The 70,392-nt window shown below is 46.9% G+C and overlaps 3 protein-coding genes, 2 long non-coding RNA genes and 2 pseudogenes across 7 annotated transcripts; 4 read left to right on the top strand and 3 right to left on the bottom strand.

The window, feature by feature from the left end:
• Positions 1-21,029: 21,029 nt before the first annotated feature.
• LOC115310605 lies at positions 21,030-22,937 on the bottom strand. The gene is made up of 2 exons (XR_005715597.2): positions 22,891-22,937; positions 21,030-21,225 (listed from the first exon to the last, which is right to left on the bottom strand). It is a non-coding gene; the product is annotated as an uncharacterized LOC115310605 (long non-coding RNA).
• Positions 22,931-24,075, bottom strand: LOC120840614. Its single transcript, XR_005715596.3, has 3 exons — positions 23,907-24,075; positions 23,023-23,051; positions 22,931-22,960 (listed from the first exon to the last, which is right to left on the bottom strand). It is a non-coding gene; the product is annotated as an uncharacterized LOC120840614 (long non-coding RNA).
• Positions 24,076-24,521: 446 nt separating this feature from the next.
• Positions 24,522-29,287, top strand: LOC115319489. Of its 3 annotated transcripts, none has more exons than XM_040211209.3 (12): positions 24,522-24,647; positions 24,731-24,916; positions 24,992-25,168; positions 25,430-25,513; positions 25,606-25,674; positions 26,178-26,246; positions 26,879-26,947; positions 27,020-27,070; positions 27,183-27,221; positions 27,298-27,500; positions 28,369-28,528; positions 28,600-29,287. In XM_040211209.3, exons 2-12 carry the CDS (start codon positions 24,733-24,735, stop codon positions 28,713-28,715), a joined length of 1,221 nt encoding a protein of 406 aa, XP_040067143.1. In that variant the 5' UTR covers positions 24,522-24,647; positions 24,731-24,732; the 3' UTR covers positions 28,716-29,287. The 3 variants fall into 3 exon arrangements, with proteins under 3 accessions (XP_040067143.1, XP_040067142.1, XP_040067144.1); XM_040211208.3 differs by having other exon boundaries at positions 26,852-26,947; XM_040211210.3 differs by lacking the exon at positions 26,879-26,947.
• Positions 29,288-35,829: 6,542 nt separating this feature from the next.
• Positions 35,830-37,881, top strand: LOC120840621 (piggyBac transposable element-derived protein 3-like). The gene is made up of 3 exons (XM_040211217.1): positions 35,830-35,890; positions 36,152-36,595; positions 36,680-37,881. The coding sequence occupies exons 1-3, from the start codon at positions 35,830-35,832 to the stop codon at positions 37,879-37,881; spliced, it is 1,707 nt and encodes a 568-aa protein (XP_040067151.1).
• Positions 37,882-45,466: 7,585 nt separating this feature from the next.
• On the top strand, positions 45,467-47,699 carry LOC115326998 (annotated as a pseudogene).
• Positions 47,700-48,668: 969 nt separating this feature from the next.
• LOC115326210 lies at positions 48,669-60,326 on the bottom strand (annotated as a pseudogene).
• Positions 60,327-63,405: 3,079 nt separating this feature from the next.
• On the top strand, positions 63,406-64,448 carry LOC120840620. Its single transcript, XM_040211216.1, has 2 exons — positions 63,406-63,450; positions 63,654-64,448. The coding sequence occupies exons 1-2, from the start codon at positions 63,406-63,408 to the stop codon at positions 64,446-64,448; spliced, it is 840 nt and encodes a 279-aa protein (XP_040067150.1).
• The last annotated feature ends 5,944 nt before the right edge of the window (positions 64,449-70,392 follow it).

Genomic DNA, 70,392 nt, shown 5'->3' with positions numbered 1-70,392 from the left:
TTTTTAAGAAGGCATATTAATTGTTCACAAGCCAGTTTTCGCTATCAAGTTCTAGATCTAAAGTGCAATCAACTATTCATTATCATATGACGAGCTCTTGTTTTATGATTCAAGAATTGCAGTTTTATTAGAACGCCTGGAATATGAAGGAAACAAATTTATGTACTGAAAATGATTGTATTCTAGCATTATTTCACCGGGATTTGGTACCTAAAATAACCATTCACTGCGGTTCGTGCTGTCCCTCGTTAGTCGTATTATTACCGTGTCTGGTGCTTGTACATGCAACTAATTGGCTGGTTGTGTTTGAGGGAATCGATTATGCTGTGCAATCAATGGTAACAAACGGTTGCACAGAAGTGAGAAGGCAAAGTAGACACTGCCAAGTTGAACCGGTCACCGTATGAATTTTAATGTAAGATTTGCAGTGTTATATATGAAAACAAGGTGTGCTCCAAACATTCTTTTTGCTGCTCCAAAATGACTCGGACAAATCACATCACTGCTATAGCAGTTAAGTGCGTTCATGCTAAACAAAGAAGGCATTACCTTCACCTACACAGGCTGCCATATACATCTTAACATATTATTCACATTAAATATGATGAGAATGAAGTACATGCTCATGCTCCGAAAGTTGCTTTTACTAAACTAAAATGGAGTTTTAGCTGCTCCACAGGGTGCTCTAAAATTGCTCGGACCAATCGCATCACCATATCTTGTATTGGAGCCGCTATCCAACACAATTACCTGAACTGCCAGCCTGGCATTAATTTTTCTTAAGTTGTCGGGGTCCACGTGCTCCTTGTTAAGCTTGGGCACGGCTCGTACTTGATGCCCGCCGTCTGCCTCGTAAAGGAGCTTGTAGTGCTTGAAGTCGATTTTGTGCTCTCCGATCTGCATATTTCACAATATGGTAAATCATCATTGACTAACGCAGCTAGGTGCAGACGGAAAAAGCGAGGAGGTTATAAAACATTGCTCACCATGCCGTACTGATGACGGTGAAGGTGATTTCGAATGCACTTTATAAGGTGGGGAGTGTCACAGAGAAAGTACAAGATGAGGTGATGGTCGCATGGATGAGGCACTTTGTGACGTGGACAGTCTAGTTTTCCAGGTATCCCAAACTTCGACCACATTGCTTTGTTTGTTGTGGCGGCATCACTGATCACGGCTACAACCACGGCATTCTGTTTTCCAAGTTCCAGAATGGCCTGTGTAGTAGCCAATAAGCGCCTAAGACGTAGTGACGTCACTGTAGGCCTTATCGATATATAGTTATCGGCAAGCCAGCCGAGACAAGCAGAATAAACGTGTCAACACGTACGACTGCTCGCCTGCCTCACTCAGTCATAACAAGTGGCAACGGAGATGGGACGACGATAGTCGACGCACAGGGGCGGTTCCTTCTACGGTCGAAACTTGAAAGATGGCTAAGATGTGGGAATTCGACGCCTTCCTGGAAGATGGGGACGAAGACTTCGGTTCTTACGTGGAAAGATTCGGACACTACTGCACGGTAGCCAAGGTGGAAGGCGAGGCACTTAAGAAGTCGGCGTTCATCACAGCCATCGGAAAAAAATCCTACAAGACGCTAAAAGACCTTCTTCTACCTGCGAAACCGGAAGAGAAGACATACGCAGATTTGGTGAAGGTACTCAGCGACCACTACAAGCCGACAAGCCAAATCATAGCGGAACGCTTCAAGTTCGACCGCCGGTACCAATTGGAAGGAGAGTCAGTCGCTAAGTTTGCGGTGGAGTTGAAGCACATGGCCACAAGGTGCGAGTTTGGAAGATTTCTCGACGACGCACTGCGAGACCGTTTTGTCGCAGGGTTGCGGAACCCGGCCATCCGAAAAGGACTGCTCAAGAAAAAAGAACTCACATTCGACTTGGCGTGTGATTTTGCAAAGAGTGTCGAGCTGGCCGAACGAGAATCGCGGGGGTTTCAGCCAACCTCAGTGTCTGACCCTAACGTGCACGCTATCAAGAAAGCCAGCGGACGTCCAGCTTCGGTAAGCGAAACTTCAAGCGCACCTAAGAAGAAATGCACTCGATGTGTCGAAGACCATGACGCAGCTTCGTGCCGTTTCTGGAAGGCAAAGTGCTATCAGTGCAAGCGGTTCGGGCATCTGGCGCGAGCATGCCGAGCAAAGCAATCGACTGATGGAGCTGTTCACAACCTGTGTGAGCAAGAAGACAACAATCCGGAACTGCATCTATACAATGTATATCACGTGAATCCTGAAAATCCGCCGTTTGAAGTGGAAGTCCGATTAGAAAAACAAGCGGTGAAGATGCAAGTCATTACCGGAGCGGCTGTCTCACTCATATCAGAAAACGCGTTCAAGCAGCTCGCAAAGCCTCCGCCCCTCAGAAAATGCGCAGTGAGAGTCAGGACGTACGGGGGAGCACCACTCCAAGTTCAGGGACAAGCGGAAGTCTCGGTGGAGTTCAACGGGAAGTGCAAGGTATGTACTTCCGATCATTGTGGCAACCGGAGGCGAACCAGCGTTATTAGGAAGAGACTGAATTGACAGCCTTGGCGTCGACTTGACGAGAATCCAGATGGTTCAGAGAGTGCAGTCAGAGCCCACACCGGAGAGCATCACGAAAAGTTACGAGAGCGTGTTTTCTTCCGGTCTGGGGCTAATAAAAGGCCACCAAGCGAAGCTCGTTCTTAAAGATGGATGTCTACCAGTGTTTTGCAAGGCACGGCCTGTGCCTTATGCCCTTCGTAGAGCGGTGGAACTTGAGTAGCTGACGGCGTTTTGGCATCCGTCACGCAGAGCGACTGGGCCACACCATTGGTGGTTGTTCCTAAGCCAGACGACAAGGTCAGACTATGCGGGGATTATAAAGCGACAGTAAATCCATGCACAAAGACTGATCACTACCCTCTCCCGACTGTCGAAGACTTAATTACAGTACTAGCCGGAGGGAAAGTATTCACAGTGTTGGATCTTTCGACAGCGTACCAACAAATAGAACTGCACCCCGAGTCGCGGCCTTTACTGACGGTGAACACCCATATGGGGTTATACCAGTACGTCCGAATGCCCTATGGAATTTCAAGTGCCCCTGCAGTGTTTCAGGCAATCATGGACGAACTACTGAAGGGGCTACCGGGCGTGGTCTGCTATCTCGACGATGTACTCATCACTGGGGCAACCTACCAGGAATGCCGGGATCGAGTGGACGCAGTCCTGCAGAAGTTCATGGAGCATGGCGTACGGGTGAGAAGAGAAAAATGCACGTTTTTCGCACCATCAGTAAGATATTTAGGCCATGTAATTGACGAAAGAGGAGTGCACGCATGCGCAGAAAAGATCGAAGCGATAAAAAAAGCGCCTGCACCAAAGAACAGCACTGAGCTAAAAGCCTACTTAGGAATGTTAACTTTCTACTCAAGATTTATGCCAAACATGTCTTCGATGCTCAAGCCATTGTACGAACTAACTCAGAAAAATAAGAAATGGCTGTGGTCTGAGCAAGCCGAAAGAGCGTTCAACGAAAGCAAGACGTTGCTGACTCAGGACAGTGTGTTGACCTTCTACGACCCGGCGAAACCGCTGGGGATTGTATGCGACGCCTCCCCGTACGCGGTAGAAGCGGTTTTGTTTTACGTAATAAACGGAGAGGAAAAGTCAATCGCGTACGCATCGCGCACCCTGAGTAAAGCTGAAAGCTCGTACGCCCATATAGAGAAGGAAGCGGTCTCGATTATCTTCGGAGTAAAACGGTTTCACAAGTACCTCTATGGAAGGGAGTTCACGATTTATTCCGACCATCTTCCGCTAGCAGGCCTGCTTGGCCACACGAAGCCGATACCACAAATGGCCGCCGCGCATGCAACGGTGGATGCTACTGCTCGCCGCTTATCGCTACAAATGGGTATACAGAAAAGGAGCGCACGTCGCAAACGCTGACGCGCTATCGCGATTGCCGCTTCCAAACGACGCAGACAGAAGTGACTATGTGCAGTTCTTCTCAGCAGTGCAAGGAATTCCTTTGTCAGCAGATAAGATTCGCACAGAAACGCGGAAAGACGCTATCTTGTCGAAAGTATTGTTTTTTGTATTGAACGGATGACCCGCCGTATTGTCGGACGACAAGCTGGCACAATTTTTTCTGCGTAAAGATGAGCTCTCTGTAGATCGTGACTGCCTCACATGGGGAAACAGAGTAATCATCCCTGAGTCACTGCAGTCTGAAATGTTGAACCTTTTGCACGAAGGGCACCCGGGAGCTACACGTTTGAAAATGCTATCCAGAAGTCATGTTTGGTGGCCTAAGTTGGGCGAACGTATTGAAGAGACAGTAAAAAGCTGCGCAACTTGTCAGCTCACTCAGAATGCGTTCTCGTGCGCACCAACTCTATCGTGGGGCTGACCAACCAAACGATGGCAAAGAGTTCATCTGGATTTTGCATACTTCAAAGGAGACTGGTTTTTGGTTCTTGCGGACGGACATTCAAAGTGGATTGATGTCATGCACATGAAGACAACCACGGCCTCAGCGACTGTGGAAAAGTTGCGCACCGTGTTTGCAACTTATGGCCTTCCGGAGAAAATTGTGACGGACAATGGTCCCCAGTTTCTCTCTAGTGAATTCACAATTTTTTCTTCAAGCGAATGCTGTGCAGCACATGAGGACGCCACCCTACCATCTGGCTTCCAATGGCGCCGCAGAACGACTTGTCCAGACAGTCAAGCGAAACCTCATCCGCCAGCTTCAAGACGAGCGGCGCACGGGACAGTCTTGAACAGCACATCGACTGGAGCAGTTCCTGTTTACGTATCGTAATACACCATGTCCAACCACGGGTGAGACGCCAGCCAAACTCTTCTTGTCATGCCAGACTTAGCAAAGCGAGTAGAAGCAAGTGTCAGTCAACGGCAACCCCAAGGAAAGAATTCATGGAGAGAATTTGAAGCAGGCGACAAGGTTCGAGTAAAAGGAAACAGACCAGGAGATCCGCTTTGGTTAGAAGGCACTGTTCTGCAACGTGTCAACCTCTCGACGTATATAGTCAACGTGCAGGGGCAGGAGCGGTTCCTGCATGCAGATGACATTGCTGTTAACACAGTTCCCAACGCTCTTCCCAGGACAATCAAGTTTCCAAAGGAACCCCGGACGGCTAAGCCACCAGGCCCCAAGCCAGCTGAAGCAGAGCCTTAGCCATCATCCCCCAATCCAACAGAAGCAGGACCTCAAGAAACGGGTAGTCCTGATAATCCCATGACGCCTGCGTCTGAACTTACATCGGCTGGTATCAGCGAAACAGACGACGTTCAAGCAAACGCTCCAGAACCACAGTTTGGGCGCAGCACACGTATCCGGAATCCACCCGAGAGATGGGGTTATGATAAAAAATAAAAGGGGAGGATTGTAGTAGCCAATAAGTGCCTAAGACGTAGTGACGTCACTGTATGCCTTATCGATATATAGTTATCGGCAAGCCAGCCGAGACAAGCAGAATAAACGTGTCAGCACGTACGACTGCTCGCCTGCCCTCACTCAGTCATAACAGCCTGCAGAACAAGTTGTGCAAGCACCGTCCCAGGTGCGGCATTCCGTGTCGCAAAGCTTGCAATGGGCTGGACCCAGTTGTGAAACAGTGGAACAAACACGAGTACTAGTGCATGGTCTGCAGCACTGCCTTGTTCGCTCTATCCATCCCCGTAGTCGATGAAACCGTCCAGTTTGTAGGTGTGACAGTTTAAAGAAACTGCCTTCCATACCTTCATTTCGTCCAGGATTAAGGTTCCATAACGCATCAATCCTTTTTATCAGCAAATTGAGCCTCTATGCTCGTAAGCGCTTCTTGGTTGAACCCAAATTCACATGGAGCTCCCTTGATGAGTTGCTGGAGTCGTTTGGCAGATGGAAGTGGGAGGAGGTTCATCTGTGTTATATGCTTGTACGTGTTGGGACTCGAGATCTTCAGGAGCAGGCATGTCATGATCCACTCTGTGTCGTATCGCCTTCCTCTGGCAGATTTCTTGATTGTGTCCAGCGCAGTTCAGAAAGCCAGCTGCTGCGAGTGTGGAAGGTGTTTCATGGCATCATCAATTGTTTCTTACGGCATTGATGATACCTGACGTTTAAGGTTTTGAACCTCCTTTTTCAGTTTCTCGCGAACTGCAGTTGCCCTGATAACCTTTCTTCTCAGAGATTTCACAGCTGAGCGAGACTGCCTCTCTACCTGTGTGTTTAGCTGGGCAGGCTTTCTTTTTTCGTTGGCGAAGCAGCTTTTGAAGCTTTGTGCATTCTTCACACTGCTGGTTTTCAGAGAGAACCATGCAGTTCTTTCGGTACGAGACATTGCCTTGTTTCACTGCTGTTGCTGAAGTTTTGATGTTTGGGCATTGTGATACATGGCAACCTTTGCAAATCTTGAGGGCGTTCACGTACCTCAGGAATGACCTCCCTTCGTTCATATTCCTCAACATGAGTGCAGTCTGTTCACTTCTGGTTCCAAAACTACTGTAGGTAGCTTCAGGAACAAGTCTTCCTTCTGAACTTATGGTTAATGTCAAGTCCTCTTTGAGCACCACGGCTCTCTCAACAACAACAGATTCATTACTTTCCTTTGCTAACTTGGCAAAAATGATGTGTTACTCTACAGTTGTGTCAACCAACCAGTTGTCAAGCAGTTTACTTCCTTCAATTTGGCTCAGCAGCAGGTGAAAGGTAGCAGAGTTGTCACCCCTACCTTCTTCGGTCTCTGACGTCTGGAATTCTGATGCCTGCAGGGAGGGATGCTCTGCTTGGGAACAGGAAGATGTCCCAGGGATTTCATCTGTCCTTTTTGCGAAGGAATGCTCTCTTTGGGAACAGGAAGATGTCCCAGGGGTTTCCTCTGTCTTTTCTGCGAAGGGATGCTCTGCTTCGGAACTGAAAGATGTCCCAGGGGTCTCATCTCTCCTCTTTGCGAATGCTTTTCCTCCCTTCGCGGTACTTTGCGCCGCCCGTTTGGAAAAAGGACCACTCAAAGCAAGGCAGGTATTGCGTTCTTCTTCAAAAGCCACTTGCCTCTTGGTATAAACACTGTCTGACCTCCAATCTGGTGCTCATAAAGCTTGCTAATCTGGCAGCTGTCGAAGTGTAGATCGCATACGCTGCTTTTCTCCGTCAGGTGGAAGTTTTTGGGCCTAGTGCATTTTCCCAGGATTGGAGATGCTCTCGTGGCGGCCTGAAGAAATGCCGCCCTCCCTTTGGTTGTGAAGCATACCCGCTGCGGCATCCGGGCGCAGAACGCACCGGCATACCGACTTTTAAACTCGCACAAGAAGGTACGAAGCGAGCGCAGAACTTTTACCTGAAAAACCAGCGCGTAAAAGACTGCGGTGATATCATCTGCTATTTGCTGCGTTTGGCATGCACGCTCAAATTTGTAGCGAATTGCTTGCACCGCCATCTCGCGGTAGCTATATAAAACAACTTTTATGTTTTGACTCGCTGCTGAAGAGCGGCGCTGTAATCGTATTTAGCTCGGTCTCAGTGGACGCGAGTGGTCCATGTTTGGAGAGCGAGTTTCCCAACTGAGTGTTCTAGTAACGTTGGTTCGCACTAAAGTACTAAAATACAGGGCGCAATAATAGTATAACATAACGCAATGAATATATTGAAACACTGGATTTCTAAGTTACTTTTATTAGATAAAGAATATAATGACAAGCACTGGTCTCATATTTGTGTGCACATATGAGGCACAGTTTTTTAGATTTTAGGGTAGATGGCACAAGCTCCCGCCCGTTATAAAGGGTGGTACAGACGTCATTCATCTATTCAGCGGAGCTACCAAGAAGTTGAACAAGTGAACAAGAACGTTGGTACCTGTGCGAAGTACCTGAAGTTGAAGTACCAAAGGTAACTCTTACTTTTTGCCAGGCAGAGAATTTATTTTGTTGAATTCAAGACGTACACCTTGCATGGTAAGTAACATCGTGCTATGGACAAAAGAAGAAAAGAGGAGGCTGCTTCAGCTTGTTGAAAAGTTGGTTTGTTCTGATCAGGCTTGCCGTTTGTATCTGAAGAATAGTAAATAACCAAACAATAGAGAAGATACATGCAAGGCAGTGCCACAAAAAAAAAAATTGGGTAGTGTGTATGTTTATACAGCCTAGAACTTGGTCTGCCTCAATGGGCGACGAGTCTCCCAGCTGTAGATGAGCAATTTAGCCAGTGCAGTACAACCGCTAGCCTGGGGTCTTTAACGTTGGTTGCTTTGGTGTTTATGGCGCAAAAGCTACTAAGGCCATAGAGCGCCAAAAACGAGACTATTGCTGAAAAAGGTCTAGAGAGAAAAAATAGGCTTTAGTAGCCAGTGGGCGCGTTAAGTCGACACTACTTTGCTCCTACTCCGACGCTCCGAGTTTCGTACTCGGAGTGTGGCTACTAAACGGCCGCAGAAGCTTCCAGGGAGCGCCCCGCACGTTTCCTGTTCCCGCGTATTTCCGGCGCTTGCTGTTGTCGTCCGCCACGCTGTGAAATGATCCAGGTGCTCTTCGACGAAGATGATGAGTTTGGTCAATTTCTGGAGGACCGACGTCGACGAAAACGACGCCGAAGATTTATTTTGGAGTGCCTGGACGACGTTTTCTCGGGTAAGGCATACGCACAGCCTATCTATGCGCAGACAGCAGACTTACAAAAGGCGCGCGAATCGCTTTTGGTAAGCGATCATTACTAGAATTTTATCATGTACCGTGCTTTTAAACTTTTCCCCTTTGACGTGAGATTACCGTCGGCTTGTCGGCTGTTGTCTAGCGGCGTCTTGGTAATCGCGCCGAGGGAAGCTATCTCATGATGTCAGTTGCACAGTCAATTGTCATAGTAGGGAATTTTAAAACATTTAAAAATTTCTAGGGCAATTTTAGAACACAAAAGACTACTGATCGTGCGCTCGTGTTGGTTTAGCGTTGATATTTATTGATGTAAAGTCGCGAAGCCACAGAAAGGCAGATGACACGTAAACAGAGGCCAGTACGCACTGCTGCTAATAAAGATGAGACGTACTGTCGTTTAATTGCGGTCGATCAGCTGTGCTCTGGCGACCTGAGCACTTGGCGTTTATTACGTGCCCTGATAATATTAAAAACACAATCCCCCATTACTAAAATCATGCCTATGTATATTACTCCCACAACTTCGGGTTCCAGAACCAGCAGATTCACCAAGCCAAGGCATTCGTGATTATGTCTGCAACGTTGTCCCCCTGTACACGGACCTGGAGTTCAAGGAGCATTTTCGAATGTACAGGCCAACATTTTGTATGTATTTTTTGTATAGCTTTAACACTTATGATGTAACATGTATTGCATGTACTGGGGCAAGTTTAAAGATAAATACTTAACTGAGTTGTATCTGCCCCTCTTCAATTTTCGACTTTATTTTTAACTGATGCTGCTTCACTTGGTAAATTGCATCAAACATTTACTGAAAGCAACTCTCAACAGTCGGGAAGAGGCCTCAGTAGGCACTATCTGGAGTTGTGCATCCTTTACTTCACTGCCACTTTACAATATTTTGCCCCTTCTAGGGACCTAATTATCTCGATCCGACCCCAGTGTTATGGCATGCCGGCAAATTATGAAGGACTAAAATAACAAAAATTTCTACTCTGTTTTGGTTCAAGTGTCAGTATCTCTCCTTTCATGTCTCCTACAGACCTGCATGAAAGTATCTCTGACACCAGTGTGATGGCATGTCTGAGAGTCACGAGAAAGAAATAAAATAGCAAAAATCTGCACTCTGTTTTGTTTCAAGTGTCGGTATTTCTCCTTTCGTATCTACTACGTGCCTGCATGACACTATCTGCGATAGACCCCAGTGTGATGGCATGTCTGCAAGTCACGAAGGAATAAAATAGCAAACATTTTTACTCTGTTTTGGTTCAAGTGTTGGTATTCCTTTATACAGCTCCTCTATGATGCTACGCGACGGAAAGTGAGCGAACACACCTTCAGGATCCTGTTGAAGACAAAGATGCTGATGACGCTTTGGCTCCTTGGCAACCAGGAGTCTTACAGGGGTGTTGCTGATTGCTTTGGTGTGAATAAGGGCACATTAATCTTTGTCGTGGAGCAGATGAACTGTCTTTGGACGGATTGTGCCCAAGGAGAGGTTGTCTGGCCGACTGACATTGATGGGGTCGAAATAACCTTCAGGGCACGCTGGAGATTTCCAGGTGTAGTAGGTGCTGTGGATGGGTGCCACATAAACATTAAAGCACAAGATGACCAATCTGTCTTCTACAACAGGCATGACGTGCACTCAGTCATTTTGCAAGCCTGTTGTGATCAAGACATGTGTTTCTCACACATCTGTGTAGGGAAACCAGGCAGTATGCACGATGGCTGTGTGTACGCCATGTCTGGCCTCGAGGACTTTCTCGTCTGCCTTCCTGAAGACAAGCATGTTCTTGGTGACTCGGCGTATCCACTGAAAATATTCCTTATGAAACCATATAGAGATGATGGCAGACTTACTCCCCAGCAAGTAAAATTCCATAACATACTGAGCGCAGCAGGCTCGGTCATTGAGAGGGCCTTCGGGCGCCTAAAGGGGAAGTTCCGGCGCCTGAAGTTCCTTGACATGGGTCATGACGACCTAATCCCAAAAATGGTATGTGCGGCATGCATGTTACACAATTTCATTCTGAAACACCCAGCTGGCTTTGACGACGACAAGGACGACGAAAACCCTCGTCGGCCGCCAAGGGTGCACAACGATGAAATTGAGCCCTCCGCTGCTCAGAAAAGAGATGTGATTTGCTCACGGTTGTGAACAAATTTTTATCTATGTACTTCATATTAATAGTTGATTACACTTGTGTTTCTATCCGAGTACCTCGGTTGTCGATGTTGGCAAAAAATGTATACAGTATTGCATTTGGATAGTCCGGAAAAATAAAATGTGCACCATGTTCTCGAAGCAGACCTACTCACATTTTAGAGCTTCCTTACAGCAAATTCAGAAATATGCTTGCATTATGTACCTTCCTGCTCAACAAAACATCCTGTGCTGCGCATGGGATCTTGCTGTCAGCATGTAGTTAAAAAATACAAAAATTCCACCTTAGTGTTACTGTCGCATCATTGTCATCAGCACCATGATGGAACTGGGCCAGAAATAGGCTGCTGATGAAAGGCATTGCAATAAGAATGGCAGTTAACTAAAATCTTTCCACAAACCAAAACAAAAAAGCATGCTTCTTTCATTTAATTGCGAACTCTTAACCAAAGCTATCCACATTTGAAATTAAAGGCTGAATTGCATGTAAGCAATTTAGCGAGCGACGAGTAAAGTAAACACATCAGCTATTGACAGTTTTGCAAAGAGACGTTTCTAGAGAACGCACGCGAAAACAATCTCGTTCCTCGCCTTCTTTTTTGTGCTTCCAGATCTATCGCACAAGCTAGTCTGTGAGACAGCAAGTTAGATGTTCTATTGCCTATGGTTGGGATCGCCAAAATGCGAGATTTCCGTCGCTTTTTGACCTGCTTGTGTTGTAGGAAAATATTCACGCTATAAACTGTTCCGTTATGTCAATCGTTGAGTCAAGGTCCGACATATATTGCAGAGGATAATTTCATTTAGTTACGAGTAGTTCATTTTGGGGGCCATTTTAAAACCCAATGAAATGCTAATCCTGCATTCATGCTTAGGCTCAAGCCCCCATCTAATGGGGGCTTGAGCACTTTGAGAGCTGTGGGAATACCACATACTTTCCTTCTAATGCTTAATGACAGTGTCCCCATAGCTATCTCCCTCCCCAGGAGACCGCATGTCCTCTAAAAGTGTTATTAATAAAACCATGTAGGGATGATGGTTGACTCACTCGCCAGCAATTGATATTTAATAACAGTCCTAGCGCAGCACGCCCAGTTATCGAGGGTGCCTTTAGACGACTAAAGGGAAAGTTCAGGCGCATGAGGTACCTAGACATGGGGAGCGATAGCGTAATTTTAAAAATGGTGCATGTGTCATGCATGCGTGTCATGCCATGTATGTCGCACAATTTTATCCTCAAGCACCCAGCTAGCTTTGATGACGCCAAAGGTGACGGAAGCCCTAATCGACCAGCCAGGGCGCATGATGATGAAATTGATCCATTTGCTGCTGAGAAGAAAGACGCAAATTGTTCAGAGTTCTGATTTTTAAATTTTCTTAATCCATGTATTTCAAAACATGTTTCATAACACTGACCAATGCACTTGAGTATATACGTTTTTCAATCCTTGTGATTTATAACATATTTCATAATACTGACCATTGTACCTGAGTATGTAAGTTCTGAATAAATGCTTGTAAATAAAGTATTGCACTTCATCACTCCAGGATTGCACTTCACCACTTATGTTGAATATAACTTCAATTTTTATTTTGGGTTATGTCGTACGGAACTTGACAATACGCAATTCAATTCCCGAATTTTGTGGACATGCGCCCTTATTTTCAATAAGACATATTATCTATGTATCTTGAAAAAGACGGTCTTCATCGGAGTATGCAAGTGTGAGCACAAACTCGCCGGTCAGCTACACACGGCCAAGGGTTCGCGGATCTCGCTTCAGTAGCTCGTAACAGTGGTTCGATTTTGGTCAAGGTGAGAGCGAGAGCTTTCTTTGCTGTCGATTGGACGTGGTGTCACAGTATATACACAAATGGCAAGGGGTCTCGCGCTGATGTGCTAGCCTTGAGCCAATTTCTTTATCCACCGGTGAATTTCAGCTTGTACTGCAGCAAAACAACTTAAAATTTGCGAAGCACGGGTTGCCAAAATTACTTCGAACAGATCCCGAACTTCGCCGCGGCAGACGATCAACTTTTTGTCGGTCATTTAGCAGACTACGTACGGTGACTTGTTTCATTTCCGTCTGCAGATGACGCTTCGCAGCACACAAACTCTTTTCTTCGCACACGCTAGCAGACGAATTCGTCTGCTAGCGCGTGCGAAATATGAAACATACAGCTGGCTCCGTGAGAGGTGAATTAGATCTAGCGGTGACCAAAACCGGACCCCAGGAAATGGAACGAAATCGTTCTACTTACCATATTCGGTGCCGTCTATCATGTAAAAGACATGCTCCATCCCTTGGCTCATCTTGAAAAATCGCGGAGGTACGAGTAAGGGATTAGTAGGAGAAGGAGATGACGAGACAACCCGATCAGTTTCCTTTCTGTGGTTTCAGTTTCTGGAGAATCCCGCCGTTTCGCCAGGTTTCGCTTTTATCGCTGTTATTTTAGTTTATTGCAATATTCCCACCGTCTCCGCCAGTAGCGCGCTAATTTTCGTTTTGCCAAATGCACGTAGTCGAAACTAGTCGAAGCAAGTCAAAACCCCCAAACCCAAACCGAAACTACCGGAACGAGCATAACGGTAATGACGTCACGGAGCGCGAAGTCACTCACACTCTCAGCTGCGGTCCAGACGCAGCCGATGCTACAAGCGCGAGCATGTGGCCCAGAACAGTGCTTGCACTGCACGAGCGCGCGTGCTTGGCAGGGATGCTGAAAGCCCGGAGCTCGCGCTTGTAGCTTTGGCTGCGTCTGGACCGAAGCTGAAACGAAGTATAGGTGCATGAAGAGCGTGCGCAAGTGTCAGTCTCCGGCGGCGCTCCTGTCCATTTAGTGAACGGAGCGCCATACTCTTGCGCTCCGGAGCGCGGACTTAACGCGCCCAGCAATTAGATAAAAGATGGTAATGGGGTACCAAAAGGTAAAAGTCCCTTAATGTACCAAAACGCCAGGCTGTATCGTAGGCTTTTTCGAGGTCAAAAAGTAGAGATAGGCAATATTGTCGATGAACGAAGGCCTCACGAACGACTGTCTCCAGCCGAATGGTCAAGAGTGGACAGAGACGAACGATAGCCGCATTGGTTCACATCTAGATGTTTGTTTAGTTCAAGGAAATACATCAATCTTCTATTAATTATTCGTTCAAGACTCTTTCCAAAGCAGCTAGTCAAAGCGATAGGCCTATAACTAGCCGCACAGGATGGCTCCTTACCGGGCTTGAGTATGGGTATGATTGTTGCCATTCTCCAGTCCAATGGAAAGTAGCCCTCGAACCAAATACGATCAAAAAGGTATAAAACAATATCAAGTGTGGCAGAATGGAGATGCTGAAGCATATAGTAATGAATACCATCTGGAACAGGAGCCGATGATTTATTTTTGGAGCACTATGTTTAGTTCGTGTAAGGTAAAGGGGGCATTATAAGCTTCGCGTTCACCACCGGATGTTTTCAGTACCATACTTTTAGCTTTCTTTTTATGTTGCAGAAAATGCAGGCAAGTAATGCTGCGAGCTGGAAATGAATTCAAAATGCTCGCCAAGGATGTTGCCCTGCTCTACAAGATTGCTTGGGCATTTTCCATTTCTGAAAAGAAGTGGAATAGTGAAAGCATAATATGAGCCATTTACTTTATGAATCCTGTCCCATACTTCCTTGGAAGAAGTACTACTATTGATAGAGGACACATATTTTTGCCAGCTCTCGCGTTTCGCTTTGCGACGAATGTACAGTGCTAATCACACTTGTCTATAACGTGCGAGCGTGCGGCTTTCTCCGGGGAGCGCTAGACTGGTGGCATTCGCGGAAACTAAGCTAGTCACTTGGCGCAACATGGAACGGCCTGCTCGAGGGGTGTCCTGCCCACTCTATCAGCTGGCGGCGAACCCGGAAGGCTGCTCGCTCGCTTTTTACAAATATCATTGCTCCAACAATAAACAAACTAAAGCATGAAGGCGTATCAACGATGTCGTCATCAAAAAACAAAAATATATCATAAAGTACTTTACTTTTATCGCTTATCAAGCTGATAGAGTGGGCAGGACACCCCTCGAGCGGGCCGTTCCATGTTGCGCCACGTGACTAGCTTAGCTTCCGCAAATGCCACCAGTCTAGCGCTCCCCGGAGAAAGCCGCACGCTCGCGCGTTATAGACAAGTGTGATTACCACTGTACCTAGCACGAGCTTTCATTTTTCAAAAAAATATCAGGTTATCCCGAGTTGGATAACCCCTTAGAACACTCCAAGCTTTGTTTTGCTGTTTGCGACTCTCTTTACAGTCTCCATTCCACCACGGCTTCGGTCGTCTAAGGAGCTCTCCAGATGACAAAGGGAGTGAGAGTGACGCTGCAGTGAGAATATGGGATGTTAAAAGATGGTTGAGCTCATCAATTTAAAGCTGATCGAGGCGAGAACAGGCCAGCAGTGACGACCGCTTAAAAAGGCTCCAGCATGCTTTTCCGAACTTCCAGTGTGGATGGCGCGTAGGTGAAGACTGCGGAGTGTTGTTACATTTTAAGATAATAGGGAAGTGGTCACTTTCACGGGGATTCTGATCAACAGTCCATGAAAAATCGGGTAGCAGATTTCCACTGCCAATAGAAAGATCGATGCATGTAGATGAGAAGGATGAAGGACTAAAATATGTAGGATGGCCAGTATTAAAAATGCATAGTGAGTGTCAAAATAATATGGATTCGATTATCTTTCCACATGTATCTGTATGATCACTTCCCAAAGGGTACTATGTGCGTTAAAATCACCGAGTAAAAGAAAGGGCTCTGGAAGCTGGCTTAAAAGAGAGTCGAGATCTTGTCACTTCAGAGAAAGAAAAGGTGGAAAATACACTGAACATACAGTTATGGCTTTATGCAACAAGAGACGAACAGCGATTGCTTCGAGTGGCGTCTGAAGCGGAACCTCTGCACACGGAATATGTTTTGGAGCACCACCGCCATGCCACCACAAGAAATGGACGTTCTAGGGCGGTCTTTACGAAACACACTGTAGCGTCTCAGAAAGTTAGTGTGAGATGTATTCAAGTGTGTTTCCTGCAAGCATAAGGCAGATAGATGCCTTATACTCTTCTAAAAGGAACTCAACATCTGCAAGGTTAGTGAATAAGCCACGGCAGTTCCACTGAAAAATTACAGAGCCCATTTTAAAGGATAAAAGATTTCATAAATTAATTAAAGCAATTCTGCATGTGCTACACACTAAGGAGGAACCACCGGCCTTTTTCCTTTTTGTTTTGATTTAGCAGTTTGCCATTCCATGTCCTCCTAATCCGAGGAAGGAGCTGAAGAGTCGGCAATGTCAACAGCTCCCACTGCATCCTGAACCTTGGACGCAGGTTTGCCAGTTCCGATGTGGTCGGAGACCTGAGCCACGAGTTTCCGGCCACGGCCAGACCCCGCCAAAGAAGGCTTCGACGTACCAGGCCGGGACCCTCCTACATTCACGCTTTCAACGTCCTTTGACATTGATGGAGCAGCAGGTGGGCCCTGTTGCTCCGTAACAAGGCGGGCCACCTCTGAGGAATTGGAACGACGGCCTCGCTCTCCATCTTGAGAAGAGCCACTGGCACGAGGCTGCCGGTCAACCGGAGGTCGTGCCTGAATCGACTGGGGAGTCTGTGTGCTCCCAGCGTTACTTAGGGCACCCTGCTTCCCCGCAGGTTGTTTCGGGGCCTGAAAGGGGCCTCCCAAGTCTCCAAGAGAAAAGTGAGTGGCCGTGGACTCCGTACGTGGTGCAGGGCCCCTGCGCACCGTGTTGGAGTAGGTACCTTTGGAAATGAAGGAAAACCTTTGTTTTGATTCAGGGTACGATAAGTTCTCTTTGGCTCGTAAGGTAAGGATCTCCTTTTCTTGTCGCCACGGCGGGCAGGACCGAGAGTAAGCAGGGTGAGGACCCCTGCAGTTTACGCAGGCAACTGAACCTTCACAGACGTCGGCCACATGGTCGTGGCTCCCACACTTTGCACACGTCTCCCTCCCCCGACAGCTGCGCGACCCGTGACCAAAACGCTGGCAACGGAAGCATCGCTGTGGGTTCGGGACGTACGGTCTTTATCCTGACGTTCAAACGTCAGGATAATTATCCTGACGTTTGAACGTCACACGCTTCCTGCACTTGTCAAAGCTGGCTACTTGAATTGTCATGTCAGACCGTACGTCCCGAACCCACATCGATGCTTTTGTTGCCAGCGTTCTGGTCACGGGTCGCGCAGCTGTCGGGAGAGGGAGACCTTAAGGTGTTTAGTTTTCACCTATGCACCGTCACGCCTCGTCATAATGCGTTTGACCGCCACAACTCTAGATGCCCGCAGGCCTTCCAAGATTCTGAAATCATCCCTCGAATGGTGTTGAGGGTTCTGTGTGTGCTCACTGTTACCCGCTCGCACCGCCTGCGTAGCGGATGCAGCGGATGCGCCTGTCCCTAAAGGCTCTGTTATACTCCGACGTAACGCGGGCGCCCGTGCGAGCGCGTCACAGCGACGTCACGTCGGCGAAAACCCGACGCTCTATACTCCGGCGTCGTGGCGTAACCGGCGCGACCGGCGGCGTTCGACGCAGCCTGATCGCCTCGACGCCAAAATGGAGCATGCCGTATTCCGCGCTGGCCGCGCCAGCGACGCCGGACCAGGATGCATCACGCGCTGGCTCCCATTAGCCCTCGCGGTGAATATGAGCAATAGCAGACGACGGGAGCACCACTTCGTGTGGCGTCATGTTTGAAGAATCGGACTCGGTCGGTCGAGAAGCTGATCGAGGGAATTCGTCCTCACCCGTGTGTCTACGACTCGAGGAAGCTTGAGTACCGTAGAAAGGGCGCTTGTCAAAGATGTACCGTATGTAAATTGACCGCCAACGCTTGCGGCGCAGGCGGTGCACCAACAGTGCAAGCGCCAGTTTTCGTCGTGCAAGGTACGTCAACCATCGCTCGAACTTGGCACTCAAGAAGCGCGAGAATTATCGTCTGCTATTCGAAACGAAAAGGACCGGAAGTGGCGCACTCTCGCAGGAAACGTGTTCTCGTAGTCAGATTCTGCGCATGCGCCGTGCCGGCGGCCTACCGACGCGAGCCGCGGGAGCCGCCAGGGCCGCCATAGTATAAAAAGGGCGAATTTTCGAGGCACGCGGCGTGACAGATGTGACGTAGCCGACTTTGGCCAGCGTCCGCTTGCGCGCGCGTTACTTCGTGACATGCGAGAGACCACGAAAGTATTCATCTTCAACTCGCTCGCTTCTACCAGTACCAGTAGATACTCAAGCTGCACGAGGTTCGTGCACTGGGACTACCTGGCGATGCTATGAGCTAGTGCTCTAGCTTTGGCATTAGTGCATGCTGGGGGGGGGGGGGGGGGGGGGGCAATCATCGGGAGATATATGACACACGATGATGCCAAGTCTGTTCACGGCAGGCTCTCGTGCTGTTTTGATTGGAGGAGAAGGTGCGTGTGGAAAATTGGAAAACGGAACATGGTTAGCGACAGCGCAAATACAGGCTAGAAAAATTAAGAATGTTTAAGTGCAATAGCCCCAGACGTTGTAGTTGAGCAATTGGAGAATCATTGGAAGACATCTTTAGAGGGTCAGCCTCCTGTACCCCGACACCGGTATTGAAGGCTACTAAGATATTGGTTCAGGCTGCCTTCAGTCTTTCAACCAATAAACACTCCGGCCGTTCCACCTGACGATACTCGACTTAGGCTAGTCATACATTTATTTTCATTGTCACAAAAAGAGGTATCACTCTAGAAATAAAAATACACCTCAAAACAACATTTTATAATTTGAAGCACCAAAAACAACTATTTACATCTTTCTAAGCACTACACACTCAAAACAAACCATGACGAGGATTTATTACATGTTTGTTTATCTTTTTCTTCACAAACAGTGGCTCATTCTGGAAGTGACGAAGGTTGGTCAGAACAACGCATTCTGAAGTCACATTCACAGTGTAGAAATGAAAGTTCATCAAACTCAATAGTGTCGAGCACATAGGCCTTGCTCCGTTCTGAGCTGCCATGTGGAGCTCGGTGTGGACCAATTCCAAGTAAGTCGCTTTGCTTCAGAGTCTTCAGACACTTCAGAGACTAGCAGTGATGATTCATGGGTCGCTAATCGACATTACTTACATTGAACCGTGTGCGCATTGGTTCAGCGCGGCTTTACCGTTTTGAACCGGAGCACGCGCGTCAAGCTTTACCGCTTTGCAACGGTGCGCTCGGAGAAGACGCTGCGGTTTTGGTTAGCTGGGTGGGCACTTGATACCTCTTTTGCTTATTTTCAAATGTTGCAGGTGAGCAGTTATTGTGAACACAGGCGCATGCTTGGTGTTTTATGTGTCGCTGCCGAAGCCCCCCCCCCCTCCCTCCCTCCCTCGACCACGTGGTGTGTTTGTATTCATTTTGCTCTTTGTGGAGCTTTCTATCCAATAGTTTTCGTGGTTACCAGATTTTGGCCTAAGCTAAATGTGAGGCCAAATTTCAATAGAACCAAATGGGTTCATTGATGTGTCGTGGATATGTGCAGGAAAAGGGCCTGCTTGGCCATTTAAGCCATCTTTGTGCATGCCCAATATTGGTCCTGGTAATTTTTTGGCAGATTTTTTCTGGCAACTAAGCTGAGCTCATAAGGGTCATGTTTACAACCAAAGGGCTCGTCTCATTGAGCTGTAATCAAATATATAGAAGCGTTAGGAATCTATTTTGAGACACCCTAATCAATTAAAGCAATCTTGAGTTTAATAATTGGTAAATATAGCTAGGCTCCTAGGCTCAGTCGCATATATAGCCAAGGGGGAAACTTATGCAGGAGGGCGAGCAACGAGCTGGAGACGGGAATAACATGCAAATGCATTTTGCCCCCCCCCCCTCCCCAAAAAAAAAAAATTTGGATGTAGCATTGGTTTAGGCTTATGGTTTTCTGATCTTTTTGATCGGTAGAGCCTTGTGCAGCATTTTTAGTGCCATTCTTTGCGCTTATGTGTGGATTGTGTTAAAAGTGCTTTCATTGTTGACCAAACCATGTGCCTCTGTGATGGAAAAGAATAATTAAAGGGACTCAGAATTCAAGAGCGGTGAATATAAGAAGGTAGATATTATTTACAACCGTATGAACAAGAAGTTAGAAAAAAAAAACGGTGTGGATATATATACAAAGTCCAGTTCTACGAATCCGGTTACGGCACTGTGTTGCACGTCGGCATTGGCATGGTGTTTGTCTTGTCCTGGAAATCCTCGGCAGGCTCGCTAGGCACAGGCGGAGGTTTGTAAGCAAGCTTCGGTGAAAGCCCCACGGACCTGGACTCGTCTGTCCGGGCTTTTCCTCGGCTGCCGGGACCACCGCTGTCGAGCCGGGTTCTGTGCCGTGCCCGCCCTTCTCTCGCGTGTTGTGAGCTGTAATTAAATATATAGAAGCGCCAGAAATCTATTTTGAGACACCCTAATCAATTAGAGCAATCTTGAGTTTAATAATTGGTAAATATAGCTAGGCTCCTAGGCTCAGTCGCATATATAGCCAAGGGGGAAACTTATGCGGGAGGGCGAGCAACGAGCTGGAGACGGGAATAACATGCAGATGCATTTTGCCCCCCCCTCCCAAAAAAAAAAAAAAAATTTGGATGTAGCATTGGTTTAGGCTTATGGTTTTCTGATCTTTTTGATCGGTAGAGCCTTGTCCAGCATTTTTAGTGCCATTCTTTGCGCTTATGTGTGGCTTCCCAAGCAACCACTGGACATCCATCGGACATCCGATGGATATCCTTTTCGGATATATCGTACATCCGAGGGCCATCCGCGAAAATCCGAAGGACGTCCCGTGGACGTCCGACGGACGTACAAAGGTAAGAGTTTTGTACATCCGGAGGACATCCGAACAGGGATCCTCAGCGGACATACTTTGAATATCGCGCCTCAAAATCCCTAGGGATTAGGGCATTACGTCTAAAGGCCCGTTCACACTCTTGCGACCGAGTAAAACCGAGAGAGACCACACCGGTTTTTAAGCCTCTTGCGATCTCTTAGGACCAGCTCCGCTGCAGCGCATCCGGTCCTAAGAAGTCGCAAAAGGCTTAAAAACCGGTCTGGTCTCTCGGTCGCAAGAGTGTGAACGGCGCTTTATGCTTTACCCTTTACTTGGACAGCTATGAATGTTCAAAATGTCGTACCCTAGCCCGCATGCTGTGCCAATGAAAGACCATGAGCCAAATCTATATTGAAATAAGATGATAATTTTAATAGTATGCATTTTCTCCAGATCTTCTGGTGGCTCCACTCCTCGACAGTCGCCCTTTTTGTCAACTGTGCAATACCTTTCTGCCCTGGAAAGCTCTTCTGCCATATATTTAGCAGCTGTCTTGCTGTTGTCTGACCCATGTCCTAGTCAGACCTTGGAGGGAGTGTCCGTCTGTAAACAAATGAAAGAAATCCCAGCTGAAAATTCCCATTAAATCCAATTGGAATTCCAACTGGTTTTAACTGGAACCAATTGGTTTTAGTGGGTTCCAGCTGGAACCGCACTGGCCAATGGGTCTCACCAATTGGAATTATTTTTCCAGTTGGAACCTGAATGGGTTCCCAATGGTTCCCGTTGGTTCCCATTGGCAGTGACCAATTGGTTGTCCAAAAACCCAATTGGTACCAATAAGTCACCAATTGGTACCAATAAGAAAATTCCAATTGGAACTTAATGGGAATTTTCAACTGGGATATGCTTTAATTATATTAATTGGACTATATGAATGGCACTTGTGCCTAGAGACTTTTTCAGTATTTTTAGCCTATGTTATCTACCAGATTGGCTGTGTCGTGGAAAAGCAATCTCATGCCTAGCGAGAAAAGCTTAAGATACCAGTGCCGGTAACTATCGCAAATTAACCGGACGAGTGACGAAGTGCTAGTCCTCGGTGGAGGGAGGCCGCTACGGCTCCCCCTCTCCCCCGCCAAGCAAACAAATTGACGAAGGTATGAGTGCATATTCACAACACACTGAAACCTACCTGTAGATGACGGGGAAAAGCTATTCCCTGTCATCTAAAGGGAAGTTTAAGTGTGTTATGAACATATGGTGCAAAATCCAGGCATGGGGAGGTCCCTCTGCACCATGCAGCCGTAAGAAAACAAGTTGACAAAGGCATAAGTGAGGGCAATTATCACATACACTGTCAACGTACCTGTAGCTCACAGCGGCAGACTGGATGTGCTTGACCCAGGTGTGGGGAAACCCCTCTCCACCGTGCAGCCCTAAGAAAACAAGTTGACAAAGGCATAAGTGAGGGCAATTATCACATACACCGTCAACGTACCTGTAGCTCACAGCGGCAGACTGGATGTGCTTGACCCAGGCGTGGGGAAGCCCCTCTCCACCGTGCAGACCTAAGAAAACAAGTTGACAAAGGCATAAGTGAGGGCAATTATCACATACACTGTCAACGTACCTGTAGCTCACAGCGGCAGACTGGATGTGCTTGACCCAGGTGTGGGGAAACCCCTCTCCACCGTGCAGCCCTAAGAAAACAAGTTGACAAAGGCATAAGTGAGGGCAATTATCACATACACCGTCAAGGTACCTGTAGCTCACAGCGGCAGACTGGATGTGCTTGACCCAGGCGTGGGGAAGCCCCTCTCCACCGTGCAGACCTAAGAAAACAAGTTGACAAAGGCATAAGTGAGGGCAATTTTCACGTACACCGTCAACGTACCTGTAGCTCACAGCGGCAGACTGGATGTGCTTGACCCAGGTGTGGGGAAACCCCTCTCCACCGCGCAGCCCTAAGAAAACAAGTTGAGAAAGGCATAAGTGAGGGCAATTTTCACGTACACCGTCAACGTACCTGTAGCTCACAGCGGCAGACTGGATGTGCTTGACCCAGGCGTGGGGAAGCCCCTCTCCACCGTGCAGACTTAAGAAAACAAGTTGACAAAGGCATAAGTGAGGGCAATTTTCACGTACACCTTCAACGTACCTGTAGCTCACAGCGGCAGACTGGATGTGCTTGACCCAGGCGTGGGGAAACCCCTGTGTTGACAAAGGCATAAGTGAGGGCAATTGTCACGTACACTGTCAACGTACCTGTAGCTCACAGCGGCAGACTGGATGTGCTTGACCCAGGCGTGGGGAAGCCCCTCTCCACCGTGCAGACCTAAGAAAACAAGTTGACAAAGGCATGAGTGCGTGCAATTTTCACGTACACCGTCAACGTACCTGTAGCTCACAGTCGCAGACTGGATGTGCTTCCAGCCAGACAGGAACGGGCGAAGACGGAAAAAACAACGGTGTGGCTAGCGTTCCGTCCAGACGGAACGATAGTCGCCACTAGAGTTCCGTCTGGAACGCGGAGAGCTCGTGCCATTTGGGTCACTCTTTTCGGACTTCGCGTGTATCACTGGGGAGCTCGTTAACACACCCCCCCGCCTGCGTTCACGCCGCTTCGCGGCGACAGTATGCGGCTGCTAATTACAAACCTATTAAACCACTTAGCCCTCCGTACACGCCGCTTCGCGGAGTCCAGACAGCAACCCAAACCCGCTATGCCCCCTTGCACTTCCGGAAAGGAAGCAAAGTTTCGTCGACAACATGGGTTAATATGTTTCAGTGATAATTGTAAAAAAGAAATGTAAATACCAACAAAAAAATTGAGAGAAAAAAAAAAAAAAGTAACCCCACACTGCGGTTCGAACCCGGGCCCGCTGCGTGTAAAGCAGACACCTTTCCACTACACTACACCACCACTTCAGAAACTATCTTTCACCATTTCTTTTATACGAGACCCAACATGGACGGAACTTTAGTGGCGACTATCGTTCCGTCTGGACGGAACTCTAGACACTTCCAAAAAACAAAGCGTGGTACGGATGATATGCGCGAAATAACGAAGCGGTTCAGAATGAGACTAAACTAACTTTCCCAAAAATAGAAACAAGTAGGCCGTTCAACTATAGGTGAACGAAAGTTGTGAAACGCTAGCCAACATCTGTACTAGTCCTTTAGGACGCTACTTACGAAAACACGAACGGAATGAATTTCGAGTAACACAAAAAGAGAGGGGGATGGAAAAAAAGGACGTGGTATGGAAAGCAAGTACTAACCCGAAATGGACAACTCAAGCAGATAGTTCAACTAGACGAAAAGTTCTTCTGGAACATTGTCCAACGTGAGTACTGCCACACACGCACCATACTACTTAAAACAGAAATAAAAATATTTTAGTAACACCGTTGTATAACCGTTGACACGCGACAGCAACAACGTGGACACGGAAGAAGCAAAGAAAAAGAACAAAACTCGAAAATCGGGTTGCCAGCCGAGACAGGTGAGGTCGCGAAGCTGGCTATACCGATCAGTGGTTAGTCGGTATATGATTCAATAAGAATATACTTCTCGCTACTTTTCTTGTTTGTTGTTAAAAATTAGGCATAATTATTTTACTGCTTGTTGCCGAGCGTGTTGGTGTAAACTGCAATTCATGAAATCAACGTAGGATAACACCAAGGATGACACCGACGGTACGACTGTGCTGTTATAATTTGTCTGTGGAGATTTGTTTAAATTGATAAGTCACCAAACTAATGTAGGAATAAAACAAACGCTACCAATTTATTTATTTATTGATGTTTAACCCCGACGTCATGTAGTTTTCAACTTTTCTAGGTGCCGCTAGTGTCACATATCCGTTAAAATCCATAGCCAACGAAATCCATCGATATTTGTGCATTGTCGGCTCTAGGAGCGCGTGGTTTGGACTCTGGTGTTACCACGACCGGGTTTTACGTTTTACTGTCGGTGAAAGCGACGGTACCGTGAAACCGCCGCCATTTCAGCAGCTCAAGGTAAATGTTTAGCTTTTGCATAAATTTTTAGATCCGGTTAGTGTTGATGACTTTCTCACATCAGTTTTTCTGTTCATTTCCAGGGATGTATGCAATTGTGGAATTTAGGCTAACCCAAGAGGTGGAGATCGTGCCTTACACGTGGGTCACGGGAAACAACTGTTTATGGCCGAAGGTGTCCACCGATAAGGCTGTCAAGCTAGTGCGAAAGGGGGGGCCACCAGGACCAGGGTTTTCTGAGTTCGAGGTGACTGTGAAAGGACTATTCAGTGAGTATATTGCATCTCTTCATGCATGCAGCAGTGTTCATTAATTGTAAGTATTTTTTTCTTATGTAACTACAGATTCCTACGAAGAAGGGCGATCTAAGTTGGAGCGGTCGCGGTTCACATCTGATCTCTCGGACGAGGAGATACGCCCAAAGCGTAGGAGATTTCGCCCCACACGCTGGAGCGAGTCCGACTCAAGCTCGGATGAATTCCCGGAAGCCCCGATGCCGCTCTGCGCACGGCAGAACTCGCGTAACGCTATTTGATTTTTATTTTGTTCTGCAGCTGACAGCCTTGTTGACCGTTGCAACTGTTTCTTAACCTTTAGCTTAGAATTCGAACCTGGCACTTGATAAGTCTAGGGTGTGTCGTCAGACGTACTTGATCTGTCGTTTTACGTAAACAATGTGCTTATATAGGGGGTTGGGGCACAACTGCATTTTTTATATTTTGGGAGATCAATTTGTACTTTTTTCATCTTACAATTTGAGGTTTTCTGGTCGCTTTTCACAGCCAGTAGCCAGAGACTGGAATCACAGAGTGCGAGCCCGGCAAGATCAATACACAGTGAAATGTCGCAAGCTGCACTAATGCGAGGTACAGTTTCTCCTGAATACCACTTATATTGTTTTTCGCTTTTTGTATTCTAATGTTACCAATTCCCAACTTAATCAGACATCTCCAAACAGGTGCTAGTGGTTCGTCCCAGTCGTCTAGCACTTCGATAAACACGCTGGCTCCCAGTCCACAAGATAAAGGTAGCCATAGGGTGTTTTCACTGATGTAATTTCGTCCACCATTTTGTTGTTGTGAGCTGTCTGGCGTGTGCCAAACTCGAGCATTCCAAGGATTGACACGCCCCCTCAAATGCGTAGAGCACCGCTGACATCATCTCAACCGGTTACGATGTAATCCTTCAATGTAGTAAATTTGTGTGAAAAAACAAGCTAACAACAAAATGCCAAATTGACGTTATGTGCGAACAACCTATAATGTATGGCCATTTTACAAATGAGGGGCTATGCACATATTGCTGCAAGTTGAGGTGCAAAGCTTGCAGAACCAATTAACTTTAATTTCATTTCCGTGTGAGCGCTGAAGTTTTATATTTAATCAAATTTGGGCAAGCAAATATATGGAGCACCATGCCACCAAAAACAAGGTGGCTTTCTTCACATCTAGGAACCTAAATATGAGAAAAATCCATGTCACCATGTACCCTTCTTGCATGTAGCCCCTTCAATTGTCTTTATCTTCGCAGGTGCCTGTGGTTCGTTCCAGACACCTAAAACGTCAACAAGGACACCGGCTCCCAGTTCACGAAATAAAGGTACATTGCATGATCGTTTTACAAATAAAGAGCTACGCACACTAGCAGTGCAAATTCAAATGCAAAGCTTGCAAAAACAATCGCCATCTCTTTCATATCTTTCTGGGTGAAGTTTTATATTTAATCAAATTTGAGCAAGCAAATGTATGGAGCACCATACCGCCAAAAACAAAGTAACTTTTTCACATCTGGAAACTTTTCGGTAGGCTTTTAGCATATTAAATAAAGTGAACTCTCCAGAGGTGGATATTTTTTTGCCTGGAAGTTTTAGCGTGCGAGCCCTGCTCAAGGTATACATTGATTGTATGTTTTCCTTTCTGTTTTTTAAACAACAGATATGGGGGCAACAGGTTTCTGCGCTGTATGTTTTCCACTGTCGGAGGTCACATTCTGTTGATATTACATATGTAAATTTTTTTCCTACTTTTTTAGGCATGTTTTTTAATTTTGTATTCTGTGTCATTTGAGCTCTTGCATGTATGCATGGTGCACCCTCCTGTAGGCCCACGGGCTCTTGAAGGGCAGTTCAGAAGTACCAAATAAATAAATAACATAAATAAATATGAGAAGCAATCCAAGTCACCTTGTACCCTTATTGCATCTAGCGCCTGCAGTTGTCTTTATCTTCGTAGATGCCAGTGGTTTTTCAACCGCATCTCAAACATTGACAAGGATGTCGGCTCCCAGTCGATTAGATCAAGGTACTTTACTGCAGAATTGTGTTGCAGCTGCGTATTAAGATATTTTGTGTGTCCTTCATTAAATTTTTTCAGCACTGCAGGCTATGCAACACATGACGCCTAGCACCAGTGCTTCGACCTGCGGTAAGCTAATTTGATTTCAATTGTTTTTCTTTCACAGCATGGTTGCACAACTTTGAATAGTTTTGAAATGGCTAAGCTCTTGACTTTTTGCCATCTTTTTTTTTCTTTTTAGCTGATCTGCGGGCCACTGCTAGGATCTTGAGTGCTGCTGGTAAGTAGGATGTTGTCTCCTGCCTGCACTAATTTTATTTGCCAATATTTATTTCAAGCCTTTTCTTTGCATGCAGAGTTTCAGCGACGGGTGCTGAATGGGATGAGCGTCATGAGGAGCCAGCAGACGGAGATAATGGACATGATTTCGACATTGCTACGAGCGCGTGAGAGTTTCGTTGTAGAGCCCAGCCAGCCCATCCTCGTTGATCCCCTCGACACTCCTGAAGCAATTGAGGTGTTTGATGGCGCTCTTACAGATGCCACGAGTGAGGCTTTGGTAAGCAATTGCTGTTATCAATGCCTGCCCATACTCTAGTTTTTGTCACTTACTGAGGCAAGTATTGGTGTTTGCATTCTCTAGGCTTTGCTGTTATGTCTTATCCCTAGTGTGCAGCTAAGGTTAAGACATGCAGATAACAAATAAGCTAGGAGCAAGCTGTGATTTTAAATCAAGATGCATCGAAGGGGTGAGACTGCCTGTTCTCTGGTAAGCAACAAAGGTGTTTGTAATGGTGCTATACTTTAGCATTATTTCATGAGTGTAGAGCAAGCTCTGACTACTTCCGTATTTCTTCAAATGGCAACTCTGTCCCACAGTTCCAGATCTTAGAGCATGGGAAATGACTAATGAGATAGAACAATGACTAGGAGGTGTAAACAACTGCCCAAATAAAATAAAATTTGGGCCCTCACATTCATTCAATCTTTCTCAAGGTATCACCAGTTCACTCATACTGGCCTCGGAGATAAAGAGGGGGTGTGAATTGGCTAATTGTAAAGCCTAGCCCAGTTAATACAAGCTGTAAACCCATTCATGCTCAGGTTCTTTCTATCCAGCTAACCTTGAATGCCAAACATTTTTGGCTATACTTGCTTTCTGGGTATCGTAATGCTCCTTATGTCATGTCTTACGTTCCCCAGGCACCAGCCCCACGTTTTATGTGCTCAAACACGGCATTGGCATTTTGCATGGACAGTGAATTGAGGATTGCATTTTCTTATAACCAAGGTTATTGCCCCAAGATGAACCCTTTCCATGATATAAGTAGCTTTGGGGATAGCGTTTCACTGGTCAGAGTAAAACAGCGAAAACTGGCTATGTCTTGTTCGTATTAACTGTGTCGTGCTCTGTACGTTCCTTCCAGGTTGTGGAGCTGACCTCCCTTGGGGACCTGTCTATCAAAACAACTGTAAGGTCTATGCTTGCACACCTGATTAGTGACGAAGCTGCAGCCAAGTTCAGCATGGATGGGCGCAAAGGGAAGAAGGTTTTCCGTAGCCTTAAGCTGTACAAATTGATCTTTGGTAAGTAGAAGTTTGCAACGCAATTCCCTGCCTTTTTAAGTTGTACTATAAGGGTCATCTATTGCTTTCAGCTGCTATAAAGCGGACAAAGCACTGCAAAGAGTCTACGAAAAAAGAGGTGGAAACGGAAGTCAAGGAGTGGCTTCGCCGCGCAAAGGAGAGGTGCACCACTTCTAAGGGAGAGTAGGCATCTACCTTCAAGTGTGAGAAAGGTGCCTCTGCCCTGGTTCTGATTGCAAATAAAAAACTATTTTGCTGTCTAACATCCTTGTTTCCTTCTAGCTTACGAAACATAAGGCCAACTGGCACTGCGACATCACTACGTAAAATGTAATCAAATGATTGCAAAATTACTTTAAAAAGTAGTACACATGCATCACAATTCATTTGATTACTTGTAGTCGAGAACATACAATACTGTTTTTCTTTTTACCGCACACAGTATCAGCTTGAAAGGAGCTTACAATTCTAAGGTTCTAGGCCTCTATTAATGGACCTTCGGACAACACTTGAAAAAAAAAACGAATTACCGATGTGTCCACCTCTTTTTTTCCCCGTCATACCTATTGAATGATCTTGGAGACCCCAGAAAGCATCTATTGCGCCCCTCAAACCCTTAGCAAATCCTAGAGGGCCCATCAGACTTTGCAGAAAATTGTGATGGGCCCCTATGGAACTTCAGGAAATACTGTGATGGGACCTCTTAAGACCTCAGGAAATCTTGAAGGGGCCATCAAATCTGTCAAAGAATCTTGGGGGGGGGGGGGGCCTCAAACCTATCTTCATTAGGGAAAGGTATATCCTCTGCACAAAAAGGTTCTGTTATGATAATCGTTTAGTGCAGAATGGGACCACTTTTAAGTAACTGTTTTTGAATGGTTTCCCAATACCTATTGGGATATGTTCGAACATCCACAAATGGACAGCCCTCGGACATCCATTTCTGTATATCCACAGGACGTCCACTATTAGTCCGAATTTGGACGTACGGAAACGGATGTCCAGTGTACGTCCGACGGACGTCCTTCCCTGGCAATGGATATTCGGCTCTTGTTCGGACGTCCGACGGACATACGTGGTTGCTTGGGTTGTGTTAAAAGTGCTTTCATTGTTGACCAAACCATGTGCCGCTGTGATGGAAAAGAATAATTAAAGGGACTCGGAATTCAAGAGCGGTGAATATAAGAAGGTAGATATTATTTACAACCGTATGAGCAAGAAGTTAAAAAAAAAAAAAACCGTGTGGATATATATACAAAGTCCAGTTCGACGAATCCGCCTACGGCACTGCGTTGCACGTCGGCATTGGCATGGTGTTTGTCTTGTCCTGGAAATGCTCGGCAGGCTCCCTAGGCACAGGCGGAGGTTTCTCAGCAAGCTTCGGTGAAAGCCCGACGGGCCTGGACTCGTCTGTCCGGGCTCTTCCTCCGCTGCCGGGACCACCGCTGTCGAGCCGGGTTCCGTGTCGTGCCCGCCCTTCTCTCGCGTGTGACGAGTGTGTGTCTGTTATCTTCCCTTCGTCGTCTACGTATTTTCAGTATATCCATCTGTTGCCTTGAACTTCTTTGTCTTCTAGTTATTCCCATCTTCACCACGTCCACTGAGTCTTCTTCCTCGTCTTTTGCTCAGTCCAACTCTCAGTTTAGTTTTCACGTGAGTAGTTTTTCATTGTTGCTTCCCCCACATCATCACAGCCTCTTAAAACTTGAGTGCATATTCCTTTTGTGCAGGTACTGGACAAGGACTTCAATGATTATTTGGATTTGTCTGATGAGGATTTTATTCCACACATGTTATCTATACGTGTCCTCCAGCCAGAAGCTGCAGCAAATCCCGTGATGGTTGCTGTATGAAATATTTTGAGTACTTACATAGTTGCCAAAACTCGAAATTTGAAAAACGATGTTGTAAAACTTTTATGAACATTTCTATATCCTGAAAACACATTTAATGTAGGAAAGAATTTTTTTTTTATCTGGAGCCAGCTTACATGAAAAGCTCTGCAGCATGTCCTAAGGCAATTAATTGATATTCTGTCCAACTGCAAGTATCAAGAACGTGAAAGAGGGTGTGTTGGAGGATGTGTTTCCTGCATAGTTGAACCATGGTCCCCTCTTTGTATTTCATTTTAACAGCATCACACACGAATTCTTGAAAAAGTGCTTCCTTTTATTTCTATTTTTACATTATCTGAAGCACTGATTGTCGCTGATATTCTGTACCATAGTTATGTGGATTCTTTTTCTTAACTTATTTCAAGTTCAATGAAAGACAAGCTACTAATCAGTATCAGAAAACAAGTTTGGTGTCATCACCTTTTTGTTGATAAGCTTGGACTTCATAGTATTTACTCTAATAATCCGAGTGCTTGCATACCCTTTGCAGTCAGCTAAGTTATTTTGTCTTCGTTGTTCTATTATAGGAGGTGAAGCCAGTAAGTGAGGGTCAGTGCCAAGCATCGTCTTCTCGAGGTGATGATATTGGCACCATCTCCGGCCTTGAAATGTAAGAACACGGGACTCAAGTTTTACTATGCATAATGTGCTGTTAATGTATACAGCCTGTATTCCTTTGCATATTTTAGTAACAAGGCTGAAAATCAGCTATGTTACCTTTCTCTCGTTAAGAAATGTGCAGGTCCGCCTTGACTGATGTTGATGGGCAGTCATTTACTTTGCAAAGCTTTGGAGCGCTGCATGAAGTGCTCATGAAAAAAGAACCCATGGGTTCAACTGTAGCAAACAAGGTCGTCATTGTCCTCTATCAAGCAATGATGAAATTGAGCATGTAAAACAGAGCCTAGCTTACATCTCTCTTAAAAAAGTGAGAAGGCAAGTGCCTCACCTTAAAGGGAAGCTACGGAGCTTCTTGAAAAAAATGAGTTAGAAGTGAATTCTAGTGTATTCTTACCTCGTGAACCCGAATACCAAAACCATTTGCCGCGCAAGCATTGTTAAACGCGAGAAAAACGCGAAAGACAGTCGCTGTCCGTGACGTCATCGACGGATCTTTTGGCTTGCCAAGGCTAGGGAGGCGGGGCTTCAGCCCTATTTTCAAATTGCTCTTATGGCTCTCCGGCGCGTCGCATTGAAATATAGTTGTGATATCTGTTATTCTGAAGGTCAAATGAACGCAATTCAAGCGTTTTTTCTCAAATGTAGAAGTGCCCCATCTTCCCTTTAAGGGGAGACGCGGGTCTTCAAATGGTAAAAAACGCGAAATTTCACGTTTTTCAAAATTCACATATTTGGATTAATTGTAGTCTAAGGTACCTGCCTGCAAAGTTTCAATGTCGAATTCAATGTCTAAGCATGAAAAAAATGATATTTACGATGTCCCCGCAGAGCCCTAACACAGCGAGTTCAATGAAAACAAGTGGAACTTCGCGCCCCGCGCGTTTCGCGATCGCTCGTCGGATCGCGGCCATCTTGGTCTTGTTGGAAAGCCGCTTATTTTCCCCACGTCCCCATGCCATTCGTTATCGCGACAACATCGGGAAACGTCCACATTCCGCGGGTTTCGAAGGCCCCAATTGCGATCGCTCATTGGCCGGCTAGCAAGGTGCCCGTACGTCAGAGCACGCGCGGCGCTTAGCGCCCCTGCTATTGGCCTAAACGCGCCCCTCCGCTCTTTTTCTCCTTTCCTCCTTTCCGTTCCCGCGCTAGCGAGAGGTGCGTCGTCTGCTCCTGGGCCCGTCTCCGCCCGTCTAGGCCTGTCTGCTTTGTTTCTTCCGTTACCGAGCGCACGTTTTAGTTCCCGTTTGCGCGCTTGCGTTGAACATTGTTGGTTCGCTTTCCTACGAAGTCGCGCGTGTTTTGTTTTGTTTCGCTTCGAGTTCGTTCTCGAGATGCCGGACGACGCTCGGTTGAAATCGAGCACGCGGCAAGCGTTCGGAAGGAAGAGGAAGCGACCGTGGAACAAGAAGCCGAAGCTGTCTGCTGCAAGTGCGCCACCGCGATCGGCACCGCCGGATGCCTTGGATCCTCCGGAAACATCAGCCGGAGACATCGGGACTCCATGCAGCAGCGGCAGTTTGTCGAGCTTTGCGAGCGCGGTTCGTGTCGACACCGCATACTACTCCACGGCCGAGCAGGCGCAACGAGTCGCACGATCGGACGAATGCAAGCGTGCGCTATCGGAAAAGTCGGCGACCCAGCGCAAATTCGGCCTTCTCGGCGTCACCACAGGAGGCCAGACGCGCGACGCTGGAACACAGTTCATTCTAGTGGACATGAAAGCTCTCAACGACCTCTTCGCGCAGGCGAAGTGCGGAAGCTGCGGTGCGGGAACCCTGACACTTAGCAAGGCCACGGACAAAGAGTATGGCTTGGCAGTCAAGCTTCTGCTCGTCTGTGCCACATGCGAGTTCGAGAAGAAGCAGTTTTCTTCACCAAGAGTTGCCGGAACGGCGAAGATCACTCCTTTCGAAGTGAACATGAGGGCAATGAAGGGAATTCAGTCAATTGGGAAAGGAGTCACTGCCCTCGCAGACTTCTGTGCGTCCATGAACTTGTCACACCGCGGCCTGCATCACAAGACCTTCCAGGGACACCTGAAGACCCATGTGCAAGCCTGCGAAAAGTCAGCAAGCGCAAGTGAAGCTGCCAGCTCAGAAGTTGTCAAGAGACTGTATGCAGACTTCTTGAACCCTGTCGGCAACATCGACGTGATCTTTGACGGATCTTGGATGACGAGAGGACGCAGCTCCCACATTGGTGTGGGCTGCATTGTCGAGCTGTATTCCGGCCTAGTTCTTGACCATGTGGCGTACTCCAACTTTTGCCTTGGGTGTGCCCTGGGACCGGAGCCGGAGGAAGAGGGGTACGGCGACTGGTATGCAGCCCTTGAGTGCCAGAGGAACATAGATTGCAATTCAGGTCGGATGGAAGTGGAGGCTGCATTGACCATGTTTCAAAGATCCCTGGCCAAGCACGGACTGAGGTACACCACAGTTCTCTCGGATGGAGATAGCCGAACCTTTCATGCGTTGACCGAGGCAAAAGTCAACGGCTTCGTCAAGGTCGAGAAAAAGGACTGCATCAATCATGTGCACAAGCGGATGGGGGCTTTGTTGCGTAACCTCCTTGAGAAAAAGAAGGCCCAGGGTGAAGCACTCGGCGGAAAGGGCAGACTGACGCAGGACCGAATCAAGAAGATTCAAAACTACTACAGCTATGCCCTTAGGAGCAACAGTAACGATGTGCCAGGGATGAAGAGGGCAGTGGAAGCCACCCTCTTGCACATGACGTCTACAGACAGTGCCCCAGACCACAGCAAGTGCCCCGACGGAGCTGAGTCGTGGTGCAAATTCAACAGAGCCCTGGCAAATGGCGAGTGTCCACCTGCGCACAAGAACCCTCTTCCAGATTGTGTGCGGTCCGCCCTCGAGCCAGTGTTTGCAAGGCTCAGTGATGATAACCTGCTGGCACGGTGCAGCGAAGGCAAGACGCAAAATGCCAGCGAGAGCCTGCATTCGGTCATCTGGACGCAAACCTCGAAGAACGCCAATGCCTCCCTGGACAGCGTCAAGAGGGCTGCTGCCGAAGCTGTTGCCGTCTACAATCAGGGCAGGCGGGCAATGAGCGAGTCCGTTGCTGCGAGCCTGGGCTATGCTGCCGGTGACTGCCTCGTACGCCGCAGCATGGAGAAGGACAATCTGCGTTTGCGTAAGGCCAACGCTGCCCACCAGAGCAGCAGCAATGCAAAACAGAGGTTCTCCAGGCAACACCGGACTGGAACAGCTGGAGACTACAGTCCTGGACAGCTGTGAGAGGGCTCCCCTTTCGAGTGCTACATGAACAAAGGCCCTTTTCAGGGCCAAACAAAATCTGCTTTTGGAACGTGCAACCCTTAGTGCCTCCTCCCGTTGTCCCTTATAGAGTCTACTCATTCTTTTATAACTTTATTTTACATTGCAGACATTATTTCTCAGTTTTATATTATTTTTTAAAGGTTCTTGTGAACGGATCGCAGAATTTTTCATCTCAATTTGTTCAGATAGAACTATGCTTCATATTGCTGAACATTATTGCATGAGATCCCTTACTCAATTTTATGCAATGAGTGTCAAAACTTCAACTGCAATTTTCTCAGCTTCGCATTTTTCGTCTACATGCCTAGCCTTACGGTTGTTTTCATGAGATTATTCTTCAAGGATTTCTATAAACCTTATACCGTTGGATTCAGAAAGAAGTGAACTGCAGGGTAATGCTATTTTTGTATGACAGTATGGGCCCGAAATTTTATTATTAGTGATAATGTGACCTCGTTAGGCTTTGTAAATAGTGTACTTGACCTAATTAGACTAGTTTTATACAATGATCTATCTTTACAAAAATATAAATAGCATCATCTTGCATGGCAGGTCTATAGCTACAAATCCATATCACTTATGCAAAAAAATTTGTATTAGAAAGTTCCTTAATGAGTCGTAAGAAATGACCTAGTTAGGCTTCATTATTTTCTTCGTAACTCAAAACGTAATTGAGATATTGCAGAACTAATTGAATATTTGAAAAGAGGAAGCCAAAACACATATACACACTGATTTGCATTATAATCCATTAATAAACAAAAAAGTCGATTTTAGAACCAGTGTCTTGCCTTAATAGGCCGTGCTTTAACAGGCCTGTGGTCTCGGGTGATACGGCCTTAGGTAAGCAGCACGGTAAAGTTGAATGTATGACAAACGTTATCGCTTGCATGACTGTCTTGTGATAAGCTGAGTACCAACAAGGCGAACATAGAGCTTCTAAAATGCCTCGAAGCAGCGTGCCGACATTTTACCGAGAGTCTTGGCTGGTCCAGGGCCTGAAAAACGCCCTGAAGAAGCCAAGACTCTTGGTGACATGTCGGCACGCCGCTATGAGGCATACCGGAAGCTCTATTTCTCCGTTTTTCCTGCCAGAATCGACCCTGCTCCTGTTTTGTTAGCACCGAAATTGCATGTGCAACCAAAGCAGCAGTTCCTTCACATATGCATCGGACCCAGAAAAGCTGAACGGACAGTGCACACTTGCTATTTTCTGCAAGATGTAAAAGATGGCATAAAGTACGAGGCTTAATCATTCGTTTTCGTGGCCCTGTCTGCTACATGTCTGAACAGCCAGAATGTGAAGTTAACCCCACAGCACCCAGCGTATCATATTTGCTACGCCGATTTCGAAACCCAAAAGCTCAGATTCGTGTACATTTGGATGAATGGAAAACCCATAGTATCACTTTTGATACAGTAAAAGGAATTTTCACGTGTGTCTAGTTCGAAAAAGCGCCGCTTGGTGTCTCCAGGACGCTTTTGAAAAATGGCTGATTCGGGCGGCGAGCGGGCTGGCATCCCGACGAGATCTTTCTACGCAAAAAATGGTGAGTGGATGTCTTTCTTACCAAACGACTTCATCAACGTTATTCTACATTAGTGGTGGGATCAGAGGATATGATAACTGGTCACATCTCGACTCTATAGGCTGGCTGATAGCGCGTCAATTTTGAGCGTAGCGTTTTTGATACAGTGGGCGCTATTTGAGGCTATATATTTTTATCAGTTACTCTATGATTGTATTGTTAGTCTCAAATTCGTGTCATACTCCTTAGTACAGAGGCCTAATTCCGCTTTGCATTTTTTAGATATCACAGCGAGGGACATTCTGGAGCGTGTCGTCACTGGTGAAGACGTGAGTGACTTTAGCGATCTCTCCGAAAGTGAAGACGAAGACCGGAACCCCCCCGACTGTGCGGAAACCGAAGACGAAGATTGGGACCTTCCTCAGACTGCAGGTCACGAGGACGGAAATGACGAGGAAGAAGAGCTGGAAGACTACTGCGGCCCATCCATGGCATCGACCTCCGTTCCCGGAAACAAATGGAAAAAAGATCTGCTCCAGGTACCTCACCCAGATTTTTCAAGAACATTCAGTGAGCCGAACGATTTGGAATCTCCTATCACGCTCTTCAGGAAGTTCCTCGCAAACGACATGCTAAAGAGGTTAGTCGAGCACACAAACCTCTACAGCACGCAGAAGTACGGAAGTTCGGTCAATACCACTGCTTTGGAACTTGAGCAGTATATTGGTATGTAACTACAAATGGGACTGGTGAAAATAACCAACGTCAGGTCCTATTGGGAGCAGGGCACAAGGTACTCACCTATTGCAGATACAATGTCTCGTAACCGTTTCTTGAGACTTATGAAGTGCCTCCACGTTGTTAATAACCTGGAAGTTACAGAAGAAGAGAAGAAGGACAAGCTGTGGAAGCTTCGACCCTGGATTTTGGGACTGCAACGCAATCTTGCAAGCATCGAAAAAGAGGAATTTAATGCGGTTGATGAAATCATGGTCGCATTTACAGGGAGGAGCTTTCTAAAACAATACATTCCCAACAAGCCGACACCATGGGGGTTCAAGCTATGGGGACGAGCTGGTACGACTGGCATTCTTTACCAGTTTGAAGTTTACCAGGGACAGTCCAATCAAGAATACAGATATGGGCTTGGAGGCGACACTGTCCTTAGCATGTGCAGTGAAGTGCCATCCGATGAAGGTTTCAAAGTTGCAGCTGACAACTTTTTTAGCAGCTTGGATCTTGTGGAAGAGCTCACTGGAAGAGGCATCCAATTTGTTGGAACGTTGCGCCAAAACAGACTCGGAGATTGCAAGCTTTTGGATGAAAAAACTTTGAAAAAGCTTGGCCAATGCGCACATGACCATAGAATGGATAATGCGAAACGCCTTGCTGTTGTTCGTTGGTTTGACAGAAAAGCCGTGACACTTGTGTCAAACTTTGTGTCGGTAGAGCCAGTAGGACATGTAAAAAGGTATGACCGTAAAGCCAAGGTGCACATTGATGTCCCCCGGCCGGATATCGTGGCTGTTTACAACAGTTTCATGGGAGGTATTGACCAGCACAACTACCACGTATCCCTGTACAAGTACACCATCAGGTCTAGGCTCTGGTATTTATACATATTTTACCACACCATCTACATCTGTGTTGTGAATGGATGGAATATCCACAGGCGCCAATGTGCGCAGCTTAACACAAAGCCAATGAAGCTAAGAACATTCATTGCAATGTTGTCGGAAAGCTTGATGCTGTCAGGGAAAGCTCCAAGGGGACGGCCGGCGTGCTTGCCATCACCTCCAGCGAAGAAAAGGAAAGTTACGCCAAAAGAGCTGCAAAACGACATCCGAAAGGATGGTGTTGGGCACCTACCACTTGTCACCAGCAACAGGCTACGATGCAAGAACTGTGTACCAAGCGCAAACAGATTCAGCTCCATCATCTGTGCAAAGTGTGAAATCACCCTGTGCCTCAACAAGGACAGAAACTGCTTCTATGAGTACCACAAGCCATGAGCCTATGGCTGTGCACTTATGCCTGAAGAGAGCCCACTGTATCATATGTGATACACTAAATATTTTACTAATTGGAAGTTATTGTATTACGATTTCAGCATGAATATATTCTGTTCGAGGTTAGAAGGCGATAAACATGTTCTCGTGTTTTTTTTTCAAAGTCCTTGTGCTAGTGGGCTTTACAGGGTTAAAGATGTGTTTTTTTTTTTTTTCATACTCACTGTTTTGATCTCTTTGGAAACAATATATTAATTTACCAAAATAGGCAAAACTAGCTGCCATATATTCTGCAGAAAGTCACATTTCATTGCCGTAAAATGGTGGTTGCCAGATTTAATAAATCCATATGGGATTTACTCCAGGCGTTCTGAAACATGTTTTCCTTGTGCAGTTCTGATAAAGTAGGTAGTTTTGTTTTCTTTGATCTTTGTAAACTAATATCAACCCTGGTTCTTTTTTTTTTTTCGTTTCTTGACTTGGTTATTCCTCGAAGAAGTTCTACTTCAAGGCAGTCAACTTAATGCTGCAGCACCCAGATCTCAGTGACGTAACTGGGAGTGGCTATGTGCTGCATAAAAGGGCTGTGCAACAATTTGAAGGTCAAACGATAGTGGAGAATGATAATTTTGGAGAGATAATCTTGGTATGACGAGAAGAAAACAAGTAGTATTTTCTTGGAAGGTCGTAATTCTGCCGAGAAATGACGAAAAGATATTCCCCGCTTTGTAGCCACAAGTGTGTCTCTTTCTCTGCCACGGAAACTACAGCATGTCACCATGGCAAAGTTCGCATTCATTTCCGTGTATAGTTAGTTCCCTGTGTACTTCTACCATAGAAGCTTTGCGCTCCCCAAGAGGATTTTCATTGAAACGTCACTACGCACATGACCCTGGATTTTAGAGCGGTTTAGAGATGCCACGATCTTAAACATTTTTCTTTTTTTTAATACATAAAAATTACATACACGAAAATTGTTTTCTGTTTTCTTTTCTAGGTGGGACAAATATTACGTCCCACAATTATTTGCCTGAAGCCCGAAAAATGCTCCACAGTGCGTTTAACAATGTGGTATTGCATTGGAAATAGATATTTCAATGGTAGCATAACAATCTTTATTTCTTAACGGGAATTGTGGACCATTTCATTGCGCAACAAATATAGAAATGAGTGTCACAAGGTGACTGGTAATGCTGTTGTTGACGACTACAGGCAGAAATATGGCAGACAGTCACGGAAAACGACGGCAGTCGAAGACTGCACAGGTGCAGACGTGTTGGAGCAAGAGAGACCACAGAAGTGTTTGGTAAGTTCTCTTTATTGGCTATTCTGTATGCTTTTAGGTTAGGAATGGTATTTTGAATTGCATGTGGCAAACTGCAGTACCTGTTTTTCTCAGTGCACCGAAGTCATAAAATTTGCCATGCTTTACATCTATGGCACTGCACATATGTGGAGTATGAACCATACAGAAGTGAACATGCTCAACCAGGCATCAAGGCCATCAAATTAGTGGGTTGTTTAACAAACCTTGTTGTAAGTGTAAGTGCCCTCGCAGCTTCACTGCATGACACGGCACATTATGCCCCAAGGGCAAGGCGCATGCACAACGATAATGCTCCGTTATAATCTTTGACGCTGCATCATTGAATAAAGGTCGATTGGGTATTCGTTGTCACCGCAAACGGCTGCTTCCTTCTCCACGAACGTGCGGCTAGCTCCCGGCAAGTTGCTATAACCTGTGAAGTACTGAGACACAATAGACCTCATGCGAATTTGCTTGGTAGTCTGACAACACTGAGAGTTTTGCCATTTTAATGATAGCAAGTGTCATCGGTACCGAAGCACGGTGGAGGCATCGGTGACAACTGTGCGGGCAAAGTGCGATGGCGCGGCAAATGTGTTTTCCATCTTTCGACCATGGAACGGCTCGCTACGCCTTTTACTCATATGGCTCGCATGTCCCGTACTGGTCGCCATATTGTTTTTAGGATGTTAGCAAGTTACACGATTTCCTTTACCTCCGGTGGCTAACATCCTTACACGGATAAAGGCTTTAGCCACAGGACGAGCAATTTACACGAATAAGGCTGTAAAGTTTTTAAGTGTGTAGAGTTACAGTGTGCGGCTCAATATATAGAAAATGTGTTTTCCAGTAAGTATTCCACCTACTTCTCGTAAGTCTGGTGCAGTTATAGCTCACACAGTAGCTCATTCACTTTGCCAGCCTCTTTGTCGATAGATTGCAATCGTTCATCTTCGAAAATACCCTTTGTGTAAAAATTACATCGTTGGCTATTTCGTTTAAGGTTGACTCTAAAAAAACGCCTCTGCTCTTTCCACTTAAGGATCAAAAGCGGCAATTGCTTAACATAGTCGCTTGATTCGGGGTTGGGTTCATCTCCTTCTTCAGCCATCCTTTCTTGTAGCCCCAGTAGCCCCATTCGGTGGAAGTCAGTTTCCGCAGCATCCACATCACTTGGAGCACCACTGTCACTTTGTGCTGCCTGTGCACTTTGCGCTGCCTGTGCACTTTGCGCTGCCTGTGCACTTTGCGCTTCACGAAGAAGCACTTCCTTGGTATGGGTTGTCTTCTTTTTAAGTAATTGAGTGTGATGTCGATAGACATGCTTCTTGTATGACGTGAACAGTTGAAACACACGGTTGCTGCATCTCGGGCGACGATATTAGCGGACACCTGGCATCTGATAGAAAAAAAGAAGGACCATATGAGTAATAATATACTCCTTCTGATGTTCATTTATACAGAAACAAATGCAGAAAACAATCTTTGTTATGGATGTTCAAATGCAGCATACATTAAGAATAGCACCAACTGAAAGGAACAGCCATATCACAAGCACTTCTTCATATCATAACTAGGATCATGCACAGTGTACTACCTTGTTTCCTTCTTGGCATTTCTATTTAAAATAATGCATGCTTACAAAAAATAATATGACTATTATTTAGAAAATACAAGGCCAGCAAATAAAAAAAGGAGTAGCATATGGCTTAAAGTAAGCACTAGCATGATAAAAGTAACCCAAAGACAAGACAAAAAAGCCAGGACAGACGCCAAAAAAGCGTCACTGGGTCTGTCCCGTCTTTTTCCCCTTGTCTCGGGGTTAGTTTTATCATGACTGCTCACCAGCTCGCCTGCGCCTTATTAAAGGGCCCATGCAAAGCTATTTGAGCATCTGCCTTTTTCGCTCTGTTTACCTTCCTGGTCGCTCGGGAGGCTCAGGGGACAAGGAGTGAATGCTGAAATAATAAGGCATTATATTTAATTCGACGTTGTAAAACACCTCTCAAACTACGGCAGTGTCCCGTGGTGTTGAACGCGTGCAGGTTTTGGAAACATAAGTTCACGTTCGTGATTGATAAGATCCATCTAATGTTTTTTTGGAAGCGAAATAAAGCGCTTGGTTTTGTGTTACGTCCTATTTATTTATAAGAGCACTTCTTATAAAGGTATAGAGTTTGAAAGACAAATCAATTAAGTTTAAAAAGTGAGAAATCAAGGAACCCCATTCCGACATGTACGCTACCCAGCGGCAGGAATGTGTTCAAACTGAAATCCTTAAACCGAAACCAAACTAGCATATGCTCTCCTTTTAGGCTGCAGGTTAATGAAATGGTCATGCGACAAAAGATCTGTATACTACAAAACCTAAAAACAAATCCAAGTTCCCGAAATGAAATTGTATTGAAGTTTGCGTACGACACTGTCCCCTTCGTCGGTTGGTGCTGGACGGCTTACTTCATTTTGGGGACGAATTTCGAGTCTGACTCGTCCGACTAGCTAAATCTATCACTTACAGTCCAACACAGTGCCGCCATATAATGACACATCTAGCCTATTGTCTCTACAAGCCATTACATATATTCACTTCGCTTTTCTCGCCTTTCTGGCGAAAGGAGTTCACCGCAGCGACTACAAGGGAACTACTAGCGGGAGCCTAGAATAAGAGAGCGTTCTACTAGAGGCTATGGAACATGTGGTTTATTTATTTATTTAATTAAATTAATAGTACTACCTGGCCCACACAGGGCCGTGATAGGAAAGGCACAACAGTGCAATAGAAATACAACAGATTTGGATACCAATTATTACAAAATGCATTGTATCAAATAATAAACACCCGATATACAAATACAACCCATTTTAACACCAATGATTACAAAATGGCACTAATACATTGTATCAAATAATAAACACTCTATATACAAGGAAATGAGAAGCAACAAATCTAAAAGATATTTTTCAAAGCAAGCAGTTACCCTATCAATGGAATAGTCGAGAGTATCTAAATCTGCTAGGTCAGCAGGTAACCTGTTCCATTCAACAACTGATCTAGGAAAACAAGAATATTTGAATGTGTGCAGTCGAACTTGATACTGTATTATTGAGCGAGCATGAGATGACCTGGTGTTTAATCCACCTGAAAATTTTATGTATTTTGTTGTGTCTATGTTTAATTTACCATGAATCATTAGAAATAAAACCCGAGTCTATCTAACTGTGCGGACAGCATGATATGCCTACTGTGATCGACTACGTTAGGATTCTGCCAATGTTGCCTTTTCTCCAGGAGCCCATGATCATTATTTGAAATTCATTATTTTAATTACTAGACGTCTAAAATATTTGAAACTTTATATTCAGTAACCTTTGAGAATAATCTAATTTGATTAATTTTCGTGCGACTGCAGGCTGCAAGTGAGAAGGTGCACGCATATAATACGCTTACCTTACGTCTTACCTTTTCACGTTTGCAGGAGTGCAGGAAACGCCTCACATTCTCGACTGCAGCCTCTGTTGCCTCGGTCTTGCTGCCGCTGCTATCTGTCATATCACGCCAGTCATGCGTCCGTCTGCAATCGGGTGTCGGCACTTGCAGTAGAGGCATAGGTAGAGGTACGTGGCGCCCCTCACAAAAGCGCGGGAGTCCAGTCTTGCCATGAGCTGCAGTCTTGCCGCGAGCCACTGAAGCCCACAGCCGGTCATAGGCGCGTTACCTTGAGGCGTGCGGTTTAGAGAAGCTTGATCGTGACACCGGGATGCAGCTTGCAGCGGTCTCGGACCAAACCGGAGGATCGACCAGAGATGTAAAACCGGTTCTCCCAAACTCTCTAATAACGTAATAGGTGACTGTCATCGCCGCCGCTTGGCAACTGGCCAGCACCACCATCACCACAAAACTGCTTAGGCTAGAGGCCGCGAGCTACCGCCCGTTGCAAGTGTACAGGGTACAGCCATTATCATCTATGCATCCATTCGTCCACTTTTGCGCTCATTCGCGCTAGACTGCTTTGGTCACTTTGGCGCCTACATCAGGCCTACTGTTGTGAAGGAAGAAGTAAACGTGCATCAGCGCGGGCTGCACGCACTTGCACTGGGACTTGCATGGCGTCTGGTTCGATTATGACAACTAGCGACGAGAGATAAACTGTAATATATTGACGCAGTGCCGCGACGAAGATATTGAGGAGAGGTACCTGACAAGATGCCGGCCGTCGGGAAGCTGGAAGCGTTTGATGAAAGTATAACGGAATTTGCAGAATACCACGAGCGTGTTCTCCTGTACCTCCTGGCCAACGATGTTGCCGAGGAAAAGAAATCGGCCGTATTTCTGAAAAGCTGCGGGACAGCAACACACTCACTGTTATGAAGTCTGCTCGCGCCATTGAAACCAGGGGAGGCGATGCTCACCGAAATCTTCGCAGCTCTCAATGCCCATTTCAAGCCCAGGGTATCGGAAGTTGGAGCAAGCTTTAAATTATTCTCAAGGCGACGGCACGAAGGCAAGGCTGTCAGTGACTATGTAGCGGCGCTAAACAAGTTGGTAGATGACTGCAACTTCGGCACCACGCGCGACCGCATGATGAGGGACCAGATAGTGTCCAATATCAACGACACGGGAATGCAGACACGGTTATTGGAATCGTCAAACCTGAACCTTGAGTCTGCCAAGCAACTGGTCATTACAATGGAAGCCGCAAGGATGTCCTCAGGCTGAGTCAGCGGGTGCAGTGGAGCCCACCAGCTTTGTGGAACCTCCCAGACGGAATGCAGCTAACACAGTCGAGCGTGGCTGTGATCGGTGTGGAGATAAACATCAAACGTCCCGCTGTTGTCACCGGGAAAGCACCTGTTTCAGTGTGGACGTCGGGCACATTGCAAGGGCCTGCAGAGCGGCACTGACTGGCTCAAAGAATTGAATGGACTCTCGCTCTGTGCACCAAATGGACGACCTCCAGGAAACACAACCCGAGGTAGACGAGTGTGCCATGTGGTCACTGTGAACAATGGGGCCCGGGCCCATGCAGATTAAAGCAATCGTGAACGACGTGCCACTAGTCATGGAGCTGGACACCGGCGCCAGCGTTTCCATCATCGGTGAGCAAAAGTTCAATGCACTGTTTCCTGGAATGCCGTTAGAACATGCCGAAGTGAGACTGAAGAGCTATTCGGGAGAGCCCTCAACAGTTCTGGGGAAGATTACTGCAGCAGCCAAGGTGGGAACACGTGAGTCAACACTGCCGTTGTTTCTGGTGAGGGGGACATGGTCCGACATTGCTGGGCAGAGACTAGATGGAAGCATTCAAGATTACTATTTCAAAGACTGAGGAGGTGAATCTGGTCTGTTCGGTCACAAGCCTAGTCTAACGATTCAGCGAAGTTTTTTCAGAGATGCTTGGAACAATGTACGGTGTGTCGGCAAAGATCATCCTGAAGGGTCAAGACCGACGTTTTTTAAAGCACGACCAGTGCCATTTGCACTCCGAGACAGAGTAGTAGAGGAACTTCAGAGTATGCAGCGCGAAGGCATCATACGCCCTGTCAAGACGTCTCAGTGGGCTACACCCGTAGTTCCCGTTGTCAAGCAAGATGGCCGCGTATGCCTTTGCGGCGACTTCAAGATCACCATCAATCCAGCGACGGTCAGCGAAAGCTATTCAATTCCTAGGATTGAAGAGCTGTTCGCGAAACTGACCAAAGGGGTGAAGTTCACCAAGCTCAACTTAAAGGACGCGTATCAACAAGTCCAGCTGGATGCACAGTCACAAGAATTGGTCACGATCAACACTCTGAAAGGCCTGTTCACGTTTACAAGGCTTCCGTTTCGCGTAATGTCTGCCCCTGCCTTGTTCCAGCGAGAAATGAACAATCTCCTGGGCGATCTGTCGCACGTTGAGGTCTATTTCGATGACATTCTTGTGACCGGCGCAAGTGACAAAAATCACGGGAAGAATGTGTGCCGGGTCCTCGGGTGCCTTCAGGGTCGCTTGAAGCTAGCCAAGTGCGAGTTCATGAAGGAGAGTGTGGAGTATTTAGGGCATATTATTACGCGCAATGGGTTGCATCCCAGCCCTAAGAATGTCGAGGCTGTCCTCTTGGCCCCAAGACCGCAAGACGTCAAAAGCCTCCAAAGCTACCTGGGCCTTATTAACTTTATTCACAAGTTTATTCCCCGACTTTCTGCAGTACTGCACCTGCTGACTCGTCTGCTGGTTCCAGACGTACCATGGACCTGGACGTCATCTGAAGAGGAGGCTTTCTCCCAGAGTAAAGCCCGAACCACATAGGGCGTATTTGCGACGTATTTACGGGCGTTTTGGCGGGCGTAATCCCGACGTACAGCGGGCGTCGGGACGAGCGCTTCCTCGGTCGGCGTAAATACGAGCGTATTCGGAGATCTGACCAGGATAGATCTCGACGCCTCGACGTATTTTGACGCTGCGTATCCGGAAGCGTTCGACGCGGCGCCGACCAATCAGCTCGCGAGTTGACAGCCGGAAGTAGCTTCGAACAGCCGAGGCGCCGAACTGAGTCGAGGTGCACCGGAGAGTAGGCCTCGCTGGTTTGTTGTTTTTGTTCACCTGCTACTGTAATGGCTCCTGCGATCTGCAACGAAAGGCTAATACGGGAAGTATTCGCGAGGCCGTGCCTTTGGCAGGTTAAGTCAAAAGACTATAAAGATACGAACAAAAATAAAAATGCTGTGGGTGGAGATCGCAGAGCTCATGCTGCCGGGAGACCCAACGGACGGTATGTATGCTTTCATCCTTGGTCTATTCAGTGTTTTGTAAAGCGTGTAAATAACTGTCTTGCTTTCGAAGAGACACGGGCGCTTGGGTTATTTGGTGTCATGGTTTGCACGAGCACTCCCACTCGGAAAGCATTTTATGAAGCCACATGCCTGTGCCTCGGGCAACCCGAGTTCGCGGGGTGGGCCGGGGATGGGAATTGTTTCGTTGCGTAGCAATCCCGGCGACACCACTTTCACAAATGCGGAAAGCCCGCGCCTGATATCATGCTGAGCTCTCGCGCAAGCATTGTCGAAAGCTACGCCCTGACATTTTGTTGAGCATTGAATTATTTTAATTGTAACTTCCTCACTACGCGTCCCTGCATGAAATCCTTGTCTGTATGTGGAACAGCCTACAGTGTAGAACAAATGCGCGTTTGGCAGCTGCCGTTTTAACTGGTGGTATTTTGTAAATTTTTATCTTGCTTAAGAAAGTGGAAAAGTAAAATATGTACGGGAAAAAAAAGTTTGATATAAAGCACAAGTGGAAACCAAGCCTGTTTAAAGTTTCGAGAAAAAAAAAAAAAGGGTGGAGTTGCATTTAAAATTTGTTTCTTTCATTCTAGAATCAATTTTCTGCATACTGCTATACATAACTTGTGATATGAGTAAATATGTCCTACCTTACTTTATGAACTCTTGATTTCCCTCAGTGAGCCTCATTCTTGTGCAAAGACGTTGGAAATCGTTGAGGGATCGATTCACTCGGTACGTGGCCAAGCTGGCGAAGCAGCAGAAGAGCGGTGCTGGTGCAGAAGACACCATACCCGATGTCACGCTGCCGTACTTTGAGCAGATGCTGTTCCTCAAGGACACCGTCGCCCATCGCCAGTACATGTATTTTACATTTCTGGAGTTCTGCCCAGAGGGGGGCATACAGAGATATATCGAGGCCTCCCATGTGCATTTTTAAGGAATGCTGCTGAAACAAGGGTAGTTACATATACTCAGCAATCCAGTACAAAGAACATTCCCTGGAATACTTTTCTGCAGGACCTCTGGAAATATGGTGGTGCCCGTGGTGGACGAAGGGCGAGGCACACAACAAGACTGTGCAGAGGACCTGCTGGAGCGCATTGCCGACCTCTACGAAGCACCGGATCCAAGAGGATGTGTGGACGCGGTGCTCGTAGAGGACGTGCAGTGCGCAGACAGCCCTGCGTGCACCTCCAGTGCAGCCAATGGGACCTCTTCAGAATGTGTCGAGGTGCCAGCGAGCCCCAGCACTGCTCCCAACCCACGAAAAAGAGCAGCGAGCTTTTGTGGTGCGCAAAGCAAACCCCCACCCCCCAAAAAAAAAGTGCAGGATGCAGTCGCGGAAGAACTCGAAGACATTAATGCTAGACTAAAAAGATTCCAAGGGATAGACTCGCATGAATACTTCCTGCTGTCACTGGCTGACCCAATGCGGCAAGTCGACCCCTCACGGGTCCTAGACTTGCGAGTAGAGTTTTTGAAGCTGCTAAAAGAATACATGCCAGGAGCTCCAAACAATGGCTAAAAGCTTTTTTTTCTTCTTTTTTTGTGATGTCTAGGAAAGAAAGTAATTGACATAAGCTTATGTTAAGTATTTTTCCTATGTTTTAACCTTTTTTTTTCTACATTTTTAACATTTTCTACCTCATGTTTAGTGTTTTCTCCAATATTCTTCATACAACTGTGTGCAAATTCTGGTGTGTGCCATATATTCTGGGTTATAGTGCATATACTATACATGCCTAAAAGTTGAAAAGTGAGCCAGTGCAGACTATATAAATTTTTTTCTAGATTGTCCACTGTGACAAGACATGGGATTTTATGACTAACAAAGTATATTCATGTTGTTTTATGTATGATACAAGCTTCTTCGTAAGCTACTACAGCAGGGATTTGTGAAGAGGTGCTGGGTACAATACTTTTAATGTGCTAGCCCTGGTACATGAGCTGACCTTGGATGATTTTTACATTTGGATTAGGCGCCGAGTGTGGACTATATCCCAGAAAATATGGTAATGTTGTTTTTTTTCGTTGGGGGGGGGAGGGTGGTTAAGGTCTTAGCAAGCTGCATTTTGGTGGCCGTTTGCTTGTATACTTTTACCATTTGAATAGCAATAAAGAAAGTGAAGCACAGAATTTTCTTTATTTTACAGAACAAGCAGGAGGATCCTTAAAACTAGAAAGGACAAGACATGGTCCAGTTCCGAGGGCAAAGTCTTGCAACTGGAGCAAAGACTGCAAACTATACAGAACTCACTAAAAATACATTCAACAGCTTTAATAATACCTGGAAATGTAGCTAACAAAAGTAAGAAATGTTACAGGTGCGAAAATAAATTGACATAAAGAGGCGAGAAAAATTTTAACATAGGTTTCGTTTCACAATGCTGAGCACACCAAAATCGTCAATCACTAGCTAAAACAGTTGTAAAACAAGATTTGCGTCGATGCTTGCACAGTGGAATCTGCCTGGTGTCAACTATACTCGACAAAACTTGGGCAGAGCAGTACGACAAAAAAATGTGCAGGTTTAATGAGCCATTCCAGTTAGGACTTCGAAAGAGTTCCAGTGATGGAAGTGCTGCGCCCTTTTGCACCATAATCTAAAGTCTGCTACATCTTGCGCTGCAGTGACATTTTTGCTAAGAATTTTGCCAAACCTGCACAAAAATAATCAAAGCAAAAAAAAAAAAGTTTATTGCTTAGTTATTAGGAAAGTAGGAGGCAAGGAAAAAAGTCTGCTACAGAACCTGCTACAAAAGGTTGAATGCCACTTTCATCACTGGAGCTCTTAACGATTCTTTCACCAAATCTGGAACATGGCTTTACTTCATCATTGCACCTTTCTGCACGAGACCTCTTTGGATTTTTCCTTTGTCTACGCCAGGCAACTTCCACTGCCACTTAACCTCCCCTGGTGGACTAGAGAAGTAGTGGGTGTATACTTCTCTAGCTGCCCCAGCCTCATCTGAGAAGTTGCGAGAAAATGTCGGCTGCATCGAGAAGAGCAGCTTCTTCGAAGCCTCCGACGTTTCCGCTCTCCAAGACCCTTCTGTGGTGTTCCCGAAACAATCGTCCTAATCTGCATAGCCTACGGGATGCTCGCGGTGTTTCAGCAGGTAGTTATGCAACACGCACGTGGCCTTGACGACGTAATCCACATTTTGTGGCATCAGGTTGATTGTCCGCAACAGGATCCTCCACCGAGCCACCATTATGCCGAAGGCATTTTCAGCGCACCTTCTGTGGGGAGGAAGAATGAATGTGGACAGATTTTGTAATTCATGTCAGGAGCGGATCCAGGGGGGGGGGGGGGTCCTGGGGTCCGGACCCCCCCCCCCCTTTTTTTTTTTTTTTTAGCCAGCCAGCTAAGCTCTCCGGACACCAGTGAAAAAGACGACGGTCCGTTTCTCAGCTTACGCGACCGCAACTATGGTTTCTTACCCAAGGGTCGTGCAAGCACGCTTGCACAACCCTTGGGTAAACAAAACCACGCGACACCGCCGTCCGCCGTTACGAAGTTGCAAATTTGGGCGAGGGAAGCAGCGGCGCCTTCCAAGGCCCAGGGCGCCGGCGAGGCGAGCGGGTCAGTTTAGAGTTTTGGTTTCAGACCGAAAACGGGACAAACAGAAATAATTATATCAAATAGATTACAATTGATTTTCATGGCGCGGTGAAGACGTTTTGTTGAAATTACTGTTAGCAAACAAAGCTTTATATTTGTATTTTTATATTAATGAGAGCCCCCCACCACCCAAGCGCGGCTGTTGGTGGCGACGCTATACACAGCGCCACTGACAGTGGCGACGCTATTGTCAGCGCCGCAAAACTCGGACTGTGACCGGGGGTTGGCGCGTGGACTCGTCTCCGCAAGGGAGATCTGTGGCCCAACAGCTCCCCAGACGGCGCTAGTTACTCGAAAAGGTCCATTCTAAAAAGCTGTAAAAAGTCTCCGTCTCTGCACACGTCCAGACTCCAGCCTTCAGACACAGCTGCCGTACAAAAAGCAATGGGTCCTTGCGTCCACGGTGTATCTCTTCCAATAATGCATATTTTCGGATAGTCTTGTTTGAGTGTGTCCAGCTCCAGTGATGCAGCGTAAAGTGACGTCTTATTTTGCGCTAAGTGTCGGCAATTGTGAGGATTCCCAACTATCGAGTGCCTCAACCAGCCGTCTGGCGACTTCGGAGACAGGGCCCGACACACCGGACCAGTCCAAAGAACAGCTTTGGTCGGAACCACCGAAACGACAACGCACGGAGGTAGTTCCATCAAGTAAGGAAACATCCGTAGACTGTGGTTTTATTGCAGATGGGAGCGTGCCCTTGGTAACGCTGAAAGGCACTGAAAAGCTTCACTACATCTCAAACCACTTCGTGCCTCTTTTGAACTACAGCGCATTTGTAAAGCAAACTGTTACAAAAGGAACAGCGAAAAGAGAAAAATCTTTGACATTTCAGCACTCGTGGCTGGAAAAATACCGATGGCTAGTGTACAGCCCCCACCTGCGTGGCGGGCTATGCAAATATTGTGTACTCTTCTCTCCCCAAGATCCACGTGTCGCCAAAGCGGGTGTTTTAGTCAGCAAGCCACTAAATAACTTGTCCAAGGCCGGTGGCAAAGATGGCTTTCTTGAATGCCATCAACGCCTTCGCTACCACAGCGATGCGATGGCTCAGGCTATGACGCTAAGGTCAAGTTTGGACAGGCCAGATGCCACTATTCCTGTCATGATCTCTAACAAAAACAAGGAGCTGTATGAAAAGAACTTGTGCATCCTTGAGGTGCTTGTGAAGGCTGTTCTACTTTGCGGACGACAAAATATCCCTCTTCGTGGCCATCGCGACGACGAGACGAATGCGTCAACCAACCGAGGCAATTTTATTGCCATTGTCAACTTAATAGCCGAGCATGACTCGCGCTTGAGGACGCGCCTCGATACATCAGCACGAAATGCGAAGGGCACATCAAAAACAACCCAGAATGACCTGATTGATGTCATAAAAACTCACATCCAAGCATTGATTGCTGAAAAGATAGCTGGCGAGTCGCGAGTGTTTTCAATAATCGCTGACGAGGCTACCGACCGGCACTCGAGCCAAGAAATTTTGTGTGTCTGTTTACGTTATCTCGTCTTTGAGAACCAGTGAGTTCATATAAAGGAAAGCGTGATTGACTTCGTGCACATGGAGAGAACCACGGGGGCATCACTGGCTTCCGCAATCATCCGAAGCTTGGCTGCTTGCAACGTGGACATTACAAAAGCAAGGGGACAGTCGTATGATGGACCGGCAGCGATGTCATCGTCCCGGGTTGGTGTCCAAGCTAGAATCAAAGAGGCGTCCCCAAAAGCTCTCTACACTCACTGCAGCAATCACAGGTTAAACCTAAGCATCACAACAGCCTGCAAGATTCCGGAAGTGCGCCTCACCGTTGACATCATCAATGAGGTATTTTTCTTCTTTGACATGTCTCCGAAGAGGCAACGTTTCTTGGAACGAGTGCTAGAGGCATACGGTTCAGAACAAGTGAAGAGGAGGCTTTGCGGTTTGTGTCGCACAAGATGGGTAGAACGACACATAGCACTGGATACGTTTTATAACCTGTACCACTACGTGTGCCTCTGCTTAGAAGCTATGACTGTGCCCGACCAACACCGCCATGTTTACGCGCGAACTGACATCGAAGCTAGCACCGATGACTCACGTGACCTTCCGCCCGCCGAACAGTGGTCCCGGGACCGCGACACCAAGATGAGGGCGGCCGGCCTACTCGTCAATCTGAAGTCATCGGATACGATCGTATCTTTTATGATTGTAAAAAATGCCTTGGAGGTCGTGAAGCCCCTTGCCATGAAGCTTCAGAAACGGGATCGGGACGTCATCGACGCTAATGGTATGATTGATTCTACCATCTCTAGACTTCGGGCGTTGCGGTGTGAAGTCGAGCAAGAGTTTAAATCGTGGTTCAACGACTCCGTCAAGCTGGCAGATCTTGTTGGACCGAAATTCAAACTCCAAGAGTAGTTGCTCGTCAAGCTCACCGTTCGAACAATCCGTCCTCATCTCCAGAAGAGCATTACAGAACCAACACGGCAGTTCCTTTTATTGACCACATGCTCCAAGAGATGGATACGCGATTTTCTCAGGAGGAAAGGGTAGGCAAGGCAATATTTTGCTTACTACCATCGTACATATTGAGTGATGGCCCGGACACTCTAGAGCGGTCTCTTCACGAAGAGCTTCTGTTCTGGGAAGAGGATCTCCCGTCTCCGTCATCGCTGCGGCACGAGCTCCAGGAGTGGTGTAGATTCTGGAGGACTCAGACTCTGCACAGCGTTCCTGAGGATCTTCGTGATACCTTGTGCAGCACCGACGGCGACGTGTTCCCGAACATTCGTCAGCTATTAATAATTGGATGCACGCTTCCCATTTCAAGCGCCGAGGCAGAGCGGAGTTTTTCTGCTCTACGAAGAGTCAAGTCCTACACGCGAAGCACAATGACAGAAGAACGTTTCACTGGACTTGCTCTAATGCATGTCCATCAAGACATTCCGATAGACACCAAAGCGATTTGTCTGGCGTTCATCAGAAAGCATCAGCGTCGGATGTTTAGTGCATGCGTGATGTACGACTGAAGTACGACAACAGAACTGTACATTGTTTCCATTAATCTGGTCATGTTTTTAATAAAACGCAAATATTCATTGTTCCTCTCTCAAAAAATGCAAAGGTTTGATACAATTTATCACAACATAATTGCGGTCAATCTGTGTCGGCGCCTGTAGCACTTTCCCCAGCCAATAAGCATTTAATGGGTGAGGGAAGTAGGAGGAGAGGGGGGGGGGGGGAGAGAGCAGGGAGTGATGCCCGGCTTCCGCGGTCGAATGATGGGTCTATCCCCCCCCCCCCCCCCCTTTCCCGGGTCCTTGCTGGACCCCCCCCCTTAAACAAAACCTGGATCCGCCCCTGCATGTTGTCACAGTTGTTGCTACATCTAATGTAAGCTAGCCAACTAGTTATCTGGGCATACCTTCCTCGGCTGAGCCTGTAGTTGAATACCCGCTTCTCCCCGGTCAGGTCCTTGGCGGGATATGGCCGCAGAAAATCGGGCCTCAGCTGAAACGCTTCGTCCCCGACGAAGACGTGAGGGGCCAGTCGAGGATCCTGGCACCGGGGGAGCTTGCCCAGGTCGGGGAGGTTGAGGGTGCCGTTCTCGAGGGCTTGCCCAAAATCGGATGCCTTGAAGACTCCCCCATCGCTCTGCCGTCCCTCGGCCCCAACGTCGATTAAAACGAAGCGGTAGCCACTGTCGACGACCGCCATCAGCACTATGGAGAAGGTGTGCTAAAAAGAGAGGTGTTGTGGTTAACAAAACTGCTCATGATAACATTACACAAAGTATCACATGTTTAACTTTCAGGGCGCCGAAAATACACATGAACCAACTAGCCCAGATTGCCATTCTAATATCACATGTTTGCCTAACTTCTGCTTGGAGATGGTCAACTGAATAATGTTTATACATTCATCATTATTTGCAGCTGCAAAGCCACAATCATTTTCAGATATCATCAAAAGCTAACCATTCCTTTAGTATTTCTTATTCCAATGCCAACTCGTGCACCAATTAACTCTAAAGCGTGGTTTCAAACCTTTAGCAGAAGCTACAAGTGCGAGCTCCATGCTTTCAGCGTCGCTGCCAAGCACGCGCGCTCGTGCGGTACAAGCACTGTTGGGGGCCACATGCTTGCGCTTGTAGCATCTGCTGCGTCTGGACTTAAGCTGAAGCAAAGTATAGGACAAATTATACTAAATTTCAGCTCTTAAGTACATGCTGCATTTGTGCCCATTTTGTTATATTCATAAAAAGCAAAACATGGAAGAAAGCACTGTTGTATTCATGCCGTCTATGCTAAATGCTATTCTTCTGGAAACTTTTCCGGCAGTTGCAATTTTCTTAATAGACTGCTATATCGCAACCTCACTAAGAATGTGAGTAGACAATGCATGCTTCAAATTTATTTATGTATTTGTTCTATAAAACAAAATGACAAATACACATGCAAAACGTCTTAGGCCCCAACTACACGGACTGTTTTTTATGTGCTTCACCAGTGTCAATGTCTCAGCATTAGCATGCACCTGATGTGAGATAAGGCAGTGTACTGGTGCTGGACAAGAAAGGTTCTTTAGTACTTACAAGCTTTAAAGGGATACTTCAACAAAATTTGAAATATTCCCGTCGTGTTCAAAAATAGGTTGAATATGATCCACAATATCCGTAAATGACAATTGCACGTTTGCATTTTGATCCTGGTGGCTGTATTTTTCGTTATAAACGGCCCACTCTGGCAAGCGCTCGGACAAGGCCCAGCTTAGAGCACGTGACATCCAACGCAATCGTGACGTAGGTCGTCTCAAGACGAGCAAAGCTACGGCGAGGCTGACGTCGAGAGGATGGCCTAGTCATTCCAGCCACCGAAGCGGCTGCTTTTGTACGAAGTTTGAGTGACGGGTTAATCTTCTATAATCTTCTACGGGGACAATAGCGACTTCTGCGACACACAAGAGGGATTCTCGGGAAGAGGGGAGTTCGTCCTTCCCCCCTTCTATCGTCGTGGCCGGAGACGAGACAACCTCCGTCACTAGCTGTCAAGGTTCCTAGACGAGCATTACAAACGAGGCGTTAGCGACATCCACAAGGTGCTCTCTGCTAATCGTTTAATTCGTTTTAAAATTCCTTTTCGAGACTTTTTTAACAAGATATTGGTATGTTCCATGTGATACTGCTCTTTTGAACACATACAGACCAAAAAATGAGCGCCGAAATTTCGTTGTAGTATCCCTTTAAGGTTTAATGTTGCAGTACAGAAGCTGTACCCCCAATTTCAAAACATTCATAACTTACTGCATAGGCCACACAGAGACTGACTCGGAAGTTCCAGCAGTTGTATTTAGCCTAGCTTACTTCTGCCATGCACCAATCTCCAATTAGTCTCTGCACAGCAAGCCACTTCCGGTGCCGACACCGAAATCTGGCCGGGACAGACATTGGCACATTGCATGAAGAATGCCATGTGGTTGTGGCTTTAGGCATTCCTCAGCAAATTTCCTGTTACTTTTATTCAAACTACACAAAATTTGGGCCATTAGAATTGCTACAGGTTTGTGGTCACCTTCAGTTTCATGTTGATTCTTTGTTGTCTTACATTAATTTTGCGAAGCATTATTCACTATAATCCGTTTCACGATAAGATGGATTGCAGTAAAACTATAAGCACTTTAGCCAATCAAGTGGTCTGTGTATGTGAGGTGCCTTCACTAGGCGTGTACCCCTCTAGCCAGATAGAAGGTCACATGGCAAGCTTGAACTCTGTATTGACTTCGGTGACTTGCAGCATCGGCTGTAATCCATTCTAAGCTGAACAGGCTATGACAGTGGTCCCAGGGGTCAAAAAGCATGTACCCACGTGGTATAATCTGCATAAGGGTTTCATAAAAGCTATGGAAAATTCACAGCACAACTGTCAAGCCTGAATTCTGATCATTTACAAACTACCAAGCTATATCTAAGACATGGTGACAAGGACCAGAGACATACCTTGTAGTTGTAATAGGTGCTGCCAGAGTCCTTGGGGCAGGTTATCGCAACATGCTTCCCGTCCACTGCTCCAAGGCAGTTCGGGAACTGCCACCTCCGCGAGAAGCCGTTTCCCACTTCGACCCATTCAGCCTCCGTGGGGGGCTGTATAATAGACAACATTTATTTATAAATTTACAAATCAGGCTATGGCTTACCAACAAAACAAATTTTATTCACTATTATTGGGGATGGAAGAGGAATTGGCAGTGGAAGTGTGTTACAATACTTGTATGGCAGGCTCTTACGTTATGAATTCAATCCTACTGTTACCAATTCACTATCACTACCGGTTACAACTGTCACATCACCTTGTATTAATGTTTACAACACCGAGCAGATTTACCCCATACACCCTTTAAGTTTACAAGATTTTAGATGGCTATAATTATTTTGAAGCCTAATTACCATGTCGACGGCATGGATAGCCTTGACAGGGTCTGGAGGCAATAGTCGGTCAAATGTGACGACTGCTGTTCAACATGCAGACAGCTGTTTGAATGTGAAAATGCACTGAACGTGAACCGGGTGGGTCGGACCACATGCTGGTGCTCCCGAGTTAATGTTGGAACAATACAATCAAATGTTATGACAAGAAGACTCCTTAAATTCACTTTAAGTGCATGCTGCGCAGGCGATGATGGTCTGATGGCGACTTTTTTTCTTTTTTCACGGCATCTATCAACATTCTCGGTAAGATCGGGCAGGCAGGAGATACATGAAAACTGATCATGACGCCTTTCCTAGATCTTTCAGTGCAGCCCCAGTCTACACAATACCGCAAAACCTTGGGAAGGAAAGTTTCTAGCAAGAAAACATAGCAATGCCCGGCCCGCATGCAATTTTCTGCTCACACCTTGAACTGGAAGTGCGCCCCAAGCACCACAGCTGTGGCATGACGTAAGATAGTTGAGTTGGTGTGTAGAGGGTAGACACAAAGGGAGAGCTTTGTCTTCCTGAAGCCACAAACCTTCAGGCTCTGCCTTGATTAAAGAGGATAGGTACCTTTTCACTACATTCCTTTGTCACCACTCTCACCACACTCTGTCCCAGAGCATCAACCTACCAAGGTGCATAAGGGCGCACTGCACAGGATCACTTTTTTGACCGTTCCATAGCCATTGAGTGGCTAGTTGTATGCAGGATTAAGGTTTCTGTACTGACACGTCGCCAGGGATTACGAAAACAAAACCAACTGATGGCCGGATGACAAGGCTTTGTGCACCAATTTTCCAAACATTCTGATGTGCTAGATTTGGTGTTCCAGATGAACTGTTATAGTTGTGTGAATTTTGAGGGTGTATGCAGAGCAATAAAACATGTGGAGAAACTGTCTCAGTGAGATATAGAGCCAGAAACCAAAAAACCACCCCTCAATTCCCGTTTTTCACTTGATAAACAAAAGCACTTTCCTCCTTTTTGCGAGGACTAGCTAATGGTAAATTCCGCTCGCAGGTCTCGAGTGCTCCAAAAGCGCTCCCATTTGGAGCGCTCATATTCTGCTCGCAGATCTGACTCGAGTTGGTCATCTTCCGCTCGTAGATCTCTGGCAGCGCCCGCTCCACGGAGCGCATCAAACCCCACCGAACTTGCTCTGCGGGATTTCACAGATCTCTGCAGAAGTTGACATAGTGGCCCAAGTGATTTCCGTCTAAATCGGCAGTGCGCATGCGCGGCGAGGTTGGAGAGGTCGGCGGCACCGGCGGGCCGGACCGGTCGGGTCATAGAGTTGGATTTGTGTGGGTGCGTCGTTTGTTTACGCGGGATTGTGACAGCTTGAACGCTTCTACCTCGCGTAGATCAGGGATACAAAGCCAGGACTGTGGAGCGTGGTAAATCGTAAGGGCTGACATCTGTGATCGTGAAAGGAAGATCGACAGAAAAGCCGGAGGGAGACGCAAGGTTAGGCCTGTTCATTCTGCAGTCAATGATTGTTTACCTTTTTACACTGGATTCCGCCGGCGTTTTCCCGTGAAATAAAGCAAGAAGTGATTAGGCAACAACCGTACAAGTGATGGTTTGTTACCTCTGTGTTTATTAAAGTCGTACCAGAAATCTGAATTCCACCGCTGGCAATCGCTGTCCGTGCCCCGCCGCATTTTCGCCTGGGCGCGAGGCGGCCGAAAGGTTCGTGACGGTGCCGAACGCGGACGTCTTTGTTATTTGTGACGTGGGCGTCATGTACGTATATTTTCGCCCGATCTATGTCGCGTGTTATTTCTGCAACTAAGCAGTGACAGTCGTCACTGGCCGTCGGAAAGATCAGTCGGCTGAAGCGTTGGTGGGCTTGTTAAGTTTGAGCAGCGGCCATTTTGAACGGTGGAGGGGGAAGCGGTGGGGAGGGGTGTGGGGGAGGTCGCTCCAAAAATGCAAGTTTATCTCCCCCTTGTCGATTCGTAGCGAGTTTCACGGAGCGGAATTTTGCCTCCCTTGCGGATTTCGGAAAGCGCTCCGGATCTACGAGTGGAATTCACCATAAGAAACATGATCCTACCAGGAGAAGAGAGAGAAGTGTGAAAGGGAACCAAGAAAAGCCTACAGGAAAAGGGTTTTCCTCGTGGCAGATAATTCTGTAGGTCTGCCTTGAAAGCCGCATTGCAAGGCAAGATGAGGGGCAACAGTGCAGCAATGCACCGAGGTGCTTGCCAGGACTCACGGGAGGCAATGTGTGGATGGCATGTGAACTACAATTTGTCTATAGCCTACAGATCAGAGTCTGTAGGTTATGGACACCTCCAGCGGCGTAGACTTTCCACTTTCCCGGGAGGGGCAGGCTGAGTTCTCCTTGGGGGGGGGGTGCTGCGCGTTTCCTTCAAGACAGAACTGGAAGCTAACGAAAGCACGCTGGAATTCCATTTCCCATGTATTTTGTCAATAAATGCAACGTGAGTGTTATTTTGTTCACACGTTGCTACTAGAAGCTCGTTACATGGCACGTAAACAGCGTCTTGGTAAAGATCACGGCCCGGGCCCGGGAAGGGGGGGGGGGGGGGGGGGGGGCTCTGTCCCCCCGAATTCACAAGGGGGGGCACGAGCCCCATGCCCCCCCGTAGTCTACACCTATGATCTCCTAACAAATTAAATTTGTCACATCATACAACCAGTATTAAAAATAAAGTGCTCACCTTCATGTAAATGGGGCACAGTCTGGCCCAGAGGGCGCGGCAGGTCTCGTGAACAGCCAGCCGAGCTGTTTCCAGCCCGACCCTGTACGCCAAGGCCACGTCCTTCACATCTTGACCGGATGCAAGGTAGCTGAAGTAAAGAACATATTCAATTACCGGATGCCGTTAATGCACATATTTTGTAAGTGTTCTTTGTAATTCATATCATTAATATTCAGAGCAAAAGGCAATGCTACTGCTATAGCATACTTCTGTGGTTAGAAAAAAGCAAATTCATAATCCCGGCATGGGGGGGAAAGTAGTTTTCTACTTGCATTTAGTATGTTTATGCTCCGACGTCGACAAACCTAACATCCGACGACGTGAAACGACGTTCGTCGTCCACTTCGCCACGCCGCGTTGCGAAAGGAATTGTTTACCGTGTTTATAGTCTGGCGTCGTTCAAAGCGCTCCAACGAATTGCTTCACATTGCGCATGCGCGTCTCCATGGCGATTGCGTGGTTTGGTCTCGCTGGTGGCGAATTTCCGCTTCCGTTCGCAAGATACAGCGCTGCCCGGCTGCCCTTCAACGGTGATGATGAGCAGTTAAATGTGTCAAAAGCTGCGATTCGCGGCAGTTGATATCTCTGCACCGTGGTCTGCTTAAAAACGAGGAAATAATGAAGATAACTTGCATAGAAACACATTTATTTCCTAACGAAAGTCATACGTGGTCAGCGAAAGAAGAACAATATTAGCCGGTCATGGTGTCGACCAACATCAACAAAAGAGAAGTAGATGGTGGTTCAGAGCAACCACCTCATGACTAGCCTTTTGCGTCGAAAACTCACGGATATGACGCCAAAATGGGAAGCCGATGTTCGTCGAAAAGCTTCAAGCGCGTCCGCGGTGTCGTTACGCCTACACATTTTAACGGCTCCGAGACAGATGTACGTCGACGCGCCGGCTCACTCCATCGAGCAAATGAAATCAACAGAATGACATAGGCAAACTGTGCACCAACACAAGCATATCTGACTCACCAGCGGCTACACTCCATGACACAAGCACGAACGGCAGGCAGACGAATACACAACTCCGCCTGACCGATGCACGACTGGAGCAACGACGGGAGCACGGCAATCACAGGAGCTGGCGTGAAGGCTTCTGGGTAAAGACCGTCGCCAGCCGACGCCGCAATTCGAGCAGAGCCTACCTTGTCGAAAGCTTCGTCGACGGTTGCCAAGGCGCGCTATGTTACGTTGCATTGCGTTCGACTGTTGTCGAAGTAAAGAAGCTCCTTTCATAGCAACGTGACGCGACGAGGTCGGGCGCACGCGCCCGTCAACGTTACATTGGAGTATAAACAAGAGCTCAAACAACACTGCAGACTTGGTCAAGAGAACAGGCTGTCTGCCTCTGAAGAACCATTGCAATTCACGCCTCAGTAGGAAACTACACATACCTCAGAGTGATGGCAAGTCGCTCTTCTGATGCCAGGGGCTCACGTATGCAGTGCATGCGCTGCAAATCTGCCTGCACCAGCTCATGCAGCATGTCAAAGGTAGCTGGGCTCATCCGATAAAACTTCTTGAAGAACTGGTGGTCTCCTTGTCTCATCAGCTTCATCTGAGCAAGAAGGAAAACCTTGTAATTAGCTTGCCTGGTCAATATACAGCTTGTTTTGGGAAAAAAGAGAACCATGTTTTTCTGACAGTAAATTTAGACTACATCACCGAACAGTGTCTCTGTCCAAATGTGGCGCAAACGTTTTCAACCAGATGCCCGATTTTCATTATTTTTAATTATGGACATGAATGGCGTCTTTTACTGAGAACCTTGTCTATTTTCTCAATGAAGGTTTACAAAAATCGCAAACTTGTTTTAAATCAGAGAACGGAAAGATCTGAAACTTCGGCATCTGGTCCCAACTGTTACAATACCCTACTTCAGTTGGCCAAGATAAGCGCCCTAGCGACACAAAATATTATTTAACTGTACATGCAAAGTACAGGAAAAACAGTTTTTGATTTTTCTTGATTTACTCAGGTGAGCCAATCTTTCCACAATTTTAGTGAAAGCTTCCACCACCTTCAGGAACCTCTGTAGTAAATCCTAGAGCGATACGATTTAAGAATCCAATTTGTGCGGACAGTCTAAAGTGGGATCGAAGCGATCTCCGCCGCCGCCTTTGGCATGAATCGTATCGTTTGGAGTATCGATTTCGGGGGTGTCGGAAGTCTACTAAAAGTCTATATTTATAAGCTGTTCTACTTACGGCAGTGTGGTAGAGCCCTTCCTCCTTCCTCTTGAGAAAAATCGGGCGAACCCAACAGGTCCGCTCGCTCCGGTTCCTCTTTTCTCGCATTAATCGTAGCAACGCTACCTTCTTTCGTAGCAGAAGCACTTGTAGCTCGCGCTCCATCCTTGCGGAGTCCGGTAAAAAAACACAATGCAGAACGGACAGAAAAAGGAAAATACTGGAAATGACTAAAAACAAAAGTACGAGGAACAAAGCTGAGCACCAGGAGACAAGCAGCAGACCGTCAAAACTAGCAGAACGGCGCGCCACTGCGCAGGCGCGTGGTGCATTTAATGATGATGATAAAAAATTCGGCACGTCAATACTGAGAGAGACAAAATATGTTGACACGTAATAGCATTGAAGTATATTTATGCGTTAGATAACAAGTTAATACAAAAGGATAACTGAGTTTAAATCAAGTTTCGGGTTTGATGTACTCTTATTTTTCAAGCTACAGGTTGGCAACACCGCGCTATACGACGAGGAGACGCCGACGGAAAGCGCCGTATGTGGGTCGGCGACCTTCCCCTCTTCCTTCCTACGAAAAAAACGTCCGCTAGACGCCACGATTACGCCCGCTAAAACGCGCGTCAACTCGTTGAGAATACGCCCTATGTGGTTCGGGCTTAAGTCCTTACTGGCATCAGCAGAAACGTTGGCCAATTTTGACCCAAAGAACAGAACTGTATTGGTCACGGACGCATCTCCGTTCGGTCTCGGTGCGGTTTTTGCACAGAGGGAGGTGTCGGGAGAAGAGCGACCTATCGCATTTGCGTCGCGGAGCCTGGTTGCTGTCCAGCGAAACTACAGCCAGCTTGACAAGGAGGCACTTGCTATGATGTTTGGAGTGACGCGTTTCAAGCAGCACCTTTGAGGGCATTCCTTTGAGGCGGCCACCGACCATAAACCACTACTGGGGCTGCTGGCAGCTAAAAAGCCCATTCCCGAATCATGTTCGCCACGTATCTTACGCTGGGCATTGTTCTTGACGGGGTATGATTACGCCTTGAAATACAGGCCTGGCGGACAGATTCCTCATGCAGACGGACGGAGTCGGCTACCCTTACCTACAAGCGAGTTTCAGGTCGAGTGCCCCCCAGGGGTGTTCATGCTCCAAGGATGCTACCCAAGAGTATTGTCAGTCCAAACGATTGCAGCAGCTACGAGCAGAGATCCGTGCTTGTCACAAGTGCGAGCAGCACTGTGGACTGGTCAAAGGCCGCCCTGTGGACATCCGTGGAAGCCATACGAAGCACGGTTTCAAGAGATGAGCGTTCAGAGTGATTGTATTTTACTTGGAAGCCGAGTGGTAGTCTCCATGTCTTTACAGGCAGATGTGCTCTAGCTGCTACATGAAAGTCATCCAGGAGCCTCCAAGATGAAAGCAGTGGCCCGGAGCCATGTATGGTGGCCAGCTCTGGATGAGGACATCACGGCAGCAGTGGAGGCATGCCGTACCTGTCAAGAACATCAGCGAGCGCCAAGATCGGTACCAGTGAGGCCATGAACATTTCCGGAAAGGCCGTGGTCTCGACTGCATGTAGACTTTGCTGGACCCCTCAAAAACACCTACCTGTTCATTGCTGTCGACGCTTATTCCAAATGGATTGAGGTATTTCCAGTAAGCACATGCTCGACGTCTGTAACAGTTGATTGTCTGCAGATGTTCGCTATTCAGGGGCTGCCGGATGTAGTTGTATCAGACAATGGTCCGGCATTCGTGAGCGAAGAAGAACATTCTTACGGAAAAATGGCATAAGACAAGTGCTGGTGCCCCCGTACCATCCCGTGTCCAATGGAGCAGCCGAGCGAGCAGTGCAGACAATTAAGCAGTTGAAGAAGGCCGGATCAGGGGACGTACCTTCATACGCAAATAGCCAGACTGCTGCTGTCACACAGGACGATGCCGCATGAAGTGACGGGCTGTAGTCCTGCTGAGCTTTTGATGGGCCGGAAGCTAAAGACTGCGCTGGGCTTGCTGCGAATCAATCTTCGAGCCACAGTGAACCTAAAACAGCTCCAGCAGGATGTGCGCAAAAATGGATCATACACTAGCAGGGTGTCTACCAACCGGGAAAACCGGGAATTGTCAGGGAATTCCAAACCGTCTGGAAAATTCAGGGAATTGTCAGGGAAACTGCCAGAAATTTGTCTAAGTCAGGGGAAATGACTGATGAAAGCGGCAGAGTGGCTCGTGATTGAGTGCGATAGTACGTTGGAATTGCGTACGGCGTCTGTGGTCGGTTGCGTTACTTTGGAGCGTAGAGAAAATCGGTAGCCACGGCAATGACATCCGTGCGCCGCCCTCGCAACGTTGGCCGTAATAGTTGGCCAGGACAGCGCTAGGCGGCGCAAGCTACCAACCGAAAGAACATTACACAATCGCTGTTTCTCCATGCTCGTATGCACAACTCGCGTACCGGTCTATTCGTGGGTCCTCGTGTTTTGGTTGGTGCTGTCGTCGCGCTCGGCTACGTCAGGCAGGTTTTGCCTCGTTTTCTAATGCGGCGGAATCCTCGATCCTCAGAGTGAGGCTATGCGAGCATCACCATGTCGTTGTCGAAGAAATGCTCTTTTAATCTGGACTGGATCAACCCTGGCATCTGTGAGCACGCAAGTTGGATTAGGCCTGTGCAGAACGATGCAAACAGTGCTTACTGCGTTTTGTGTTCCAAGAAGTTTTCGTTAAGCAATTGGGGAAAACTGCTATTTCGAGCCACATTTCGAGTAAGAAGCATCAGGCTGCTACCAAATTGCTTCAAAGCGGCTCGCAAACAAATGTTTTGTCGTTTTTCACAACGAATGTGGCCTCCTCCCCTTCGACTTCAACGAATGTTTCGTTCCGAATGGGTACCGACGCCACAAGCGCTCCTGTGACACTTCCAGTTGTCGCACCCACCGGGAAGTCCTCGACGGTTGGGACTGGCTTTGTTCTGAAGGATGATGTCACAAAGGCGGAGATTATGTGGTGCTTGAATGTGATTATGACTCAGGGATCCTTTCGTTCTGCGGCAGCGTCTGCCGCGCTTTTTCCTTTGATGTTTCCCGCAAGCGAGATCGCTAGAAAAATGCAATTGGGAAAAGACAAAGTCGGCTATACCGTTTGCCATGGTCTTGCCCCCTACTTCCGAGAGAAGCTACTGTCAATCCTTGCTGGGGTGTCGTACCTGGTGGTTTCATTTGACGAGTCGCTAAACAAAGTCAGTCAGAAGGAGCAACTGGACGTGATGGTTAGGTACTGGGCACCAACTGATGCCACTGTACGAACTCAGTACCTAACCTCGTGCTTTTTGGGACATATCTGCGCAGAAGACCTGGCATCAGCTTTCAGAAAGGCCACTGAAGACGTCAAAAAGGCAAAGATACTGCAAGTGTCAATGGACGGGCTAAATGTAAACATAAAGTTTCTGAGGTCGCTCAAGGAAGAAAGAACTGCGAGACTCTGATCAGGGCTACGAAATCCTGGACATTGGTAGTTGTGGGCTGCATGTTGTCAACGGTGCATTTAAAGCAGGCCATGCCGCGACATGTTGGGATTTGGTGATGTTTCTTCGCAGCAGCTACAACCTCTTCAAGTGTGTGCCTGCACGTCGCGCAGATTATGTTCACTGTACAGGAAGCACTCTCTTTCCTCTGAAGTTTTGCTCAGTGAGGTGACTTGAAAACGGCAAAGTGATTTCAAGGGCTCTTGACATTCTTCCAAACTTGTTCAAGTATGTGGAGAGCTCGAAGAAAACAAAGACACCAACATGCACCAGCTACTACACTGTCGAAAAGGCAATACATGACCAGATGCTGCCCATGAAACTGGCCTTCATGTTGTCCATTGCTGAGGAACTGGAGCCGTTTCTGGCAGGTTCCAAACGGACAAGCCGATGCTTCCTTTCCTTGCAACTGCATTGGATAACATTTTGCGGTCGCTGTTAGGAAGAATCGTCAAAAAGGAAGTTTTGAACGGGGTGGACACATTCTCCAAATTGCTTAAGCTTGACCTGGAGAAGCCCAAGAACATCATCTCTGCACCAGCTTTTGACACTGGGTTTTTTGCCAAGATGGAACTAAGAAAAATATCCAAGCCGTCACAGCTGAGTGTGTTGAACTTTAAGAAAGAGTGCATTTCTTTTCTGAAGAAGTGTTCTCAAAAGGTGGTGGAGCGGTCACCTTTGAGGCACAAGCTGACGAGAGGTGCTACGTGCTTGGATCCAGCCTGTGCATTGCTTGTGGAGGTTGGTGAAAAACGGCTGACTATTGCACTGGAAGTGCTCACAGAACACCAGTGGCTGACTGGTCTTGAAGCAGAGCGAGCTCACCGTTCCTATGTGCAAGTCTGCTCGCTAAGTTATACGCAGGCATGCCTAAAGAACTTTGACAGGAAGCAGCACAGGCTAGACTCACTTTGGTTCGAGCTGTGTTCACCTAATCACACAGAGCTGCTGTCATTTGTCAAGCTCATTCTCTGCCTGTCCCACGGCAATGCTGCTGTGGAAAGGGGCTTTTTCGTCAATAAGGAGTGTCTGGTGGAGAACCTCAGCGAAGAATCGCTGATCGCGCAACGAAGAGTCTATGACGGGGTGTCGGCAGCAGGTGGTGTGACCAAGATTGAGATTACAAGCAGAATGATGCAAATGGTTCGTGGTGCCAACGTCCGGTGGAAGGATGAGCTGCAGAAAAGAAAACAAGAAAGACTGGAAGCGGCAGAGGCGGAGAAAAAGAAAAAGAGAGTGGGCACTCTGATAAACGAACTCAAACTGAAAAAGCAAAAGCTGATCCGCGAAGCGCAGGCTGAGGCTTCCCTACTACAGGATAAGGTCGACTCTTTGAAGCAGTAGAGCGAGATGGCGGTTGTTCCCTAGTTGTGCGATATCAATAAATTGGTTTGTGATGTTAATGGCACCTAAGCAGGGATAGCCACGTGTTTTTGTTTTATTGTATGGGTCAGGGAACTTAATTAAAACTGTCAGGGAAAACCTGGAAAAGTCAGGGAATCTGAAAAAAGCAATTTGGTAGACACCCTGACTAGGGTCACGGATATTAAGCCCGGAATACCAGTCTTTGCTCGGAATTTCCGACCCGCCCCTAGGTGGGTGCCGGCTACTGTAGAGTCTGACCAGGGATTTGCTTCGACGGTGAAACTGCCAGATGGCAGAGTGTGGACAAGGCACCACGATAACATCCGCATAGCACCGAGACCCCAGTCTTACTGGTAGCGCGGAACTCCCATGCACACCAAGTGTCGACCAGCCCCCTGTAGGCACAAACGCAGCTGAAACCACACCCTCGACGACAGAAGTCTCTCCAGATGTGGGCACAAATTCAACTGTGATTTCTGGGGACGATATGCACCAACCTGCCCAGTCCAGTGCAACCACTGGCCTCGCAGACAATCCGGACGCTGCTGACACCACAGCCTCGACTACGGTGATACATCAGCAGACCCTAGTTTGTCGAGGTACACGAGCGCGGAAGCCCGTGGTACGGTTTTCGCCCTAAGCAGTGGATGAACATTTCGCTGTGCATCATTTCTGCATATTTTTTTTTGTTGTGTTCTAACAAACATTTTTCTGTGCATGTTTTCTGCAAAATTTTTTTACTATTATATAATTCACTACTCCTCGTGAGAGAGGAAGAAGTGTTGTGAAGGAAGAAGTAAACGTGCTGCGGCGTGGGCTGCACGCACTTGCACTGGGACTTGCATGGCGTCTAGTTCGATTATGACACCTACGTTTTGCGGTGTGTGTCGCACCGGCGGCATTTACGTTCTTCAACGCACGGGCTCGTCGTAACAATGCCTCCACTGCGTTGCCTTGTCACCGTCGCCACCGGCAGTTCCCAAACGAAAAGGGCGTTGACTCTTCAGAGAAGCTCAATCGAGTGCGTGAAGCAAGCAATCGCGACATGCCCCGTGCTTGGAAACCAGGTCCAACTGTCTCGCAGCAGGTTTCAGGTAAGGGGTCGTTTAAAGCGCGGTATAAGCGAACACGTTTTTGTGTGCGCGTAGGTCGTGCGCTTCCCGGAAATTGCGTATTTCGTGACGTCGCACCGATTCCTTGTGCCTTCCAGGTGCACATAGCTCAAAAGCGCACCGTCCTAACCAACGCGCATGCTTGTGACTCAGAAAGCGCTCCAGAAAAAGGAAAAACATCACGAAATACGCAATTTCCGGGAAGCGCACGACTTTCGCGCACACAAAAATGCATTGGTATGGATCGCGCTTTGTGCGGCATTTTCTGCGCAATGTGCTGTGTAAAAGACGAATATATAGGCTACTGCTGGAGGCTCCACTTAGTTTTGCATGCAAAGTTTGTAAAGCGCAAGTTTCACGACACGAGTACTGGCGCTATACAGTGGGAGCCTTTGCGTATTGCTGTGTTACAGTCATTATATAAGCATTTGATTTTCACAACTCTTGCGTGCTTGGCATTTTCATGTTAACGCCGGGTCAAATATTTTTTCCCAATCAGTTACAACACAACCGTGCTGTTACAGGAAATTGTGACTAGCTATCGTATGAATCGATTGCAGGTACCGGATACAACTTACTTTTGACGAGTGCATGGACCTCGCTCGTAGAGATGAGCTTGCAGACATGGCAAAAGTTATTGTTCATCAAGTTCCAGCCGCGTCGTCAGAAGAACCCTGTTCATCTCGATCTCAGGGGTTTATTTTATAACTGTTTCAGATGACATGTAACGTTTTAAAGTGATTAATTAGCTCTAAATTGCATAGTAAGCACTTAATAAATCTTTAAGAAAAATTAGTGTGGTGCATAACCCAATGAATCAGCAATAGCTTTTCATGGGCTTAGGAGATGCCGTCATATGCCACAGACGAGGTAGTACTAGATACTCCAAACGAAGCACCATCTGATGCTACAGATGATTCTTCTTCATGGAAAGGAGCCTGCTCGAATCTCAGCACCATCGAACTGTAAGTGCATTTCGGTTGCTTGACCGAGCATTAAAAGTTTTTTATTTCTATGTGGAGTCTTCACTATGGGTACATTGGTTTCAGTGTATATTAATGGGAAAAACAGTCAGTTGGCCCACAAAGTAAACTTTTTGAAGTGAATTTGAAGGTTAAATGCGAGGAGATAAAAGAAATAACAGCTATTTGATACTTTATACCCACGTTATGGATTAAAAAAAAAACGGAGAACGGGATTTCCCAAAAAACATGCTTTTCGTGCCATACTCGCCAAAATATGAGGCGCTGGAGAAAACCAGCTCTCTGCATTAAATGCTTATTTTGAACTCCTTTTGTTCATGTTCCACCCATTAAAGACCACTGAAAAAACGCCTAAGCACGGCCCTCATACCGCTCCACCGCTGTCTTCTTCCACAGCGTAAAGTCGTGTCTGCTTCCATCGCTGTCACCATGGCAACAAGTATTGAATGGATGGAAGGACGCACAGTATAAACACGTGAAGCCAGCAAGAGCTGACGCCATTCCCCGAACAGCATCTGCTCAGTCAAAGTTGAATGCAGTATCCCTGTCATCCACGCAAACGACTCTCGGGTAGTTTGCAGCTCTACATGCACATAAACCCACGGGGTTGCAACCCGTCCACCTCACAGGCATGTATATCCAAGAGGCCGCAACTCACCTGCGAAGGCAAGATTCAGGCCTGAGGACAAGCACTGACACGTGCACGTACGTCGGCGGCCAACGAATACGGCGCTAACGGTGCGGTCCCGTGTAGCAGCGTGAGGCGCAAAGCCGAGTATTTCCGGAAGGGATTCGACTATCATGGGTGGATCCTATCTTCATTTCACCACGGGTGCCTTAATACGTGCTTTTACCTAAGGGGAGAGGTCCTGGGCCAACACTAAGCAGTACGCACATTAAGCCACCCTAGGTGAAGCATGAAGCGAAGTATAGGCTGCGTTTTAGTGGTGAAAAACTATCAATAGGACTATCGAAAGTATCGACAGTTGCCAGAAATTTGACAATCGATAGTAAAAAAACTATCAATAGTATTGTTGATAGTCGACTATCAAAAAACTATCGATAGTCGACTATCGATAGTTCTGCGGCAATATTGATAGTTTTGTAAAAACTATCGATAGTATCGACAGTCAATTTATCGATAGTTTTGCATCACTACATTTGTGTCCGTACCTGCCATGTATGGCACATCACCCACAACCCACAGGCTTACGGCACAACCGATTTTCAAACCTCGTCTCTTTGCTGCCAAACATACATTTCCTTCCCCTCTAATTTGAATTGTCCGATCCCCAGATGCACTCTTGCCGGCTCTCATCTTTAGGCCAATTTGCTCTCCCTTCCCTTTTTCTTGCAATCCAATTACCGGTCTTGCCTCTCGCCACCCACTTGTTCTTCCTCATTGCTCTGCTTCTCGGGTCCTGTTACTTGAGAAAGAGTACTCGCTTGAAACGTCTCAGTCTCAAGAAAAAAGAAATAGATATAACAGGCTTTCCATGTGCCAGCCAAGGCCTTTGCATTGTTCTCTCCACGGCAGAGAGAGCTCTAAGAACACCAAACGTCATGCTCTGTGCCTAGTCACAAGTGGGAGAGGATGATCAGCAGCTATGCAGGCTGAGCCGCTAATCCCTTTACGCGCGACGTCACAGGAGTGGGAACCACGCGTTCACTGGTTCCAGTGTGAATTGGATCATGCTGGCTGTTTCACTATTAAAATGTATCTTAAAACTAAAATTCCAGCATTTTACATTAAATAAACAAGGTAACAAAACAAAAAAAAACATAGGCAATCAGAATCATTGATATCATCAATTTCTTTTTGTCAGTTTTGAAGCTAGCATCATAAAGAGAGGTTAGAAAAATGATGGAAAACAAGAGAAAAACTGAGGGGTATATTAAATACAGATAAAATTGACTAGCAACTATTAGCGGCGAGATGTTTTGGTGGCGCCCTCCTATGGTTACCCCTTTGTGACGTCATTACCTTGCAAACAACAAGGTCGATGGTGTTCGTAAATAGCACGGTGGAAGCTTGAAATCATTGCGCTCTCAAAGGAACACTGCCAACACCGTCAAAATTAAAGTTCTTTCATTCCTCTTATTTCCGTCGATGATAAATCCTTTTCTGACGTCATAGTCAGCGTTCGGCCAATCGTGGAAGGCCGACCACAGCGACGCTTTCGGTCGCGCACGTCGCCAATACAATTACCATATCTGTTTATGTGGGAAAAAGTAACCTGTGCAAATAAAAATTATTATTATTATTATCCACCATTCTAGCCATCATAAGCCAGCTTCCTTTGTTGCTTCACCAGCGTGGTCCCCAAGTTTCCATTCCTGCTGTCCTTAATTATCGGTGCAATGTTGAGGTGCGTTGGATATTTTGAGTTTCTGCTGGTATCTAAACATTGCACCAGACTACACGTTGGAGAGCATCCAAAATGT

The sequence above is a fragment of the Ixodes scapularis genome, unplaced genomic scaffold (assembly GCF_016920785.2).
Source record: "Ixodes scapularis isolate PalLabHiFi unplaced genomic scaffold, ASM1692078v2 PGA_scaffold1__304_contigs__length_218370807, whole genome shotgun sequence".
NCBI classification, from domain to species: domain Eukaryota; kingdom Metazoa; phylum Arthropoda; class Arachnida; order Ixodida; family Ixodidae; genus Ixodes; species Ixodes scapularis.
The sequence above is the reverse complement of the archived record's forward strand: the minus strand, read 5'-3'. Positions and strand labels throughout refer to the sequence as shown.

What these genes read in the sequence shown, in the direction of transcription:
- LOC120840621 (XM_040211217.1), top strand. Translation starts at nt 35,830, where the DNA reads ATGGCTGATTCGGGCGGCGAGCGGGCTGGCATCCCGACGAGATCTTTC. An exon ending in ATCTTTCTACGCAAAAAATG is followed by an intron (nt 35,891 to 36,151) that starts GTGAGTGGATGT and finishes TGCATTTTTTAG; the next exon opens with ATATCACAGCGAGGGACATT. An exon ending in GGAACTTGAGCAGTATATTG is followed by an intron (nt 36,596 to 36,679) that starts GTATGTAACTAC and finishes CACCTATTGCAG; the next exon opens with ATACAATGTCTCGTAACCGT.
- LOC115319489 (XM_040211208.3), top strand. Translation starts at nt 24,733, where the DNA reads ATGTATGCAATTGTGGAATTTAGGCTAACCCAAGAGGTGGAGATCGTG. An exon ending in GACTGTGAAAGGACTATTCA is followed by an intron (nt 24,917 to 24,991) that starts GTGAGTATATTG and finishes ATGTAACTACAG; the next exon opens with ATTCCTACGAAGAAGGGCGA. An exon ending in TCCCAGTCCACAAGATAAAG is followed by an intron (nt 25,675 to 26,177) that starts GTAGCCATAGGG and finishes TTATCTTCGCAG; the next exon opens with GTGCCTGTGGTTCGTTCCAG.
- LOC120840620 (XM_040211216.1), top strand. Translation starts at nt 63,406, where the DNA reads ATGCACAACTCGCGTACCGGTCTATTCGTGGGTCCTCGTGTTTTG. An exon ending in TCGTGGGTCCTCGTGTTTTG is followed by an intron (nt 63,451 to 63,653) that starts GTTGGTGCTGTC and finishes CGATGCAAACAG; the next exon opens with TGCTTACTGCGTTTTGTGTT.